This window comes from Canis lupus, chromosome 1 (assembly GCF_003254725.2).
Source record: "Canis lupus dingo isolate Sandy chromosome 1, ASM325472v2, whole genome shotgun sequence".
Lineage (NCBI taxonomy): Eukaryota > Metazoa > Chordata > Mammalia > Carnivora > Canidae > Canis > Canis lupus.
Window position 1 is genome coordinate 3,929,153 of NC_064243.1, and position 72,089 is coordinate 4,001,241.

At 46.4% G+C, this 72,089-nt stretch overlaps 2 long non-coding RNA genes across 2 annotated transcripts; both read left to right on the top strand.

The window, feature by feature from the left end:
• The first annotated feature begins 8,803 nt into the window (after window positions 1-8,803).
• LOC112643953 (uncharacterized) lies at window positions 8,804-10,493 on the top strand. The gene is made up of 2 exons (XR_003125998.2): window positions 8,804-9,000; window positions 9,086-10,493. It is a non-coding gene; the product is annotated as an uncharacterized LOC112643953 (long non-coding RNA).
• A 1,441-nt stretch (window positions 10,494-11,934) lies between these two features.
• LOC118351184 (uncharacterized) lies at window positions 11,935-23,171 on the top strand. The gene is made up of 3 exons (XR_004806198.2): window positions 11,935-12,108; window positions 22,366-22,536; window positions 23,108-23,171. It is a non-coding gene; the product is annotated as an uncharacterized LOC118351184 (long non-coding RNA).
• The last annotated feature ends 48,918 nt before the right edge of the window (window positions 23,172-72,089 follow it).

The following is a 72,089-nucleotide window of genomic DNA, read 5'->3' on the forward strand; positions in this document are numbered from 1 at the left end:
TATAGTTCTACCATCCCCAAAAGAATTCCAGCAAAATAAGTCAAATGAACTGCAGTTTGAAGGAACAAACAGTACTAATGGTCACCCATGAAGGGACACAGGAGCAAACTCATTTAAGAGCAGATAATATTTGATCTTGCTGCTTAAGGCTATTTTTTTTTACTTTATCTGTACACTATTTTTTAATTTAAATTTGATTAATTAACATATAGTGTATTATTAGTTTCAGAGGTAGAGGTCAGTGATTCATTAGTTGTACATAACACCCAGCACTCATCGCATCACATGCCCTACTTAATGCCTGTCACCCAGTTACCCCATCCCCTTCCAGTGACCATCAGTTTGTTCCCCAGACTCAAGAATTTCTTATGGTTTGTCTCCCTCTCTGATTGTATCTGGTTTTATTTTTCCCTCCCTTCCCTTATGATCCTCTGTTTTCTTAAATTCGACAGATGAGTGAGATCATATGATAATTGTTTTTCTCTCATTGACTTATTTCAGTCAGCATAATACCCTCTATTCCATCCATGTCATTGCAAATGGCAAGATTTCATTTCTTTAATGACTGAGTACTATTCTATTGTATATATAGACCACATCTTATTTATCCATTCATCTGTCAGTGGATGTCTGGGCTCTTTCCATAGTTTGGTTATTGTGGACATGGCTGCTATAAACATTGGGGTTCAGGTCACATTTGTATCTTTGGGGTAAATTCCTAGAAGTGCAGTGGTGGGTCATAGGGTAGTTCTATTTTCATCTTTTTGAGAAACCTACAAGTGGCTGTACCAGCTTGTATTCCTACCAAGTTTAAGAGGATTCCCCTTTCTCCACATCCTTGCCAACATCTGTCATTTTCTGACTTATTAATTTTAGCCATTCTATTGGTCATGACTTTTAACTTCCTGTTGTCTTCTCCACAAAAAAAGAATTACTGTGTTTTTGTATTAGTGACCTGATTTGCCTATGATCTTCAAGAAAATATGATTTAGTCTTTCCTTCCTCTAAACCTACTTGGCAGGGGGATCCCTGGGTGGCGCAGCGGTTTGGCGCCTGCCTTTGGCCCAGGGCGCGATCCTGGAGACCCGGGATCGAGTCCCACGTCGGGCTCCCGGTGCATGGAGCCTGCTTCTCCCTCTGCCTGTGTCTCTGCCTCTCTCTCTCTCTCTCTGTGACTATTGTAAATAAATAAATTTTTAAAAAAAGTATTTAAACCTACTTAGCAGAGAGCAACTTCATCCTTTTTCAACACTGATCCCAACTGTCACAGATGGGACCATGTGTTTCACTGAATTGGGTCTAGTCCATTCAACTACCATCATCTTTCAGCAGTTCAAGCTTTGAGCATCTATGGGAAATTAAGGATTAATTTTTAGATAGTTTTTTCTTTTCTCTGAGTCACCAACTCTGGAAAGGGAAGATTGAGAATCCTAGATATTATCCTGCATAGATGTGCTTCTATCAGCGGTCACAACTTAGGATCTACAGCACTCTTTCTCTTTCTCAGGACACCACCTGCCATCTGTCCTTGTTCTTTGCTTGTCTGTAGCATCGATGTGACTCTGCTTACCATGGTTCATTCTTTTCTGGTTGATGAGACTTGTCTTCTAAGTAGATGAGAAAACCTGATGAGGGCAAGACCATGTTGCTTGTTTTTGTGCCAAACCACACCCCTGAGCTATTGAGCTTTTGATTTTTATTTAATACACATATTCACTGTTCATTTAATAACAAATCCTTTCTTAGGCACCTGCTGCATGTCTAGCATAGTAAGCACTTCCCTGGGCACTTTTTCTCAGCAGCTGACGCTATTCTATGTTCATCATAAGCTTCTACAGGCCAAGACTGTGTGTGAATGTGTCTTTGGCAGGTGCCTTGAAGAAATGTATATTTATGTATATGTATTTATTATGAAGATGATGTAGCAAGCATTTTGGGTACACATTAGATCCCATTTTCTATGAAATCCACGTGAAAATTTACATGAGGTTTTACAAGAACTCCAAGAGGCCACCATGTGCATCTAATGGTTACCATTCCCTCCCTGAGTCTTGGCACTCAGGCTTTCTCCTAAGATGATGGGTCTAAAGCAATCTCGCTCATTCAGCCTAGCGCCTCACAGCTCCGTGTGTTTCTTCTTCCATTAGAACCTCTCTCAGTTTAAGTTAAATGAACAACCCAGGAACCCTACATTTGAAATTCAGTGAACAAAATGTTGGACTCCTATGGAGTGTTTCATTAGGCTAAGGAGAACACTCAAAAGTCTGATGCGGGAAAATGTTTATGCACTGCCTAGAGCCAAAGAAGAATACTAGATTATTCGTTTTCATTAAAGTATATATTGCAATATTTATTTTTATTCAGGAAGAAGTTCACAAAAGCATTGCCATCACACCCAAAGCTTGTGTTCTGGAGACATTTTCACATGGCATCAGTGGGTCAGAGAACAGGTTGATAAACCTCAGAACTCTATGTGTTTGGGAAGTGCTATGGTCTGAATGTGTGTGTCCCCTAAAATTCCTATGTTAAATCCTAACAATGGATATGATGGATCTGGAGGTGGGGCCTTCAGGAGACCATTCAGTCATAAGGGATCCCCTCAGGAATGGTATTCCTGGCTTATAAAAGAGGCTCCAAGAGACCTCTCAACCCTTCTACCATGTGACACCATGAGAAGTCAAAGTCGCCCTTTTCGAAGAAGGCTGTGACCAGAACCCCATAAGACTGGCACCCTGATCTCAGACTTACAGTTTCCTGAAGCATGAGAAATAAAGTTGGATTGTTTATAAGCCACCCAGGCTAAGTTGCTCTGTTACTGCAACCCAGACACACTAAGACAAGAAAATTCTATCACTTTCATAAAATGATACCCAGATCCTCTGAGGCTGGCAACAAAGAGGAAAACGCCACAGGAATGGGACACCAGATGCTGTGACATCAGCTCTTATATCCTCAGAGTCAGATCAGGAAGCTGTCCCACTGGTCGCTGCTGCGGCCACCGCACAGACTAGCAAGTGCACACAGCTCCCGACTGCCCAGAGCTGAGAGCAGCCGAGAGCAGCTGGGGTATTTGAACAGGACTCCGCAGGAAGGGCTGGGTAGCCGAGGGAAATAAACACGAAGGAAGCGTCCATGGAGGTGAACGGGTCACCACATTTAGTGTCTGGGCCTTAAGATTGGCTCATGACACAGATGTCTGCCAGCCAACCCCCACCCCAGAGCCCTCCTGGGCCCCTGCCTTCTGGACTGCCCCTCTTGCACGTCCAACTCTGCAGAGCCCAACCGAGATGCCATCCGGGGGCAGCTGTCACATCTACAGGATCAACCGACTTGGAGGAGCTCAAGCTGTATCCTGAAAGAAAGTTTCTTCTTCATTACAGGGCAGAGTCAAAGTTGCAACAGATTTCTACCTTTATTGTCCACATTCATCAACGAACAGCCTATGTGCTGGCTACAGACCACCCTATGGGCAACCTATTGGCGGAGGTGATGAGGGTGACAAATAGTTTCTGGCAGGGAAGCTTATGGCCAGCGAGCTATCAATTAAGATAGAAGTCCCAAGACAAAATTTCTGCAAAATCCCCTCTCTATCTGGTTCACTGCGAAAAGAGCAGGTGCCTGCTCCATGCTCCTACAGCACAAGGGCTTTGTGCAGAGTTTCTGAGCAGGGAAAGATCTGAAGGTCGCCGGCAGCCTCCTCTCCTTCCTCCGTCTTGCCCTCCATTCCTTTCCCTCGTCACATCATAAAGGTAAAGACCTAAAGTGCTCGGGTCCCAAACTAAGTGTAGCTGGTCCTCATATGAGGGTGAAGGGAACTGAAGTCCCTGTCACACCACAAACTTCATCAGCCAACATCTGAGCAAGTGGAAGCTGGCGGAGCATGTGTGACCCCTAAAGCTCACTAGTTTAGGGTCCAGGCCGCAGAAGGTGGGGAAGGGTCCATGATCAGGGACAGGCTCGAGGTGGCACCTCACGTCACATGCCAAGATGCACCAGCTCAGCCAGGCGCTACAGGAGGCGAAGACCCTGAGCTGAAGGAGGCAGCACCCCTCATTCGGGGGCTCACAGGCACGTGCCTGTGTGTGTCCTTCCTTCCCACACTCCTCACTTCTCCCGTCGTTCTTCAAGTCTGAGGTCACCCTGAGGACAAAGAGACTCGCTTAGATCAGGAACCTACTGAATCAGCTGAGTGATGAGCCTGGGCAAAGTTTCCGAGGCAAAGGAGCTCATCTTCAGAGCCTTTCTTCTGTTTTCATCAGCTGCTTCCTACCCTTGTGCTAAGCATTTTCAGGTAGCATCATCAGTCTTTTCATAAGAAAGCCAGTTGATAAACTAATTCACACTCAGGTGGGCCATTGAAGCACAAAATGCTGGCAAGTAAAACAACACTTAATAATAAATCAGAGACGGTGAAGCTTGGCAGCCAGTGGGAACATGTTTGGGGTATGCACAGACCCCATCCCTTCACGGATCATGTAGCATAGACACCAGTCATCACAGTGCCTCGAAAGCCAATCCTGGGTGTGAAACTAGTGTGAACTCTGTCCTCTAACATTCCAAGCAGGAGAAAAGGACTTCCTATTTTTTGTCTTCTGACCAGCGCTCACTGGTTCAAGAACCATTTTTATTTATTTATTTATTTATTTATTTATTTATTTATTTATTTATTTATTTATTTATTTATCTATTTCAGGAACAATTTTATTTTTTTTAATTTATTTTTTATTGGTGTTCAATTTACCAACATACAGAATAACCCCCAGTGCCCGCCACCCATTCACTCCCACCCCTGCCCTCCTCCCCTTCTACCACCCCTAGTTCGTTTCCCAGAGTTAGGAGTCTTTACGTTCTGTCTCCCTTTCTGATATTTCCCACACATTTCTTCTCCCTTCCCTTATATTCCCTTTCACTATTATTTATATTCCCCAAATGAATAAGAACATCAGAACTTCACATTCAGGGGTAGCCCGGGTGGCTTAGTGGTTTAGCGTCGCCTTCAGCTCAGGGCCTGATCCTGGAGACCCAGGACCGAATCCCACGTCCGGCTCCCTGCATGGAGCTAGCTTCTCCCTCTGCCTGTGTCTCTGTTTCTCTCTCTCTCTCTGTGTCTTTCATGAATAAATAAATAAAATATTTTAAAAAAAGAACTTCACATTTAATTCCTTGTTAAAAACTATGTTTCTGGAAGGTGTTCCTTACCAGATGTTTAGTATCTTGTGTCTCTAGATAGTAATTGGGTCCACAATGAGTCCAAATGTCTCTAGATGGACTCGATGACATATATTTCAACAATAATTAAGTCACCAATCCCGCCTTCTTATAACTATAATAAAAATGTCAGCTGTGTTAAGAAATCCCATCGTTTTCCTTTTGGTAAACACTTGACTGTTTCAAGGCTGGAGGCCAATTAGCAACAGGTGGACTATTAAAATGAAAATGGAAAAAAAAAACAAAAAATAAAATAAAATGAAAATGGGATGAGCACTGGGTGTTATGCTATATGTTGGCAAATCGAACTCCAATTTAAAAAATCAATAAATAAAAAAAAGAAGAAAATGAAAGGCAGCCCAGGTAGGTCCATCCCTGAGACGAGATGGCTGAGGACATACCATGCAGTTGCCCCCAGCTGCAGTCATTCTGGCCCTAAGGACGAGTGCTTCCCACTCAGGAGAAGCTAGACTGTAAATTAGTCATGATGCCCTAGTCCCACCTCCCCATGCAGGTGGACACAGGGGTGGGGGCCTCTCTCAAATGACTGATAAGATACATCAGCTTCATCTAGTTAATAGCAGGTAATAGTGAGTCCTCCTTTCCATATCTTGGTGCCCCTAATAACACTGAGGAAGTGATATCCCTCCCTGTGCACATAACCTGCTACCAGTGAGAGCCATCAGCCACATGAAGAATAAAACCCCATATTAACTATTTTCTCATTCATCAGTTCCTTTTAAGAAAATCATTTTCTGCTATAAACATCGGGGTGCCGGTGTCCCGGCGTTTCATTGCATTTGTATCTTTGGGGTAAATCCCCAACAGTGCAATTGCTGGGTCGTAGGGCAGATCTATTTTTAACTCTTTGAGGAACCTCCACACAGTTTTCCAGAGTGGCTGCACCAGTTCACATTCCCACCAACAGTGCAAGAGGGTTCCCCTTTCTCCGCATCCTCTCCAACATTTGTGGTTTCCTGCCTTGTTAATTTTCCCCATTCTCACTGGGGTGAGGTGGTATCTCATTGTGGTTTTGATTTGTATTTCCCTGATGGCAAGTGATGAGGAACATTTCCTCATGTGCTTGTTGGCCATGTCTATGTCTTCCTCTGTGAGATTTCTCTTCATGTCTTTTGCCCATTTCATGATTGGATTGTTTGTTTCTTTGGTGTTGAGTTTAATAAGTTCTTTATAGCAATGCCCACAATAGCCAAACTGTGGAAGGAGCCTCGGTGTCCATCGAAAGATGAATGGATAAAGAAGATGTGGTCTATGTATACAATGGAATAGTCCTCAGCCATTAGAAACGACAAATACCCACCATTTGCTTCCACGTGGATGGAACTGGAGGGTATTATGCTGAGTGAAGTAAGTCAATTGGAGAAGGACAAACATTATATGTTCTCATTCATTTGGGGAAAATAAATAATAGTGAAAGGGAATAGAAGGGAAGGGAGAAGAAATGGTTAGGAAATATCAGAAAGGGAGACAGAACATGAAGACTCCTAACTCTGGGAAACGAACTAGGGGTGGTGGAAGGGGAGGAGGGCGGGGGGTGGGGGTGAATGGGTGACGGGCACTGAGGGGGGCACTCGACAGGATGAGCACAGGGTGTTTTTCTGTATGTTGGCAAATTGAACACCAATAAAAAATAAAGTTATTATTTTAAAAAATCATTTTCTTTAATTTTCCCACTTCTCAAAAATGTAGAAAAAATTCCTCAGCCAGAGAAAGAGAATAGTTAGGGAAAGCTGCTTTTGAAGCCATATCCTAAACTTGCTTGTTGTTTCTTTTTCTCTTTCCACTAAATGAAACTTTGCTCTGGGCTCCTGCAGCTCCAACGTTGGCCATTTTCCCAACCAGGTCAACTGCCACCAGTAGAATGCTCTCGTTACCAATCTTCCAACCAATTGTTGGTCAATGTGGTTTCTTAGGACACCTAAGTTTGGGATAAAATTCACAAAGCTTCTTATATGTGAGTTGTTACTTCTGCCAAACTGATGACACGTGGTAGGATCAGGGACACTTTTCCCAGAACATTGGCAAAAATATTTTTGAAAACTAAAAAATTCAGTCAGTGATCTATATGCTGAAATCCTGTGGGAGCATGAGAGCCGGATGGATCACAGCTCTCTTTGATAACTCACTTAGGCCTTGACTGACTCTACTGTAAAGGGATAAGAAACCTGAGAAACAATGTGATGCTGTGCCCTCAACATCATATGGAGTTTGTCCCATAGAACTGTCGGTAAACCTGCCTCTTGACACCGACACGTAAAAAACCCTGAACGTTAGGTCCCTGCTATCTCAGGTGCATTACCTTTTCCTCACCTATTTTACGACTCAATAAAAAGTGATCCTATTTTTACTTTTTTTTTCTTCTGAAGCATGACTTTAAATATATCAACTTCTTATGTATTTGAACAAAGAGTTCTTATACGACAAAGCTGTAAAGCCACACTTAAACAGCAACCGTAATTATTTCCTTTTGCGAGTTTTGAAAATGAACACCACATTCGTGTTTCTTCACAGTCGCAGTCCTTTCCCGTAGGAGCGTGGCTGTGGGGGAGTCAGGAGAACACAGGCGGTCTCTGGAGATCAGAAACGGATAAATGTAGCATCTGCACACCTTTTGAAAGAGGGTAAAGGATAATCTTAGCAATTTCAAAAAAAAATTCTAGAACATTCATCAAGCAATTTGCAACCACCTAGTAGAGTAGGGATACTGAGCTACCGAATCATTTTGTAAAAGGGGAATTGGGCCAGAAGAAGTTAATATCCTTCCTAATGGAGCATGAGGCCATGTGGATGAGCAGAATGGACTATGGGGCCTGCAGTGGCCTCCTTCTACCGAGCTCTCCTCCAGGCAGCCAGCACATCCTCCACAAGGGCCCACAGAGCTCTAATTGCCTCTCAGAGCCAGTGACATGGGACCTTCTAATAGGTAAACCATTTCATAATGAGTCCCTCCTGGTCCTTTTGTAAATAAGTCTCTTGGGAAGAAGGCCAAGAAACCTCAGCCCTTCTCTGAGTTTATTTCTAGAGTGATTACTGTCGTGTGTAATTAAGGTCTCTGAGTATCAGCTAGGTGCACAGTTAGCTGGAAATGTTTTCAGAGGTTTAGTGTCAAACTTATGGAGTGGGGAGGCAACATCAATTTTATTTTTTCTTCCACAGATAAAAAGTCCTCCCTCTCCCTCCTCCCACAGCCAGGCTTTTGGGGTTTTTCAATGCACCTAGCTTCACTCAAAAACAAACCAACGACAAACAAACAAACACCACAGCAACACTCTATCTTAGGGGCAGCCACATTTCAGCTACCAGCAGTGAGAACCGAGCCAAGTCTCCCTTATTTCTTTGGCTCTGGAGATGTTTGAAACAAACAAACAAATGAAAAAATAAAAGTCTTATTACCAACACCCCAGAAATAAGATTTCAACTCCATTGGAAATTGAATTTCTTCCATATTCAATCAATATTTAATAAAGAGAGAAAAGGATCTCATTACCAAGACCCTCTTGTTTCTCCATAAGTCATCAATGTGAGATTCCAGAATTTCAGGGAGCTGAGTTCTTAATTGGAACATTACATACTCTCTCTGCAGACAGTGAGCATGCACCCTTCCCCAGGACACACCTCAGCCAGACCTCCTCCTGGTCTGCATAGGGATTTCGGTGGAGGGTGGGCCTGGGGAGCACCAGGGAAAGGGAGGGACAGCCAAGCTAAGCCCTGAGTGCCAGGTTCATGGAGAGCTGAATGAGTATGGGGCAGATCCTCGAGTTTTCTTTTCAGGTAGAGTATTGTTAACTAGTCTGTACCAGTCATGGGCTTACTGTGGGGAGTTTATTCTACATCATCTGCGTTCTCTCTTCCTTAGCAGTGCCTAATGAGTTGGAGGAATGGGAAAGTCGTTCCCAGCCAAGCCGATATCCTATGAGTTATAAATGACATTTCATCCTCATATGCAGATTTCCTGCACCGAAGTGAATTATTTACAAGGTAGAGCTTGTGGGTTCCAACAATCAGCAGCCTGAGATTTACACCCACACTCCAGTTTCAGCTCTCCTGCTGCGGGAATGTGAAGTTTCCCACTGCCCTGTAAGATCTGAAGATTTAACAGGAACAGGCACTCCCTTCTCTGGAAGCAGAAACCAGAACAGTAAATGAAGCCATTCCAAGACTGGCTTCTTCCCCTCTCCGAAGAGGATGCTATCTGCATGGAAACGCAAATGAGGTGCATGAAGGAGAACTTAAATTCTGGGAGACCTTTCTGCCCCATTAGGAGTGATTTGGTAACCTGGAGTTTCACTTAATTAGTATAATAATTTCCCCCAGAATATGTGAGAATCTGAAGTCTCTCTTAACAAAAGCACTGCAGTGAGCTCTACCTTCTGGGGAACAGGAGGGGGTTGGGTTGACAGGCCTCCCAACCACCAATAAGGATGCCAGAAATACACGGGTCCTGAACCAGACAAATCCACCCATGGGACTAAAAGATGGCTCCAAAATCAATTTGAGGATATTTACGTCTGCAATCTATGATCAAGGTGGCCCTTCCAATTAGTGCAGAAAGAGTTTTGTAAAAATAACTAGGCTGGAAACAATTGACTACCCATTTGGAAAAAAATTAACACCCCTATTTTATACCACAAACAAAAATATATTCTTGTTAAATCAAAGGCCTAAATGTAAAAAGTAGGACCAAAGGAGCATTGAAAGAAAAGATAGGAGAATATTTGTGTGATCTCACAATGCGAGTAAACAAAATGAAACAAATGGATAACATGACCTATAACCTTTTTCCCCAATGAAAACCAGACTGCACAAAATTAAAAGACAAGTGACAGACCGTGGAGGGGAAGCGTTGACATCTAAGTATTACTATCTCATATTCAAGTAAATCCAGCAGATCAAAGAGAAATGACCAGTCCCTCAAAGGGACAAGGAGTACATGCAGGCGGGAATTAGTACGAGCAGTAAATGTCTACGAGAAGATGCTCAAACACATTTCTGATTAAGGGATGTGGAAGTGACAATAAAATACCCTTTTCTGAAGTCAGATTGTACAGTTGTAAATATATTGCCAGCACCTACTGCTACCAAGGATAGGATGAAATATGCACTGTCCTAATTTCTGGCAGGAACAACCAGCCGGTAAAAACTTTTGAGGGTCAATTTAGCATTATCTGGTAAAACATGACATTTGCATGCCCTTTGACCAGAGAATCTCACTTTTATGATTCCATCAGAAAATAAAAAATAAAAATATAAAGAGACATGCACAAGGATGCTGATCGAGTACTGTTTGTCATAGGGAACATTGCCCACTCCCCAAATATCTATCAGTAAGAGAATAGCTTAATGAATTATGAAAGATTCATAAAATGGAATGCCGTATCCCCATTAAAATCTGCAAACAACCACGTTTCCATCAATAGGGACATGGTTACGGAAATGTGGAGTCATCATTACACTGGTGATTATGCATGGAAGTTGGCTTAGGATTTCAAACCATTAAGATGCCACATTTGTATACATCGAATGCCATGGGCTCCTCATCTTCCTGTTCTAACTGCCTTCAAAAACAGGAACTGGATGACAGCAAGGAGCACTTGGCTGTCTTAGTGCTGAGGGGTTGCACATGAGGCTGGTGAGCTAGAGGTTCTCCATCCCCACCACTTGTAAGGCAACCCAACAAATTCTCATTACCCATTTCTGTTCCCCAAAAGTTTGCCGCCCCCCCCAGCCTCAGTGGTGACTTGGGTTGTCTTCTCTTGACCTCTGTCTCCAGGGCCCCCTTCTTCTCCTTTTTTTCTCTGATTGAAGAGAAGCACCAGGGGACAGCAGACATATCAAAGCATGTTGTCAGAAAAGGCCCCCCACCTGAGGCCCCAGCATAGACCATGGCATACAGCAAGTGCCCAGCCAATATAGGCTTATTCAATAAAAAGAAAAAAATAACTCAATATTGAAGAAAATACATTTTGAGACCAAGGCACATTGTGTGTACCTTCTCATTGCTAAAAATTTGTCATTGTTTGGTAATAAATTTTATTTCTATAATCAGTACTAACCTTGAACCCATCCGGGAATAAATGCAGATAGCCATACTAGATAATCTCATTGAGTGTGTGTGTGTGTGTGTGTGTGAGAGAGAGAGAGAGAGATAGAGAGAGAGAGAAAGGAGGAGAGGAGAGACTCTAAGAAGCTATCCTTAGCAGATTTCAGGCAGGAATTTGATTCTTTGCAAAATAATTTTTTTTTTCCTAAAGGAAATAGTCTGCAGAGTACAGCACTTGTTTGAATATCTATGTGTTGAATTAATTTCATTAATTTGTTAAATGTATTTTAAGTGCCTACAATTTACCCATCCCCGTTCTACATAATGCGGATGCTGTAATGCAAGTGTTGGAGGATAGGACCAAGGAAACGGAGGAATCCTAAATCAAGAAATGACCTTATACAAAGATCCTGAAACCAGAGGGAGCCTGGCATATTCTAGAAACTGTGGAGTGTGCTCTGTTCAAGCTGGCTGGAATGTAGATCGCAAAGCAGGGGTTGGGCAGTGGAGGAGGAAGGAGGCAAGAGATGCTGAGGAATGAGTTTCAAGGGTAAACACATCACACCACACCATAAATGGCCTTATGTGTCTGGCCTCATTGTGAGAGCACTGGGGAGATATTGAAGGGTTTTAAATACCTGAGTCACAATGGATCCCTACTCTGAATCCCTGCTCTATGAGAAGTTTCGGGAGCAACTCACAGGGTCATTGGAAGGGCAAGATCAGAGGCAGGCTGATAGCCCTGTGTCTTCTCTAACTAACACACAACTCAGAAAGCATCGGTGAGAACAGGGTAGTTTCAGAGGAGACCATCAGCAGAGATAAAAGCAGAGTCAAAGGTATTCTGAGTTTGCAGTGGCAGGACCTGGGGATGGATTGGGTTTGGTGCAAAGAGAAAAGTTGGGACAAACAAGTGTCTTTCACTTGCTGGGATTTTGGAGGCAAAGGTGAGAGTCGAGGGAGAATTTCAGAGACAAGTCTGCTTGGTTCCATCTCATACTTCCTGGATGCAAGGTGCCCGAGGGACATGTCATTAGGCAGAGTGGCCAAATAGTGCCAACTGGAGCCCAGGCATCACCAGTTACCAGTCCTAGTATGTCCCGGTGTCCAGACAGGAGGAGGCCCAGGAGGGAGAGAATGGAGATGCTATCTCTGAACCAGAAAGTTTATGGATTTGGTGAGTGATATGGACTGAGTATGTGTCTTCCCAAATTCATATGTTGAAACCCTAGCCCCCGATGTGATGGTGTCTGAAGATGGGGCCTTTGGGAGATGACTGGATTTAGATGAAGTCTTAAAGTGGACACCACGATGAGGTTAATGCCCCTATTACAGGGGACATAGACCAGAGCTCGCTCCCTCTCTCCCCCCCATCTGTCTTCCCACCCCACTCCAGCTTCCTCTCCCCGCCCCCCACCTCCCTCTGCCACGTGAGGACACAGCTAGAAGGTAGTGGTCTACAAGCCAAGAATTGGATCTCACCGGGAACCGAATCTGCCAGCACTTCGATTTTGGGCTTCCAGCCGCCAGAACTGTGAGAAATGTCTGTTGTGTAAGCGTCCCAGGCTGTGGTGTTTGGTTAGAGCGGCCCTAGCCAACTAAGACAGTTAGACTGCCCTGGATTTGAAAAACAGTGGGGATTTGAAAAACAGTGGGGATTTGAATAAAAGTAGAAGCAAGAGGACATTCTGGGTAGAAAGCACAGCAAAAAAAAAAAAAAAAAAAAAAAGGGACCAAAAAAAAAAAAAAAAACTTATTTCTGATCTGGGAACAGGTATCAACAAGGAATCTGCCGAGTGTGTTGGGTGAGACATCTCCAGGGGTTCCTGAGACCCGGCCTTCAGAGTGTGGCCTTTGGGGACCATGGGCATCTCTGTGTCACGTCACTGGGGAACCAGCTTTGTGGCCCACAGAAGCCAGGACTGTCTGTTGGCATCGAATGTGAGAGCAGCGTGAGGGCCCGTATGTCCGGGTGCAAGGTTGCTTCCAAACCCTGGTGCCCTCTCACATGATGGTCACCACACTAACATTGCCACCTGATTCCCAGCAGAGTCCAATATCAGACCGGCAGTCTTCCCACAAACCAAGCAGATCCTGCCAGAAAAAGCAGCAGGCGGCAAAATATTCTTAGTATGTGCTGCGGGGATTCCCTTTCCTTCAAAACCCAGTTGAAGGCTGGCAAATAGAAATCTTGCTCGACTTAGGTTTTACATAGTAATTTGCTATTTTATTTAAGGGCTTACTTTTAATTTGCAAGTGCTTTCTCTCCCTTCCTTCCTTTTTATAGCGGAGTTGCCTGCACTCAGCTATTGCAGGGACTCAGAATAAGGACACCGAGAAGCCTTCTAAGCACTGTTTGTTTTCAGATGTACTTCCCTCTCTTGGGGGATTTGGGCTTCCCGCGTCGGAGGTGAGAGAGACAGAGCAGTGTTGAAACTGGAACCTCAGAAGGCCTTGGGGACCAGGGTCATTGGGAAACTCAGATGCTCTGGTGTCCGAGCTCTATGCCAAAAACCAGTCACTCAGCTGTGAGCAGCAGGACAAGTGTAATGATTCGATTTCTTATAGCCACTGTCACCTTCATCTATATATTTGCTGGTGATTTATTAATATCAGTTTCACCTGTCTCAGTCTGCAGGAGACCTTGTATTGTTGAATTTCTTCTACAGAGTGGAGAGAAATGAAGGGAGCAGATGGGATTATGACTTATTTTCCAGAGTTGAATTTATAAAAAGATCTTTGTCAGACATTGCACAGCAGTTTGTGGGATGAAATTAATCCTATGAATAAAATTGCTAACCTCACCTAAAATAGGTGCTTTATTTAAAGAAGGATCGATGAGCCTTGCTAAATATTATTTTTAGTGTTGATAAAAGCTTTTCATGATCTCAAGCTGCAAACACGGGATAAATGGACAGTTCCAGAAGTGGCTGCCACAGGCTGGAGCCAGTTCACAATGTCACCTTTGACATCGGTGAGGCAAAGCCGGGCATCAGGCCTCAGTTCCTCTATGTCAAGCATGGAGTGAGAAATGTGTGTCTTCACTGCTTGTGAATCTTAAATTGGGATGCATCACATGGTGTCAACTCCCCAGGATCATCATTGGTGACTTAATCAGCAAGATGTTTTGCTGTGTAACAAAAATCACCCTTGAGGCTGAACAGCCACACCCCTGGGTTGTTTGTTCCCTACCCAGTGGTCTCATGAGTTCTGATTTTAAAGGAGTGTTGCCTGGTCTATTGTTTTGGTGTTGGTTCTTTGTGATGGTTCATAAATATTGACTTTGAGATGTAGTTCCTCCTACAGGACAGGGAAAGGCTGCAAGAAACAGTCCATTAGACATCACTATTTCTGTGGCCTTTGGTCTCAGGGTCTGGCCTTGTCAGAGAATGATTCCAAGACTCCTTGCTATCCTGAACTTGGAATTCCTGATATCATCAAACAGTGCTAACTCTTGTGAGCAAAATCCAACACCTCAAAAATAAACAAATAAACAAAAATAAAAAACAAAACAGAAAAATCTAGAAAGCTTTTCTTAAAATATTTTATTTATTTATTCATGGGAGACACAGAGAGAGAGGCAGAAACATAGGCAGAGGGAGAAGCAGGCCCCATGCAGGGAGCCTGACGTGGGACTCGATCCCAGGACCCTGGGATCACACCCTGAGCTGAAGGCAGACGCTCAACCGCTGAGCCACCCAGGTGCCCTTGGAAAGTGCAAATTCAAAAACACGTGCATTGGATAAAAAAAATAAATATTCAATTTTCTTCAAACATTCTGATTAAATCACACACAAAAAGAAAATGTCTTTTCCTCCCTTTTGTCTGTGTAACTCCTGTTAGAAGTCACTAGGCCAGCGAGAGAATTACCGTAAATAACACCCATCTTTCTCTCCCAGTGAACGTCATACAGTGGATTTTCCCTTTCTACAACACAACGACATCCGACTGTATAGACATTAGCAAAAATGGTGGCTCACTTTTTACAAAGAGCCGCAAGGAGAGAAAGAGGAGCCTGTAACTTTCGCAGCGAGAGTGTCTGCTCTGCTCTTGAGCTTCGCTCCTCCGTGTTTCTGCTTGGGAACATTCTGGAGGAGAGTGGCAGAGGCCACCCGGCCCCGCGAAATCTGCCCTGTGAGTGAAACGTATCTGATGGTGCAAAGAACTTCATTAGGACATCAAGCCCGTAGTCATGTTTTCAATCGCTGCTGTAACTTCTTTCCTTGCAAGTGCTTTGCTGATTTCGGGACCACCTAAGGCTCCGCGCAGTACACAGCAACACAGTTTGAGACATTTCTGTGATGTTCTGTACTTCATATAGTTGCTAACAACCTGTCAAAGTCATCCTGACACCAAACTGAGAAGCTGATGGTTTGGGTAACATATTAGAGGAGATGAGAAAAAAAGATAGTCCTCATTACTGTAATAAAACCAGCAGAGACACACTGAGAATCAATTACTGATTTGTGACCTAATGAACTCACCCTCCGTCAAGTAGAGAACTGCACCGAGCCTCTTACATTATCAAATGATTTAGGATGGAGCGCTGTCTGAAGACGGGCGACAAGTCGAGGCGGGGCCGGCTCCTTAAGTCGCAGCTGACTTAATTACCTTGTTCCCGAGAGCAGGGATCAAATTGAGCCACTTAAGGTGCTAACGCTCTGCGCCAGCTGGAAACGAAAAGGAAATAATTAACACCCACACGAGCTGCGTCCAAGGTTGTGACACCTCCTGACAGAGGCAAGGACACTCAAAGTTAAGGCAGTTCAACAAAGTCTGCGGCCAGCCCCCCTCGGCCGCTGGGGTGGCTTGTCCGGCGTGGTCGTGCTGGCCGCGAACCCGAAGAGCCACCGGGGTGAGCAGGGTCCGACGCCAGGGGCAGGTGCCCCCGCGAGCCGCCTGCAGGGCTCTAGGTCAAGGCGGAGGGACGGGAGCGTGCCTGCCTATTCCGCAGCCCGCAAGCACGAACCTTGGATTTAAAAAAAGATTATAATGACGATTCTAATTAAACACACACAAAGTTCTCATTACTGATGAAGCAGTTTGTTTTGTCTTTCATCCCCTGGGGTCACGGTCACCTGCTGCTGTCTCACATCCGGCACAACCGTGAGACCATCGCCCATGATCACAGAGGTGAACTGCTAGCTCAGGGACAGGCACTCAGCACCATTCATTTTAAAGATTTACCTGTTTATTTGAGAGAAAGAGAGAGACAGAGACAGAGAGACAGAGACAGAGCCTGCACGTGCAAGTGGGAGGGGAGGGAGAGAGAATCTCAAGCAGACTCCTTGCTGAGTGCTGGGCCCCACCCTGAGATCATGACCTGAGCCAAAACCGAGTGTCCAGGGCTTAACTAGCAGAGCCATCCGGGCGCCCTCGGTATCATTTTTTTTTTTTAATTAAACTCTTGGGAGCCACTTCTTCAGTTCACTTGTCCCTGTAATGTCCTCCTCCTTACGCACAGAGAGGTGGCCAGGACACCACACCCAGATGTGGCAGGCTCCTTTGCTGGCAGAGAAGGGAGATTAGATCCGGTGGCCAGGTCTGGTCACTCCCGGGGCCCCTGTGGAGGCTGGATCTCCCCGTGCCTGCGCCCATCCTAGGGCACCGTGCAGCGGGAAGGCTCAGCGCTGTCGACACAGGGCTCTGTGGAAACCGCTCCTGTGCCACTCACATCGGGACGAGTGGGGTTAATCTCTGCATCGTCAATGAATCAGCCCTGCACGTGGCATCAGCAGGCTTCGACGACACCTCGTGAAGAATAAATGATGACTCATGGCTGGAAGGCTTGCATGCACATGAGTCACAGCTGGAAAAGTGTTTGGACAACTGGGCATTTGAGAAACGGTTTCTGTGGGCTGTGTGCCTCTGTGGAGAGCCTGTGTGTCTGGGGGAGCAGGAGAGCCCCCTGCTACGGTGGCACACCGTGAATCAGGGGCAGGGATGTTTGATTCCCCGGCCGATCCTGGACACGTCCCGGAAGGTAGCGCTTCTCAGACTTGAACGTGCAAAGGAGTCACCTAGTTAAGGGGGGTTCTGATCCCCAGGTCTAGGTGGGACTAACAAGTCCCAGGCAGTGCTCCTGGCTACCAGCCTGCGGAGCACCCTGGGAGCAGCTCCAGAACCTTAACACTTCGATTCCTTCTCCCTGGGTCCTTATCATGGGGCGGACGAACTAACTAAATCCTATGAGTACAATCATATTAAGTCTTATGAGCGAGGCACCATCCCAATGGAGGTGAATGGAATCAAAATCCTCCAGAAAAGATCTGGAGCAGCAGGCCCCTCAGCCAGCCCAGGACTCAGGCCCACTTTTGGGAGAGTGGCCTTCGGGGCCCTCACAGAAGCAGACCAGTGGGTGGTGAGGCACAGAGCGGAAGGTCCCTGGAGATGAAGGGTGGTGGGGTGTGGTCGAGCCTGGCAAGCACCACTCACCCACAGCAAACTTGTGCAGGCCCGTCCGTGAACCTCTCCCTCCCCAGCTGCTCAATTCTGATTGTGTTGGTCGAGCCTGACATGGAAGCAAGGTACAATCAGGAGGGTAATCGTCAAATCAAAAAGTCAGGTGTTGGGATGCTGGGGTGACTCCATGGGTGAGCGTCTGCCTTTGGCTCAGGGCATGATCCTGGGGTCTCGGGATCAAGTCCCACATCGGGCTCCCTGCATGGAGCCTGTTTCTCCCTCTACCTGTGTCTCTGCCTCTCTCCCTGTGTCCCTCATGAATAAATAATAAACTTTAAAAAATAGACCCCAGATCCTAAAAAAAAAAAGAAATAAAAAGTCAAGTGTCAACCATGACAATAGCTTGGCAATAGTTTGTCCGAACGCTTTGCATAATAAGCTGACAGTGGTGTCCAGCCGGCTTCTTCCCGAACTGCCAGAAAGAATTACACGACCCCCCAAAAATGAGATAGAGAGGCAAGGCGATTTGGCACAGGCGGCTCCCCTCACTAACGAGAGGCAGGCGTCGCAGCCCCCGGGGACACCCGGCTGAGCCATCACTCCAGGCGGCTGCGCGGCTGCAGCCCTGCCCTCCTGAAGGCTGGGTGATTCATTGGATTTAATATTGTCCCGAGTCTCACTCCAGGGAATGCTGCAGGAATGTTTTTCAAAAAAAAAAAAGTCTCAGCCATTAACAACAGCCTGTTAGCTCCATCCCATAAAAGAGGTTCTTTATTAAGCACAACGGCGACAGCCAAACAGCTCGATTGCGGCCGGGTGGTGGGTGCTCAAAGTGAGGGCCGTGTCTCCAGGGGTCTCACCTTTGCTCGCCCTTCCACAGAGGCTTTACCAGGAGTGGGAGTAAGGCCCTCAGGGTGAAGGGCCCAGGATGGGAGATGCAGCCCATTCAGCCCCCCTCGCCCATGGAGCCTAGACCCACTCCTCCCCTGGCTGCTCTCCTGGCCTCGCCTCAAGGCTGGTTTGCAGGAGGGTAGGGGACGGTCAGGGACCCTCTCCTTCCTCTCTTCTGGAGGCTGCAGGACAGCCCGTGCGGGTGCTTGAAATCCCTCTGATGTCCTTTCTCCTTCGGAGCATGTTTAACTCCAGAATGGCCACTACACAAGGCCTGTGCCATCCCCCCAACCTCAACAGGAAGAGAAGCTTCTTTCTGGCTCAAGTGGGGTCACTACCCCTGATTGTGGATACCCGGGAGAGGTCTGTCAAGTCCTATGGTTATCCGCAACAACATTATCTGTATCTAATTCCTTCCTGACCGCATCTAAATTTCGATGAGTGTTTAAAGGTTCTACTTTAAGTTTAAGCAGGCTAGTAAATCTTGGCAGAGAAACAAGAAACTTGGCCTGTCTTTGAAACAGGTCTGCTTCCAGAAAGTTCTGGCCCTCTGGTTACTGTGAAACAGGGAATTTCAGGAGGAAGCTATGGGCAACGCGTCTGGGACCTTCACTGTCACCAAAGTCTGATGGACAACCCCCCATCCCCAAGCCGAGATGTCCAGCTCTGCCCCATGGCCATGTGCAAGTGTCACATTCATGGAAAACATGATTTAGGGAGCCCCCCCACCCCATCAGCCTGCACACAGAGAGGATTCAGTAAGAGCGGACCACCAACTCCTGAGCTGATTCCCTCAGACGTCCCATCAAGCTCCTCTGGTCCCCTGGCACATGCCTTCCTCAACCTTCCCACCAGACTCAGCCCCTGGGCCCACCTGACCTGCCACCCTCGTGGAGGCTTTTCTCCCCCTCCCTCTGTAGTGGGCGTCCTCAGCTCTGACGGCTTTCTGATCCCAGTAACCCACTTTAAAGAAACTTCCCAGTAGTGAACCACTTCATTAAGTCCTGTCGACTTGTCCCCAACAAATCCCTTTCAAAAATCACATTGACTGTTTTTCTTCTACTTGCCCAGGCAGTATATGTAAATTATAGAATATTTGGTACAATAGTAAAGAGCACAAAATAGCTGAAATTCTTTGGTGTTCCCACACCCAAAGATAAACATAGATGCCATTTTAGGGGATTACTCTCCAATCTTCCCAAATCCTATCTCACAGACAGCATAAGACATGATATGAGAGTTCTGGAAAGTTATTGGATGTGAGCATTCAAAGATGCTTTTAGACATTCTATGCTTTCTTCTATCATTCTGAGTCTTCTGATTTCATCTCTTGGGCTGGATTGTCCTCCTTCACCAACTCTTCAAATATTGGCATTTTACCACAAAATGAAGGGGTGCCTTTCTCATCTTTTATTCTATCCTGTGTTCTTCTCCTGAGACAGTATGTTCACTTCTTTGGGCTTCAGTGAGCTATTTCAAGATGCGAATAGCTGTGAGTTCTGTATCTCTGGTTTTGACCTCTTTCCCAAATGCCAGAACCCTGTCCCATTGCCTCTCGGAAATCTGCACAGAGAGTAGAGTTGGCATGAACCTCGACTCTTCCTCCTTTGCCTCTGCTGACACCGTCATCCTATTTCCCAGGCAGTGACCACCCTTGACACCTCATCATCCCTTCTCCATGTCCTCAGGCTCATGATACACCTTAGCTCTGGTCCAGGGATCTCCTTCATGACCCCCACCATCACCTCCAATCAGTCTTCACCAAGTTCTTCTCTTTACTTCATTTTTCTAACTACAAATGTAATTCATTTCAATAGAAAAAAATCCAACACAAAGAAAATCCAAAGACAAGAACAAATATTCCTTGTGATCTTCACAGCCAGAATTAACTACTATTAATATGTGGGTGAATATTAGAAATTTCCGTCAAAGAGCCTGCTGTTCTGTTAACTATACAGTTGCCATGATGCTTTCCCTACATCAGGTTCACTTGCTACAGGATATTCCATTTTATAATCAGCACATTATTCAGTCAAGCAACCCCTCTGCACTGGGTATCTAACAACAAGGATCAAAACAGAAAACTAAGATCACTCTATTTAAAACAGATTAAATGCGAGGAATTAGTTACAAAGGTGAGGTAAGAGCTGGGAAGTGAAGTAATTCAGCAGTATGTCGGCAGGAAGCCACCACTATCCCATTCATATGATCTTGCTTAGGTTTACTGAGTTTTTATTGTTTGTTTTTTAATTTCCTATTATCCATCTCCTTTGGTCCCTCTGTTCTTCCTTTTCTGTCCTGTGTTGGGTTAATCCATTATTTTTAGCAGGGTATCTTGAGGTTCCTCTAGGCATTCCAGCTATACTCCTGGCAGAATTTTTAGGAGTAGTTCTAAGGAATTCATATGCACCATGAACATATCCAGTCTAGTCAGAGGTAATAGTGCACAGAAATGAACAAAAAAATCCTAAGCTCCCAACAGTAGAATTATATTTAGTGTCCAAGTGTCCAGTTGTTCATGCTCTTATTGCCACAAATAACCCTCTATCTATATGTGCTCTCACTCCCACAATATGATATTATAACTTGCTTTAAACATCCTGTATCTCAGGCATTGGGTGGCCCAGTGGTTGAGCATCTGCCTTTGGCTCAGATTGTGACCCTGGGGTCCTGGGACCAGTCCTCTGTCAGCCTCCCCACAGGGAGCCTGCTTCTCTGTCTGCCTGTGTCTCTGCCTCTCTCTGTGTCTCTCATGAATAAATAAATTAAATCTTTAAAAGATAAGAAATAAACATCCTATATCTTACAGAATTAAGAAAAGAAATAACACAAAGCATGTATGCATGCATGTATGTATACACACACAAATATGTATGCACTGCATGTATCTTACCCACATTTACCATTTCTGGCACTCTTCCTTCTTTCTGAGTATCCACTTTTTGTCTGATGTCATTTCCTTCAGCCTGAAGAGCAGCTTTCTCTGTTGTATGGATCTGCTGGTAGCAAATTCTCTCCATCTTCAGTTCTCTGAGATGTCTCTACTTCATCTTCATTTTGAGGGATAGTTGTGCTAGCTATAGAATGCTGGCTAGCAGTGTTCCCTTCTAACCCTTCAAATAAGTCACTCTGTCCCCTTCTAGCCTCGTTGCTTTTAACGAGCACTCAGCTGTCATCTGGATCATTGTTCTGCAGAGTGTGATACCTCTTTTCCTCAGGCTGCTTCAACATTTCATCTTTTCCTTGATGTTCGAGAAGTTTGGCCTTGATGTGGCTATGTGCCGTCTCCTTTGATTACCCTGCTTGAGGTCTGCCGAGTTTCTTAGGTTTGTAAATGGACACTTTCTCACAAAATGTGAGTCACGAGGACTGCAAAACTTTTTAGAAAGCCATGACAAATATTTTAGGCTTCATTCTGTATCTGTGGCTTTACTTCCAAGCACCCTATCTCCTGTCTCCTGCATTCCCTTCTCCAAGTATGGTGCATGAGTTCATGCCTCTCTGCTTCTGCTCCCACTGTGATTTCTATTAGAAATGACCTTTAACGCTCCCAACCTTTATCAATGTGCTCCCATATGACTGTCTCACTAAAGTCCACTTCAGAGGTCTCCTTATCTGTGACACTTTCCTACAAAAGCCCTGGCAATGTGTGTGATGGCTCTTCCTCCCCTCCCAGCACTCTATGCGCACTCACTCTCTCTCTTGTTACAACACACGAAACACATCGTTGTAATTATGTTCTTGCTCATCTTCTCCCATTTGGGTTTGTCAATGATAAGAATTCTCTCTTCTTCTCTTTGCAGCCCTTGTACCCAGTGCAATGCCAAGAGCATCATATGTGTTTGAGAATGTTTACAGGCTAATTGGATGAATACATGAATGAACTGAATTTACTTATGACAATGAGGTAGCATTTCTAAAGCTCTTTGTAAGGACAAACACAATGACGTTTATCTTCAAAGTTGAACACCGGGGTGAGTAACAGTGTTTAGATTTTGATTGAAGATGTAGAGGTTCCTAGAAATCTTCAGGGAAAAGCTCTCAGGTAACTCATGGCTTCTGAATGGAGGCCAAGAATGGGTTTTAAATCTGTGATAAGTGTATAAAAGTGGGAGCAATCCTTTTTTATTATATATTACCTCCCCAGTCATTATGAAATCATTTCGTATTCATTGTGATAACACCAATCATTAATGTACTCATTTGGCATTCATATGACTCTCTTATGCACTTCGATAGGAATTCTGTTGTAATTAACCATTAGCTAATGTTAATAGTAATGGATGTTTAAAATAATGTGCTACCAAATAGGGTCATTGACAGCAAAGGGATCAACGTACTCAGGCATGAGAAGCATGGGAGCAATCTCTTCCCCTGGGAAAAGTTCCTAAAATGGTAGAATGAAGTTTAAGACACGGTGTGCACTGAACAGACCCGTTAGCCCACACTGGGGCCTGAATCTGAAGAAGACTTGGTTTGAATTTAAGAAGGAAGCTGTGATGACCTGACGTTTGATTCAATATTTTTCTTTTGGTTTATTTGCAGATCGACCACATCCTAAATCATCACTCTCTTATTTACCTCATTTACAATCTATTTTTCTCTTGGTGAGTAAATCTGACTTTCCTAAAGGATTGTTCTAGAAAAAAAGGATTTGAGGAGGATGTGGAGATAAAATGCAGTTCATCTTCAGATCAGAGTCATGATGGTCCTATTAATATTGGTAGTTTGTTAAAGGTGAGTTGATGAGTGTCACCTCCAAACAGGGTCATTGTGAAATGCAAAATGGAGATCATAGTCTGAACTTCAGGATTTATCGGGCTTGGGTGCACTTCTGTGACGTGCTAATGATGGTGAGGCTTGTGTCCCCTTTGTCCCTTCCTTAATGATGGTGCCTCTTGTCATTACTGATGTCAACCATCACAGAACTTGGTATAACAGATACAGGGCTTCAATTACCCACTTCCTCTCTCTGGCTCTGGTGCCTGACATGACATCCCCTTTAAACGTAACATTCTCTTTCATGAACAGAGACCAAGCAAGAAGAGGAAAAGCCCAGTAGAAGGCATTCTAGAAACACATGGTTCTAGCTCCAGAAGCCTTGGCATTGTTCTGGATTATCCTGGATCTTACTCTCATGGGCTCCTCTGGCCTTGCTCTTCAGCCCGGGGCGGGAGGCACATGTTCCCTGTGCCCCTGTAGAAGCCAGGAGGACCACCGTCCTTAAAATAGCACTTCTGCCTGTGTGAGGATGCCTCACAAGTCTACAAGACAATAAGTTTAACTCTTTAAATAACAAATTCACCCTCTATTTGATAGTCAGATATAAAGGGCACAGCAGAGGTAATGCATTGACCCCACTGACACGACCGGGCAACATGCTGATTTCTGGACCTGAGAAAGAGTTGTTTGGTTTTGGGGCAGGTGGAGAAACATTTGAGCACTGATGGGAAGGGGGAGAATAACCCCCAGTGGGGCAAGAGCAAGGGAAGCCAGAAGTGATGGACCTGTCCCAACACTGCTCCACCAAGGTGGGATCCATTGCTGCCTTCCTGGGTGACTGCTGTCAGGACACTTGTGGGGGCAGAAGGCACCAGAGTGGCTCTGCATGGAAAATTACTGCCAAAGGAAGGGTCCAGTGGCCTCAGCGCTCAGGGTTTCTGGGCAGAAGCATAGACACAGCTCCATATTTCTAGGACAGTGAGCGTGGGCAGGGTCTAGCAAGGGGTGACAGGACTGAGCTACAGGTGCCCCCATGCAATCCCAGGACATAGTCCCCAAAGTCCTTCTCCACCCAGCAGCAAACTAGCATCTCTCCTCTTTATGGAAGGTCTCTGCCTGGATGGGATCCACTGAATTCTAATCCACACCAGCGCAGAAAATCCCAGACTGTCAGAGCTGGATGGGTGTCCAACCAGTTGGTGTTACTGGTGTGACTGAGGCACACAGGGAGAAAGACACATGGTTGGCAGCATATTTGCTGTGCTTGTCCCTGCGTGGCCCTGGTGGCATCATTCTGCATGGGTCCCCTCGCCCTGCTGAGAGGCTTCACAGACCCTTTCCCAAACCTTTAATGTGGAAAGAATACGGCCGCAGTGCTCATCCAGGGCACTGAGGGAAGAGACAGAGAAGGTGGTGGGCTTCAGCAAGGGTGCCCACTGGATGCCATTCTATCTCGCCGCCCGGCCCCCCAGCACCCTGCCACCCCTCACAGGATCCCGTCATGCTGTGCCCTGGCCAGGCCACCTTAACCCCCTCTTCTGTAACCCGGGGACAGCTAGAGCTCCCCTCAGGCCTCTCCTCCCATGAGCCATGCTCTATTTCCACCCTGACCACAGTCACCAAAACCACCACAGCCACCTGCCCACATTCTGCCCAGCATTTGTCCCTTTAAATCTCAAGCAGAAAGAAAGAAAGAAAAAAAAACCCTCCACACTCTATCCACCTTAATCATTAAAGAGGTTTCTTCTTGCCTCCACCCTACCATGTCTATAAAAACCATAAAATAGAAATCTTTAATTACTCGGAAAGGTCAGGCTTCAAATTGTATATTTAATCTGGATTTAAAGAAGCGCGTTCTATGGAGAGTTATGCTGTGGTGTCTACACACCTGCTGCTTCCATTTGTCAAGACACACATAGGCACTCCCAGGCACAGACACACAAATAGGCCAACCATGCTTGGCACTGGCTACCTCTCTGTTGAGAACCAAAGTCAGTCCCAAGACGGGTGATCCTTCCACGGGCAACGACCATGACAACAGGTAAAGGAGGCTGTGTTTACCTGCCCTGATTACTAAATTACTAACTTGGAAAGGGAGGTGTTCTGAGATGAACATTCCTGGGGATACCTACCTACCTTTTTTCCTTCTCCTTCCTTCCTTCCTTCCTTCCTTCCTTCCTTCCTTCCTTCCTTCCTTCCACCCTTCCTCCTTTTGGTTTCAGGTAAAAGTCCATTGCACAGCTTCAGAAGGGTCTGTGAAGACACAGACCAACAGCAGTGGATGCTACCTGGGATGATGTCAGGTGGGTAGGAAGCAGCAGGCAGGGCTGGGAGACTGGACCCATATGGGGAGTGAGTACCTATGTTAATGTATCCTCATTTACATCAACATAACAGGAGCCAGTGCTTGGACTGTTGGACAAGATGTGCAGATGTGAAAAAAAGAGGAAGCTATAATGAACCCTGTAGTGTTGGATTCAAATTAGAGTGATGGGCGTACATTCTGAGCCCTTGTTAGATAAATAGCTCGACAGGTGGATGATGGATAGATTGTACATACACACACACACACACACACACACACACAGAGATAATGGATGGGCAGGTGGATTCATAGACATAGAAAGACAGAAATGTGGGTGTATATATGCCTATATTTTACATATATGCTTTCATATTTTCAGAAATACATTTATTTTCTAGCTTTGAGGACCTAGGGGCAACATTCTGCCTAGAAATGATTATGCTAACCAGCTAGTTCTTCTTTTTTTAAAGAAATTCTCCCCTAAAAAGAATGAAATTTCTTTGGAGAAATGGCTGATATCAGATAGAGTAGGAAAAGAACAAGATGAGCTTGGAATCATTTATTGTGCCAGAGGAAAGAAGCTGCCCAAATAATGATCAGAATATGTTAAAGGGACATAGAAGTGAGCTTTAGAGTATTACCACTACCCCAACCTGGAATCACTAGGAAGCCAAAATTAATTGTAAATGGATGATATCCTATTGGATAAAATAGTGACCATGCGGATAAATCTAAGTGACCATCTGGATAAATAAATGAATAAATGGGAAGATGAAAAGAACTCTTCTTAATAATAAAAAGCCAGCTAATAAATGTGGGATCACAACGATGTAATTAGAATATCACCATTTGGCAACCATCACATTAATAAATTCCGGTGAGAACCATCATTGGGTGCTAAAGATAAGGCATGAACATGGGTCAAGAAAGGCTTTACAGATCCTCCAAGTATCTCTCCAGAAAGGGCTTGGTAATTACAATGAAGGACATAAGTGACTTTTTAGTGACACAGTTTGGCAGAGGGGAGTCAGCAGCAATGGGATGCGCTTATACCTGTGCCGCTGGGTAAGAGGCAGGGAGAACACAGTTCATCACTTCTGTGACATTCCTGTCCAGGGTGCATGGCTCGGGTCTCACGGTGAAGAAACATGAGACAAATCCAAACTGAGGGGTGACCTACAAAAATAAGTAGCCTATAATCTTCAGAAGTATCCAGGTCATGAAAGCTGAGGAGACTGTCGCCTGTCATAGGACCCTAGAGAGACAGACATCTGAATGCAACTTGTGAGCTTGCATCGAGCACTAGTGGGGCTGTTGTTGACGTCCGAAAGGGCCCCTGAGCAATGAGTACGTGGACACTTTATACCACTCCTCCTGGGACTTTGATGTAAGTCTGAGAGTACTTTAAATAAATAACCAGTTCCTGTATCATCGACTGAGCAGTCTATGAAGAGGCTGACCTGCAGCAGAATTCTCCCTGCATTTGCCCAGTAAGCTTGGTTCTGCTATAATGATTCCACAGAAATATTTTGTTGAAAAATAAGATACCGCAGAGGGTATGTAGAATTAATGAACTGATTTCTAGACCAACAGCTCTTCCCATTTACTGACAAAAAGGAGCTGAGATCGCTAGCAGCTTGAGCCCAGCAATAAGCACATGATTTTTGCTTTGCTGGTGACTTCTCACTCATTACTGGACAAGAAGGAAGGCACTTCCTTCTCAACGAACATCAATGGCTCCCATTTGCCTACAGAATAAAGTCCACACTGTCTACCCAGAATTTGGGGCAGTTACATGACTCCTGGACTTCTATTACAGGTTATACTCCTGCTAGAGGCACCCAATAGTACATTTTCCACCCTGCCATGTGATATTCATATAAACTTCTGCTTATCGAGTGCCTTCATGAGGGTTCTCCAGTCCTGTGCCTCCTCCCCAGAAACTACTCTGCGTGATACCATAATGGTGGATGTGTGCCATTACAAATTTGTCCAAACCCATAGAGTGTACAGCCCCAAGAGTGAGCCCTAATGCAAAGTGTGGACTTTGGGAGATAATGCAAAGTATTGCTGGCCACCATGATTCTCTTCTCTGCATTCCCAGCCCAGCACCTGCCCTTCCAGTACATCATTTAGTTGGGTCCATCTGCTCACACGGCTAGTTGTTTACTGGTCTGTTCACACACACCAGTTGTTTACTGGTCTTTCACACCACTGAAAGATTTCTCTAGTGAAAGATTCCATGGACCAAGTTCCCTGAAAAGGGAATCTACTAGATAAGCAAAGACATTCACTAGGAACTTACAGGGTATCTACTACATCCTGAGAAACACTCGCTACAGTTTCCAGAACATTGTAGATAACCAACTCCTACTGATTTTATCTTTCCATATCTAATAGCTTCTATATAAAAGAACTTTGATCAAACACTTGACCTCTGAAACAGGGAGATTTTTTTTTAAATACACACACACACCAGATGAGAGCCACACAAGCTACATCAGTGAATTATTATTATTATTATTATTATTATTATTATTATTATAAGAGTATTTCTTTAGGCAATTTTAGATTCACAGCAAAACCAAGAGGAAAGAACAGAGAGTTCCCATGCACTCCCTGTCCCCATGCATGTATGGCCTTCCCGCTACTGACATCCCCACCAGAGGGGTCCATTTATTAAAAGTGATGAACCTACATTGACACATTATCTCCCAAAGTCCACACTTTGCATTAGGGCTCACTCTTGGGGCCGTACACTCTATGGGTTTGGACAAATTTGTAATGGCACACATCCACCATTATGGTATCACACAGAGTAGTTTCACTACCCTATAAACCCTCTGTCCTCCGCCTGTTCATCTCCCCTGCCCCCAACCCCTGACAACCACTGATCCTTTTACCACTGTCTCCATAGTTTTGCCTTTTGTAGATTGTCATAGTGTTGAGTCATACATGTGTACCATAGGTGAACTTTTCACTTGAGTAGACCTATATGATATCAAAATGATTAATAATAGTCATCACTTGTTTCAGCGTTTATGGGGCACAAGATACTAAAGAAATTATTCGTTTCCATATGCTCTAATGCAGTTATTTCTGTGTTCTTCCTAGACTTAGTAAGAAGGAACGAGAGAAGCAGGGAAGGCGAACTTGGCTTCCTATCCAACTTGAGTCACTGAGCCCTCCCGGCCTCACTAAGACATGCTCTTTGGTTTCAGTGCAATTAAGTTGGTATTTAAACTACAGCATTATCACACTTATACGAGGAATCCAAAACTCTGAAGCCGAGGAGGCTCGTGTTTGCTAGAGGCTGGGGGAGACGAAATAGGATGGTCTTGGTCCCAGGTTACAGAGTTTTAGTTATACAAGATGAATCTGCTATACAGCATAATGCATCTATAGGTCACAGTACTCTGTGTCAAGGACTTAAAATTTGCTAAGAGGCAGATCTTATGTTAAATGTTCTTATCATAAAAATTAAAATAATAGGAGCAAAGGAAATTTTTTGGAGGTGATAGGTGTATGGCATTCATGGTGTGGTGGTGGCTTCACATGTGTGTTGTTATTTCCAAGCTCATACATTAAATATGTATGGCTTTTTAGATATTAACCATACCACCATAAATGTTTGGTTTTTTTTTTTAGTATATCAAGGGCAGAATGTTCAACATAACTTATTCTAAGTGTGTCTACAAGTATTTTGGTTGCTGATGGAGAGATAAAGCAATCCAAAGAAAGTATTTAGGTTTTCTCCCCTTTTTTATTTTAAAACAATACAGTACCATGAGATAATTCAGTTAAAACCACCATGGAAATACATAAGACAAAAACATTTTTCCCCCATGCAAGTAGACTGCATCCCTATTCCCCATCTTCCAAGCTGTGTGAGAAGAGGAGGAGTCTTACAAATTGTAAAAGACTCCACCTCAGGGTACCTGCCAGGTCTACGTGGATGTGCCCTTTCAGGACCTAAACATCTTTTGTTTTTAAATATGTTATTTATTTATTCATTCCTATAAATATTCATTATTTATATTTATTTATACAGAGAGAGAGAGAGAGAGAGAGAGAGAGAGAGAGATGCAGGAAGAGACACAGGCAGAGGGAGAAGCAGGCTCCATGCAGGGAGCTCCATGTGGGACTCGACCCCAGGTCTCCAGGATCACGCCCCAGGCCGAAGGCAGGCGCTAAACCACTGAACCACCTGGGCTGCCCAGGACCTAAACATCTTTGACTGCAACACCCCCTATAATGAATGGGATTAAAATTTTAAAAAATTAAGAATTTTTGAAGGATTTGTTTGAGGTTGAGATAGAATTTACATCAGCATTATCTATTGCACAGGTTTTCTGTGCAAATGAGTAGCATAAATAGTATTTATGTAAAGGGAGTTTCACGAAGATTAAAAAAAAAGTCAAGCATTCAGAAACACATGGTATTCATAGACCATATTCCAAAATTGAATTGTAAAGAATCCCTGGTAGCGTCTCAGCCCTGCGAGGGGAGAGCCGCATGGAGTCACACTTGGAGATGCGCAGCTGAAAGGACCAAACCTGCATCCCCTGGAGGACCTTGTCCCAGGGAGTGGTCCACCCCCCCCCCCGGCCTCATCTGCATCTCCTGGGAGCCCCAGACCCCACTCTAGACCCACAAACCATATAACTGATGAGCAAGTGGCTAGTTACTGAGGACACGTTAGTTTGAGAAACACTGCTCTGTCCTGCGTGAGGTTTCGTTCTACTCATTTTTAAATAAGAAAAGTGTGTGGTTCACCGATGATGCACAGTGTCCTTCTCAGGATCATCTAACCCAGAAGGGAGCAGGAGATCTCACTGGTCCATTCACAGACACTTCCGGATCGATCAACGGTTCATTAAATTCTCTCTGCAAACGCATTTCGAGATCCCGTCGGATGCGGGCAGGGGAGGCCAGCTGCCAGGCTCTCCCCCACTCCTCTCCTGGTGTTGCTCACCAGAGCCCAGCTGGCGTAACGTGGGAGACGGGTCAGGGTGGCTGCACTGACCCGGGCACCAGTGAGCAGCAGCTCACACTGCACCCCACATCAGCCTCCTTCAGTGGGTGACATCCTGGGGGAGTTTCTACAGCGAGCCACGAAGACAAAATCACATTGGTCACATAGCAACCCTTACCTAAAAGTGCAGTCTTCAAACTTGATGCAGCACCGGCTTTATTCACAACTCAGCATGAGAGTCTTTCAGCATGATTCCTTGAGCAGCATCTCCAGATTTTAATGCAGGGAAGGAGAGAGAATTTCTCTTCCCTTCCTACTAATATTACAAAAAATTTTAACACCAAGAGGCCCTCTCCCATCCCAGAGATCTAATTATAACTGGTTTTTTTTCATCCACAGAGCACTTCCTCTGAAATAATGAGCTTTTCAATACCAAAAAAAACCCAAAATGGTGGTTGATGAATTAATTCACTAGAGGAGAATACTCAAGAAGACAGAGGAGAAGTGACAGTAAGCAGGACTCCGGCCCCCGAGGCTCAGGGAAGTCTGTGTCATCCACTGCCAAGAACCACAGGGATGCATCACTTTGAAAACTATAAATGACATTTCTGGTTCTTTATCAAGGGTGAACCCGATGTCTCCACAATTGGACCCAAACGGCACATGAGGCCAGGGTGCCCAGCTCCCCCAGGTTACACGGTGATATGGGATCCAGGCTTGGTAGCACTGGCACCCAAACTATTTCCAGCCCAAATGCTGCCAAAGTAAAGAGCAAGGCCCTGGTGTCCCCTGAATGTATGAAAGTGGCTCACGGTGTCAGCTAACCACGACCTGGAGGCTCGTCTGTGTGGCCGGCCGCTTTGGGTGTTCCTGCCATTTCCAGAGACAAGAGTTTAGCAACACAGAGGGCACAGGCAAGGACTTCCTATTTTCACCAAGGTCTGTACTTAGAATCCTGGAGAAGACTCAGACGGTAGCTCATGGTCATAGAGCTCCAACCCCACCCAGGATTTTCCTCTTATTTAGCTGCTGGGCCTTTTGAGTTTATTTTATTAATTTACTTTTTTCTTTTAAAAAAAAAAAAAAACCCCTGTTTTAAAATTCAATTTAGGTAACACGAAATTACTAGTATTACTAGTAATTTACTATTACTAGTTTCAGGGGTAGAATTTAGTGATTCATCAGGTGCAGGTAACACCCAGTGCTCATTGCATCACGTGCCTTCCTTCATGCCCATTGCACAGTCACCCCATCCCCCTACCCAGCTCCCTTTCTATTTTATTAATTTATTTTTAAATCGCCTCCCTTCTGACTTGGGATGGGGTCGCTTCTGCAAAGCGTCTGTTGATTACTGAAGATACCAAATCCAGGGCCAGCACCCCCAAATGCTCTGCCTTGCAGGACTCCTCTTGGCCCGCCCTTGACACATCAGCCTCGGTTTGGGTACAGATGTGGTCAGGCGGACCACAGAGGGCCCTTTGCAGCAATCTCTTCTTCCCTCCAAGCCTGGCTGCACTTGCTATGCAAGACTCAGGTTCCAGAAATTGTGTTTTTTCCCCGCAGCTTCTGGTGTGTTTCCCCGAATTTAAAATACACACAAGTATCCAGGGGTGGCTTCCAGGAGTCGGCAGACGGGAGTGGCATTTTAGGCAGGTCAGGAGGTATCGAGGGCATGGATGCCCCCTCATTCTGAGATTCATTGCCGACTGCGGGCGGGAGCCGTGGGTTGGCACATGGCCATCTCCCGAGCTGCAGGTGCACGCAAGGCCCAGCTACAGTTGGCTGCGGTACTCAGGGCAGGCCACTGGGGGCCGGGGCCGGGGCTGAGCGGGGCGGGCAGGGGCCACGAGGGTGCGGGCGCCAGCCCGGGGAGGGGCTCACACCCCCACCTGACACCCAGGTTGAGATATCGGGTAACTGTGGCAGGTGTCCGGGGGCGGCGGGAGGACAAAGCATGGATGAGATCAGCTGCACGGGGCCGAGGCTCCTCCCAGTGATGCGGGGACTACATCGTTGGGGGCTTCTAGACGCCGGCGGCCAACCCCGGGGCCTCCCAGAGAAAGTGCTTGAGACTCGTGTGATCAGAATCATTTGCTGTTTCTGAGCTCATTTTATTCGATGGTGTTTCCTTCTAATCCCATCATTTCCTCTTGGTCGCTTGGAAGATTCTCCCCATTTGTTGGCTGGTTGGCCGACGGCTTTGCATTTGCTCAGCATTCTGTCTCCCTACCTGCCTCTCCCCCGTGAGGACATGGTTTGGGGGTCCCGACACCTCACCACTCCCTCTGCGTGCTGGAGGGCCGCACCTGTGCGCCCTCAGATGACACCAGGTGGCCCCAGGGTGCCGACCAGCCACCCAGCCTGGCACGTTTGTCAACCCTGAGCGCCAGAAGCCCTCCTCAGGACAGTCCCAGGATCCTGGGCCAGAGCTGCTCCTCTTCCAGAATTTCTGTGAGTTGGCCTGACTCAAAGAAAGACAAGGGAAAGCACGACACACAGAGTGATTCTCAGAAAAGCAGATGTGCCCTTAGCAGTGTTGCTCAGGCAATGGCAGAGCCCTGTGAGGAGCTGGGGGGCCCTCTGCACCCCTCAGGTCACACCCGCTCACAGCGCCCCACGGCCGGCAGGTGCACCTGTCACACAGACAGACCTGATGGGCAGGGGCCCCTGGGGGGCTCTGTGGTTGAGTGTCTGTCTGCCTTCGGCTCAGATTATGATCCCGGGGTCCTGGGATCGAGTCCTGCAGGGAGCCTGCTTCTCCCTCTGCCTGTGTCTCTGCCTATCTCTGTGTCTCTCGTGAATATATAAATAAAATCTTAAAAAAAAAAAAAAAAAGCTGACCTGGGCAAGCAGGGAGGCCCCTCAAGGAAAGCGTGTCACCTCCCTCCCCCCCGTCCTCTCTCCGGCAGTCTGTGGGTCCAGGGGTGCGGGCAGGGTGAACAGAGCCGGCCCCCAGGTCCCCAACGTTCAGGTGTCCCTGCCGAACTTTGACCTTAGGGCTCTGGTCCTCGGAAGAGGCAAAGACTCGTTGGCTGAGGCCAAAGCCCCGGCTGTGGTGGTGGGAGAGGTGGATTCCTCCCAGCGAGCACTAGACCTGGCTGACAAATTGTTTAAGTGATTGATTTTAACTTTCCCCCCTCTTTGCAGCAAGAGGGCAGGTCTGCGAAGTTTCCAGTCAAAATGGCTCATGAATGGGTAATCACAACAACGCTAACAGTCTTTTGATTTCCTGACAGATCTGTGGTACTCGTGAATTTTGCATGATTGATGGCTGTTGACTGACAATGGGTTTTATGGAATAATGAGTAGAGTCCCAGACGGCAAACGGCTGAACGCACAAATGAAACACCCTACCCAAGAGGTGTACACAAGTCATGATTAAAGAGCCTCGCTTTCAAAACTACTCCAAACAGACCCAACCACAAAGAAGCTGTGGCAGTTCCATTAGCCACCGAGCCGTGCAGGACACTGTTCTTTCTCCCTGTTCCTCCTGGAAGTGCCTTCTGTGCAAGGCCGCCGCTCACCCAACCCTCAGGTAGCAGTGCCGTGGCCTCATCTACACCCGTTTCTCTGCCAGAAGGTTGTCGTCGCGCTAAATGACCATAGCGATGTCCAGAAAGTGCAACGTGTGTTCCACCCACACTGAATCATGGGCTTGGGAAAATATTCAAGTCCATTAATAACCTCAGTGAAAACCAAAACCCTGGGACATTCAACAACTATCCAAGCAGCCTTCGCGCCATGACTATCACCATGCTTGTTGGAGACCTGAGGATGGGTCTTAGTGGTCCACAGCTACTTGCCAAAGACTTGAACCCAGGCCTGTCTGGATCCAAGACCAAAGCCATTAACACCCCCCAGGACAGTGCTCCAGAGAGCTGAGGAGAGGAACATAGGGCGTGCAGGGCCTCAGGGTGGGGGTGTTAAAGCAGGCTGGTCCTTGGCTCCTGCCAACAAGGTGAGGGAGCTACCTCCAAAGCTGGGACAAAAGCACCACTGGATATGGGGAGTAAGGCCTCAGCCTTGGTTAGCCAGACTCCAGGGCTGAGGCAGAGATCTTCCGGCCTGAGGCTATGCTGGAGCCTGGGCAGGGCAGGATCAGATCAGGGCAGGACCAGCCAGAGCAGGGCAGGGCCAAGCACCCCCTCCCCCACCTCCAAGGGAAGCACTTTGTTGTCTGGACAGGGTCGTACTCCAATTGGATGCTTTGCAACAATTCTGCAAGTCCTCATATCAAAAGTAAGAATTCTCTGCTTTAAATGTTATAAAAATGCGTGCAAAGTGAGTCTTTTCCACTGTGTCCTGTGAAACACCAGAGCCATGGGACATCAGAGAAGGTTGCGCACAAAGCAGGGTTGGGCCTGGCTACTTTCAGAACTTGCTGAGGACATCAAAGTTGAGGGACACCTGGGTGGCTCAGCAGTTGAGCGTCTGCCTTTGCCTCAGGTCGTGATCCCAGGGTCCGGGATTGAGTCTCGCATCAGGCTCCCTGCAAGGAACCTGCTTCTCCCTCTGGCTCTGTTTCTGCCATTCTCTCTGGGTCTCTCATGAATAAATAAATAAAATCTTTAAAAAAGAAATCAAAGTTGAACAGAGCTCTTTACTGTGGATCTTCTCATAGCCTTTACTCTGTCTCCCATCATGGCCACCAGCCTCGTCTGGCCATCTCATCCCCTCCCCTGCATCATCACAGCCCCCCTACCAGGCCTCCCCATGTCCTCATGTCCCTATAGTAAGATCACGACCCCGCTCAGAGGATCTGGAGGCCTAGTCTGTGCAATCATCTCTCACAGGGCACCGTAAACAACTTCGTAAGAAGTGTCACTGCAAAAACGTTCCCGTTATAAGGAGGAGGATCAGTCCAACCAGGGTCTGAGCCCCTTCCTCTCTGGGGCAGAGATTAAGACAGAGGGGTGATCGGACCCTAGAAGCTTCCACAGGGCCATGGTGAGTTCCTCAGGCAAAGTCTTAGAACACGAACCTTCAGGTCACAGAGGAGTCCTGAAGGACACCAGCGACCAGCCAGCACAAAAGGCAGCCAGGCACCAGGACCCAAGACAGAGTCAAAACAGAGGCCAGGAAGCATGTGGATGAGGCCACGTCAGGAGAGCATGGTGCAGGGGGACCACCTAGACATAACAGGACCACAGTGCGATGCAGCAACCAAAACAAAAGAGGGAAACAGGAGATGCCCAGACCTGGTGCAGTGTAGAAACTAGTCCCAAAGGGAGAACAGTTTAGGGAAGAGGAGCAAATCCAGTGTTTGAAGGGCAAGAGATTGTTTCCTCTTTAACAACCAACACCAGGTGGTAGAGAAGTCCCAAGCACACTCAGTGGCTTCCTAATGGAGATGTTCGAGAATTAATGAGATAGCCAGCCTGAAACATTTCCATCTTGAGGGTGGGAGTCGTGTCTTTGTTATGTGCAGAACTATATTTAATCAATATTTATTCCAGCATTATTAGCTGTAAGCACAATAATAGAAAAAAAAGTGTCATGTAAATATAAAGTCTTATTATAGCTGGCAAATTGGATGCATAAGCTGATTAATTTGAAATCTGTTTGGATATCCTCTGGATTATATTGCCAAGTTCCTGGATGTTCAGTTTGAACTGGTGACTTTCAAAATTGATGCTGAGGGCAAGAGACAGTGCTAATTAGTGCATGAGCTCTTCACATCTGAAAATCTGGGAATGAGTCCCTTCTTGGGTCAAAAGTGAAAATGAGCTTGGTTCTCTCACTCTGATCCCTGTTGACACTGTCGTCATCACAAAACTATCATCCTATTTGGCATCGCCACCAGGCCGTGTCAGGAGAGCCTCAAACGCGATGCTGCGGGGCATGGTGGCAGATCCAGGCCACACCGGGGCAGGTAGGAAAGATTTCAGACAGCAGTCCCCACACTACAGAAAGGACACAGGCTGGTGGCTTTAGTCCTTTGATTTTGTGTGCAGTAAATTCCTAGGGCAAATTTTAAAGGGGGGGGGGATTAATGATGCATATCCAATCTAAAAGATAGTGCTATCCACTTTATTTCACTACTCGTGTTTCATTTCATTGATTGTGCCCTATAATCTTAAGTCACATAAGCATATAAAATGATGCAATATAGCAGAACATGAGACTTTACACAATAAAGTGCCTCGTGGTACAGCCCGTCACCTCCGAGCTGGCCTGTGTGCTCCCGGGAGCACAGACATGATTGAAAGACCAGGTGCCACTTCCCATCTCTGCAGGCACACACTGGCTCCCTGAGAGCAGAATCCAGGGCCCAGAGGCTGGGGGCTCAGGATGGGCTTCGGACAGGTCACAAGGAACGGCAGCGGGCTCTCTCACTCACACATTCGCTCATCCATCAAGTGTGTCAAGGTTGCCCTGGGAAGCCAGCACAGCTCTAGGATGCCAGACTGTGGGTTGCAGTCAATGCAGATAGACCAAGGTCTGCAGTGAATCTAGGTGACTGGGAAGGTGAGCCCGAGCCCCACACAGGACTGGGGAGAGCGCACCTCAGCAGGTGCTGGGCAGCATACAGCCCCCATCCAAGGTGGGACAAGACAGGGAAACCAGGCTGTTCAGGTCTGACCTCCAAGAGCCACTGGGGCTCTCTGCCCAGCTACGAGGGACCCAGCAGCATGTCACAGCCATCACCGGTGGAGCCTTTGGCTCTGGGCATCAGGGAATGGGGCACAATTCAACGACAGGGGTTTGGGCCTGGATTGAGCTGAAAAGCAGAACCAGACATGTTAGAATTGGCTCCTTTGTATTTTCTGATATTGCAGAAAATTGGCAGCTATCAGAGAGACAAGACTAAAGTTCCAGACACACCCCCGTAGACTTACATACAGGGTGTGCAGACCAGAGGACACTTGGCCTACAACTGGTGCACAAGCAGGCCCAGCACACGAGGGCCTCGGAGGGAAGAGCCGGGCAGGCCGGGCCCAGCTCTACGTCTAACTCAGGGCATGGTGGGCCTTTTGTTCTGTTCTTTCAAGAGTTTTTCATGGGGTCCTTCACCCAAGTCCTAAGCCTTCCACCGTGCAGGGGAGACCCCATGGGCCCTGCTTCAAGGCGCCTGGGCCCCAACATTTCCAGCTCTCAATAGAGTGTGAGCTCCCTGACTGGGTCTCCAGGCCCCAGGCAGCCCCTCACACCCCACCCTGCAAGCATCGACATCCCTGAGAATTATCAATTGGCTTTCTGGGACACCTAATGACTTCATCAATAACGTTTACCAGTTCCGAAGGTCACCGGAGAGAGGAGAGCCAAGGGAAGCACCCCAGCACGGAAGGTGCTGTGCGGGCTCATGCAAAGGGTCACCACTCCGCTCTCGGCGTCTGTAATTGGCACTTGGGGATCAGTATTAATTGAGCCACAACAGGAAGATGAGTGGTTGACGGCAGGAGCACAGGACACTGTGCCGTCTGCTGGGTGCGTGTGTATGGCCACAGCTAGCATCCTCGGAGCCATAATTCCATTTTATGTCTTTCACATTTAATAGCAAATTCGCCATTTAATCTTTAAGACAGAAGTTACTTATTCTCAATCTACCTCTCCGAGCACTGCTATAATCTCATGCCACTCACACTGGCCGGTGGCATGAAGCCCATCACACTCCCAAATCAGGCCCATTTTTTCATTAGCTCATATCCTTTCTAGGTGGCCTCCTTTACAGATGGCTGATCAGCAATCAACACTAGTTTGTTTCAATCAGAACAGCACCCGTAACTTCTCATTTAAAAACTGCTCCTCCAGAAGCACATTAGCGGGGGGCAGAGCGGGGCCCTGGTGATTGCAACAATGGGTTGGGGTGGGGTTTTTTTTCTTCCTCTTTCTCTCTTAGGAAAAAAAAATGCAGCTAAAATCCAAAGAAAAAAAAGGAAAGACAAATTGCCTACATTTACATGCTACCCTATGGATCTCAGTGCAGGTTTAGGTCTCTCCTAGTTGCTCATGTGTGTAGTGTCCCCTTTGAGTTAGGAAGGGAATTGAGAGATCTGATTTTCAATCTGGGCACTGAAAGCAAGGAGGAGAGTCCCTTACCTTGACCCACGGACCCTGGAACCGTTTGCATAGTTCAAAACATGCACATGATTCTATGCAAACATCTAAACATTAGACATTAACTTCGTTCGCTTTCACCTCTTGGGAAAGTTTTTGGTAAAAGAAGAAGCGAGGCTCTACCACCATTCTCTCCCAGACAGACAGAGGGAGAGTGAGAAATTTGGGAAAGGCCACTAGCAAGGTGCTGAGAAATTCAGAGAAGCACGTGCAGGAAGGCCCTCTCTATGCGGGCTGTCACTCTGACCCCCCTGGTCCTCTGTGAGCCAGCCCGGGTCTCCCCGTGCCCCTGCTGCACCGAGGTTAAGCATGAACACTTCTCAAAGGCCAGTTCATTCACACTGGGAAATGCTGACTTCAATAACAGGAGGCTTTAAAATGATTTTCTTATCTTGCTCATCCTTCCTGGATTTCACTTGGGTAAATACAACACAGCCACACACACACACACACCCAGAAATCACATTTGTCACGAAGCAAAAGGGACAACTCAACGTTCGATCCCTGGTGAGTAAATGCCATTGTTTATTAGGGAGGGTTATGAAAATTTATCAGCGTGTTCACAAAGTGTGGGCCACTGAAATTTAACTTTGGGGTCTTTGTTTATTTATTATTTATGAGCTGGAATTGGTAATGCTCCCTAATTCCATTCCTAAAAAATAAAGTCACAAATTGTTTTGAATATATAGTAATTGCCAGATCCCAGGAGCTACACTGCTAAGTGACTATTGCTTCCTTCCAAGGAGGCATATTGGCAGGTTTCGGCACTGTTGTCTTTGCTCAAAATATAATTGGAATTCCTATTTTGGAACTGCCTGTGTGAGAAAATCATAGATGTGTAGAACCGTACGGTTGAAAATGGTCTTTTAGGTAGAGATGTCCAACTCTGGGGACAACAGAGCTGGGTCAAGGTGAGCACTGGCCAGTGGCAAGCATGACACTGGCCCTAACTGCCCAGGTCTAGGACAGGGGGAGTTGGCCGGAGCAGGGAGGAGCTGGAAGTGCAATCCTACCACAGGAGCACGGCTGCCTCCGGACTGAGGATGAGAGACCACAGGGCCACAGAAGCATGGCCCTCCCTCTGCAGCACCCATCCTTTGTCATTTGGTGGCCACACTCCCTGTCCAGAAAGGGAATACAGCCAGCCCACTTTCCCTGCTGGGGCGAGAAGGGAAGGGACCTCCTCAGGCACAGGCGAGGTTCTCACAAGACTCTCATTTGAGCCCCCTTCTTACCAGTTATGCTCACGTCCAACTAGTTTTTCTAACAGCCGCTGATTTTCAACCCTGCAATCAGTGGGATTTTTTTTTTAAGTTTCACAATTTGGAGATTTTGAAGGAAAAGAGAAAAAGAATACTACCAATAAATATACACATTTTTGTGCTATGTACTGAATTAGGCTCTTCCAAACCATTAGAGGAGTTGGATGTTTTTCTTGTGTCTCACTAATATTATTGATCTTTCAGAAGAAATGTTTTATAAATAACTCCTCAGTCCCCTAGGCCCCAGCTTCACACAATCTAGCACTTTGGGTATACAGCGTGCGTAAAATCAGAGAAAACCTGAGAATAGTAAGGAGTGGGGAACAAACCGCAGCAATCTCTGCTGCCGTGATTACATTCCTGTGCATTCGCTGAGATGCGAAGCTGCCTAGACCTGTCACCCAGCCGTGTCCATTATCAAGTCGGTCCCAAGAGGGCAGATGGTTGGCATCAAAGGTCCTGTGACTGGTAAGGCACAGAGGGAATCAGCCCTAGGGCTTCAACCAGAGCCTCAAGTCTCCCGCATCCCAGTTCAGCGGCATGTAGCTACTGCCCAAGGCTGGTCCTGCTTGCATTTGTGCGAACCTACCCTTTGTGGAAAAAAAAAAAAAAAAGATGAGGAACAGAAGGAGAAAACGTGATAATAGATTAGTCTTTCATCTCATTTAATAATTATCCATAGATCGCGCTTGGCTTTGTCAAAAATCAAAAGAATCCATCCTCCTTGGGACTTGTCACAGATTCTGAAGGCAGTTCCTCTAAGAGGATAAAGAATATTTCAGTTCAGATTCAGCATTATATTGCAAACCTGCCAAGCAGAGAAATTCTTCCACTAAGATGAGAAAACCAAAGCATGCTCGAGTTCATAGGTGGCGGCGCTGGCAATGGGCTGAAGGTCCTCAGCAGGGACTATCCTGGCAATGCAGTCATTGAAAGCTTCATACTTATCAAGGTGATTACTTGGCAAAGAACAACCTTTGCGTGGTGATGTGGGTTTTGTTGCTGGCCAACCAGTCTATCACTTACATCACACAGACTAAGCCATGACCTTCACTTTCCAGAAGCTGCCCTGGTTCTCAATGTGCGGATGGTGCTCCCATGTTGAGAAGATGAATGTCTGTGAACTTACCTGTGACTGGAGCACACAACTGGAAGGCAGTTCACTTTCCCACCCACACTAGGTGTCTCATTTATTTACTCACTAAAAAATTACCTGGTTAGTACACCAAGTCAACCGATAACAGGCACCACTTCCAAGACGCATGCACAAAGCCCAGGAGATACAGCAAAGGGAACATAAACCGGGTGAGGGGTCAGAACGGACATCTCAGAGGAGCCCATAAACCAGTCTGAAAGGACTGTCAGGAGCTGGCTAGATACTGGAAGGGCTGGGGCAGTCATGTGGGAGGAGGAGGAGGTGCACAGGCATTCAGGGCTCCAGGGACTATGGGAGGATAAGTGGTTTGCCATGGCTTGAGCAAAGCATGACCCAGGCAGGGAGAGCTTCAGGCAAGGTGGAGCTGGGAAGGCCAGTGGAAGCCCAGCTGCAGAGGTGGTGTGAGCCAAACCATGGGTTGGATTGTGCCTCCAAGAGGGTCCTGCTGCCTCTCCTTCATTTCTGCCTGCCCTCCTTCCTGAAATATGTGCTTCCTCTATGCCCCAGTCCCCCCACACCCACTCACCTCTGCCCACCAGCTTACAGGATTAATGCAACCTCATCTGTTGTGAGCCCTTTGAACTGGCCTGGTCTCATTTCTCCCCTAAATGTACCATTGTGTCCTTGCCCACATGTCACTCAGCGGCACTGGTCCCATCTGGTAGATGGTGACCAATGACAGGGTGCCTGTTCTCCCCTCCTCCTCTTCTGTCTCTCTTCCTTTTCCTCCTTCTTTTTGGTTTAGCATGGGGCACACCATGAGTGAATAGTAGCTAGTAAGTTTTCCATGAATGAATGAATGAATGAATGAATGAATGAATGAATGTAATGTATCCAAACGCTATAAAAAGCTTAAAGACTTTTAGGCAGGGCCTAACAAGATCAGATTTGCCTCTCTTCCCTCCAAATCTGGAGAAGAAGAGAGGTAGGCTCATGTATTTGTTCTTTCATTAAGAAATTAATCCATTGAACAACAATTTGTTGAGAATCTACTATGTGCAGAGCTCAATGCTCAGCATAATGATACAACGATAGGCAAAACAGAAATACTCCCTTCCTGATGGAGTTCATTAGATACTCAGGGAAAGAAACATTAGACAAGGAATCACTCAAACACCCAAAAAAGTATGTGTCTTCTGCCCATTTAGACACAACAGATGAACGTGGGCTAAGTATTTCTTAACAGTTCATTGAGTATCACCTATGTACTAGGGATTATATTGGACATGGCCGCTTAGCTTTAGCAAAGCCCATTTTGACAACACATCACTGCCGTAAGCCCCACAGGATGCGGGCCTGACAACTAGCTACATGCCATACGGTTTCCAAGACAGCAACATTTCATTACAGGAAAAAAATCTGGACAATTCCCTAGTTATTCTCTACATCGACATTACTCCTGGACTGGAAATCATTAGAGAAGAATTTTGGAACAAGGAGATGTTCAACATGCACGTGAAACTGGGCCTTCCTCCGTGTCTGGATTGTGTGCAGATCTGAGATGGAACATCGTCCCTCACCACCTCAGACTTGGTATCTTGTCTCGGTCTTTCCTGAACAACATACCCACAAACCAGTGTGAAAAGAATCACAGGGCCATCCAAATTCATTAGGGATCATTTGCTACCGAGAAATGTGAAACTTAACCATTTGTCTAACCTGTATTCCCAAGCATCTGTGGGCGAGCAAAAGCAAACACGGCCTCGGTAAGTGTACAGAAGAAACAGGGACCAGCATCCACATCGTCAGTGCTTTTGACATCTTCCCGTAACTTTTTGCAAATATAATTCTGAATGAAACAAACCCAAAGTCCCTTACAAGAAGTTCTGAAATTGAGCGTGATGACTCCCAGGAGCAGGTGGGGGAGAATCTGAGGCCCTGCTCCAAGTCTGGCCCTGACACCTCCTTGCAGTCTGACCTTGAGAAATTGCCCACTCACCGCATGCCTCCCTTTCACTCAATCTGTGAATCTGAGTTTGGCAATGACCCTTAGTTACCTCGCGGGTAAGACGTGAAAAGAAATGAGATAACACTCGTGAACTCATGGGAAACCTGGAGAGCACTTGGAAAAGCATGACAAAAATGATTAAGAAGAAGCCGGGTTCCTTGAACAAAGGCTAAAAGACACTCGAGATAATTTAGACTAAAAAAAGAGAACACCGAAGAGTGACTTAATTGTTGTCTTCAATTTATGATGGTATTTGTGTGTGGATCTTGGTCCCTGTCTCTTTCTCTTCCTCTTACTTGCTGGCATGCTAGTGCGCTGCCCGCCTCTCCCACCCCAGCAAACAAGACACTGTCCTTACCTATCACTCAACCCCTCCCAACTCAACCAAACTATTAGCCTCATGACTTTGCTGGACCCCAAATTGAGGTTACCTACTGGCAAGTTGCCTCTTCCACCACCTTAAACTCCCTTCAACCTCTTGCATGTCTGCTGACATTGATCTGAAAATCCCCAACCTTGTATCCAATTTCCTGGCTCCCAGGGCCACCTGGAATTGCGAGAGTAAAATACAGAATCGTGCAAAGTTGTCAGATGACAAAATTCGTGTTAACCTAAAAGCCATCCCTATATATTCCTTTTTACCCACTTCTGTAGTGGCTCCTCCAGCAATGGCCTGACTTGACCTTGACTGAGAATATTCAGACCCTTAAGGCCACTGATACAGAGAGAGAGGAATCCAGGGAGGGGACGTGGGGAAATAATGTGAAATGCTAGCACAGTGATCATGCGACCGGCTCATTCTAAAACAAGGTGAGGATGAAAGACGTTGAATCCAGAGCATCAGACAAAACCTTATAATTGAAATCCAACCCTCTGAGCTCTGCAAAAAATACAAGAGGCCTGCCACCACCAAAAGAGCTGGGAGAAAATGTAGAAACTCCACTAGAAATGCTCAAATTCAGCTTAGTATCCAAGGATTTAATAAATGAGATCCTGAAGAAACTGACCTACTCGCAAAAGGCAAACAGAAAATGTTCTCCTTCCCTATCACTTGGCACCTGGCACATCAACTGGAGATGTCAATAGAAAAACAAAGAGGAAGACCGGGGAGCCTCGCATTCCTCATGAGAACCACCAATCACACTGGAGGGGCTTCTGTCCCTTTATTATCTGAGAGTTGCCAGCCAAGCAGAGCAAACCATTATTCCTAGTCATTGTCATTCATCAGTCATCAATAATTATTAGAAGCCCAGTGAAAGACTGGCACCTGCATTGACATCAAAACTTGGCCCTCCACTGCTTATTCATCAGTGATGTCAAGGATGGAACATGGCAGTTTTAGCAGGAAGGAATTAGTAAGGGGGGGCCTTTGATTTGGGATCATAAATCCAGGTTCTTCAAACCACCACCTCTGCACACAGTAAATCAATGCTTCTCAAACTTTCGTGTGTGCAGGCGTGACCCTCCCTTGTTGAAATGCACATTCCCAGCCCCCACTTCCAGACCTACTGAAGATACCTCTGATTTATCAGTCAGCACCCAGGTGATTCCAAGCAGCTGAGAAACACTGCAGCGAGCCCTCATTCTGCCCACATTTTCTTCTCCTTCAGTGACATGCTCAACAACATCGGGGAGGTCACATGCAGATGGGGGACCCTAGAGATGGGTTCAGTGATCACAAGCCAAAAAACTCTATTCTTCTAAGAAATAAGCTACCACAGTGTGTTTCGTTGAGGCCGCTTGAAGGCCTCATGGATGTTTCCAGAATGAGAGTTGATACCACCATTTTAATGCATATGCACCTTGCAAGCTGTTTTTTAATAAGCCCCCATGGCCAGAGCACTCTGAGACCACCAGATAAAAGCTGATGGAGAAACGATGTCCCCCTTGCCTGGTCTGCAGGATTAGCACACATTCATTTTTGTGTTCCAGAAGGATGCATGACCATGACTTGAGAAGTGAAGGCAGAAAGAATGCCATCCCACAGCAAGATGCGATGTTCACACATGGAACTCACTTGGGGCGGGGGGGAGGTGTCATCTTTAAAAGACACGTGGAGACCACCCTTTCAAGATTACTGTTGACAGGAATGGGTTAATCGTGTCACCTTTTCTGTTCTCAATGCAGCCCCTGGGTTGTCAAGGAGGTAGATAAACATGGTGCTGTTTTCCGGTTTTGTTTCACTGTCTGTCAGGAGAGGAGGCCAATTTCTTACCATTTGCTGCTTTCATTACTGTCTCAAGATTGTCACAAGAATTGATAAATTTCAGACTGTTTTTCTTGTCCTCATTACAATCTTGAGGTTGTCACGAGAATAAATTGATTTTGTGCCATTTTTGTCCTCATTACAGTCTTTGTCATGAGAATGGCTTCATTTCGAGCCATTTTTGTTCCTGTGGCCATTTTCAGCACGAGAGAAGAGACTCCTCCATGGGAAGGAAGAGACACCACCTCAGCTGCGGATCTTCAAGCAGTGAGTCCTCATGCGTGTCTCACGGGGAGGCGGGCAGAGAGCAGTTCCCTTCTCATGAGGAATTTTCTGTTGCAATTTTTGTGACCTTGATGTGATTGAGGAGAACAAAAAGCGAAATCCCATCTTCCGTTACTGTTGCTTGCATTATGTCCTCCTGTGGGACAGAGAACATTCTAGATTGGCCCCAGAGGAATTCCAGAAGGGAGCAAACAGGTGATCCAGAAGGGGAAGCGTACAGCAGAAAGCAAGTTCCCTTAGACAGAGGGGCTGGAGGCTCAGAAGGAGGAACTTTGACAGGACTCTGTCTCCCGAAGCAGCAAGTGAAACCTGTTCATCCTAGGAGCAACTTTCTTGTTAGATGTGAGAAGACACCACACAAATGTTTCTCAAACATTCAACTCTCCAAAATACATAGCTACCCCAGAATATGTTGTTTCCTTTATTGGAAAAATATTCAGGTCCTAATAAACCCAAACTATAAGACAGGACACAGGGCCATCTTCTTTAAAAACTGAGTGGAAGGCTACGTGTCTGAAGGCGAAGTGGGGTAGGCCCAAAATAACACAGGTCCAAAGTTTCAAGAGAGTCACTGTCCTGAGCTTTGAGGAGCCTGCCACACTACAGATGTGCTGGTATTTAGAACTTAAGAAGGTCCACTTGGTCAGTGGGCAAAGATGTTCCAGCGAGAAAATAGGAGTTGAGCTTAGGGTTGCCTCAACTGTTTCTGTGCCTTTCTTGGACCAAATTCAAATCAAGGAAACAATTTTTATTTGCTTGCCTTTCTATATAAAATACATCAATTGGTTGACTGAATTAATGATAGGCCACAAACTGAAGACAGGAAGAGGATTATGTAAAGGATATTTGGATCAGGGAGGATAACATATTGAGTAAATATGTTAAGGACCTCTGGGCTGCTTGGAAATTGACAGAGAAAGAAGGATCCTTAACATGGACCTGTTTGGATAGTCGGGCCCAGGTAAAAAATTGTAGCTTAGATTGGGAAAACCCAAATGTCTGTCAACAGGGGAGTAGATAAACAAAGGCAGCTTATAGAATACGAGAGAGAGAGAGAGAATACTACTCAGTTACGAAAAATAATGAAGTGTGATACAGGCTATAACACAGATGAACCTCCCGAACCTTCTACTAAGTGAAGGAAGCCAGTAATGAAAGACCACAGATTGTATGATCCAATTTATACAGAATGTTCAGGATGGGCAAATCTGTAAAGGAAGGAAGTACAGTCCCAGTTGCCGGGGGCTACTGGAAGTGCGGGATGGAAATGGGGAGGACTGGGTGTGGAGTTTCTTGTGGAGGAGGCGGGTGACAGAGACGTTCTGAGGTTAGATTATGGTGATGGCTGCACAAGCCTATAAATTTACAAAAATTCACTGAGTTGTATACTTGAAACAGGTAAATTTCATAAAATATAAATTAGACTTTAATACATCTCTTCTTAAAAAAGAGTTTAGATTTGAAAGCGTTTTCCCCAGTAGAGCATGGATGTGGCCAAAGTGAGGAGGACTTTGGGGAGCCTGGGGGACAACACACAGAAATTGATGGATCCATTTGTTTCGTAAGGGAAGAGGAAGAAGGACAAGGTCACAAACATCCGCCTGGTGAGGACATCAGAGTAAGTAAGCTGAGGGCTCGGGGCGACTGAGGATGGCTTCGGTGATAAATTAATGGGCAGCAGATGAAGAGGAAGAGATCTGAGAACTGGTTAACGTGAGAACCAATCCCTAAGAGGAGATACTGAGTCTGCAGCAGCGACCGCGGCAAAATGTTCTAGTGATTGAGGGAGGGATATTTTATTCTACCCCCAGAAAGGTGAAGTCACCCCCTGTCGGGTGACATTGACGCTTGCCGGCGGGGCATCTGAGAACCCAGGGAAGCCCATCTCAGAAGCTTCCAGCACCGTGGCTGCGAGGCGCTGCCATCAGGTAAGCAGAGGGAAGGGCCCAGTTCCCCCAGGGGTGTCACCTGCCTGAGGAGGACAGACTGAACTTGCCAAACTGCTTTCAGATGCCCCAGTTGGGAACTGGAGGGCATCCCAGAGCTGAGGGGACGCAGGGAAGAGTGGAAGCAACTTGGGGTTGACGGGGCTCCTGGCCCAGGTCACCACGGCAGGGGCAGGGGGACCAGACACCACCTCTCACCTCTCCCGGTGGTGCTGGGCCCAGCTTGGTGAGGAGCAAAGAGTGGAACAGATTGAACATGAGAGAATTTCTAGATTGTTCTTCTGGGGCAGGGGTTTGTCAGGTGGGGATGCGTGGTCCTCAGGGGCAGGAGAGTACTGACCTACCTCCAGTGGACTGGGGCATCATGCCTCTAAGGTGAGGCCTGGGCCACCTCCTTTCCTCCTACCTGCCCCCCAAGGGGACACCCCGATCCTGGCCCTCCACCCTGACCTGAGTGACCTTCTGACACCTCCCTGCCTTCCGGGTGTTTCTCTGGGCAACTGCACACATTTGTGGGGTCTTGTTCCACAAACCGCTGTGCTCTGCTTGCTGTCCGAGGGGTCGGGTGACGTGGGAAGGACTCTAAAATACGTCCCCTCCTTTGCAGCCGTCCTGCGAATGCCAGGGCCTTCATGAAGAGCTGGAGAAGCCACCGACTTCCCTTGGAGACGCGGGCTCTCCCCGGCCATCCACCTCTGTCCCGCGGGAGGCGGCCACGTCTTCACCTCCCGGGCTGGGCCTGCGAGCGGCGACGGGAGTCAGTCTGCAGCCCAGGAGGAGATGCACTTATATCAATGAGAGATAAATCCCAGCTAGAAATACAGGTCCCTGACAACCTAATCACTGAAACCCTGTCAAGTAACCCCTAATTTTGAAGCGAGTGGTTAATTCCCAGCAAATTGATTTATGCACTGTTTGAGGTTTGGCGAGTTGTGTTGTTCATCTGTTATTACCAGGAACTCGGCCCTGCCTATTCATTTAGAGCATTGACACAACCCAGTGCATCTCCCAAGAAAATCTCCTTTGTCAGCACATCTAGAATTTGCTAATTAAATCAACGATGACATTATTCACTATCTCAAGAAAAAAAAAAAAAGGCAGCCCCTCTCCCCAGCGCCGGGTCTGTTCCTCCTCCTGCTTCTTGTTTCTCTCTCACACTCTCTTTAACTCTGAGTTTCGCCAGCACCAAAAATCTTGGAAGTTCATGCAGCCTTTCCTGGGCTTTATTTTGTCTGCCAGGAGCAGCAAACAGAGAGCAGCCCTCTAGTCTCGATCGGGAGTGGACACACACGCACACACGTGTCTGGGCCCAAGTTCGCACCACGCTCCAGTGCATGTGCACATGAGCACCGGCCACTTAGGCAGGCCACAGCGACAGAAGGGCCTTCGGGGAAAGTCACGACGATCCCAGGCACCTAAGAGCCCAGCTTCTTCATTGTCTACCACAGTGTGGATGTCTTTCAAATGATAGGGTTGGCCGGCACGACAGGCATTGTCTGGCCTACTCCAGCTGAAGCACACTCCGAATACAAGAAGGACAGGCTGTCCCCAGGGCTCTATAATTATGGGCCCGTGATGTCTCTGCTTCTCTTTGGGTTCCAACTCAGAAGGAAATACACAGAAGGGGTGGAATGAGCCATGTCACAACGCCAAGAAGTTTTAGGTCACATTTTTCCCTGCACTGGAATGTTCTTTTTCAATTCACAGATATTAAAAAGCAAAAATGGGGGAAAAGTTTTTGGACATTTTTAGGTTGTTGTAATGACAACCTAAAAAAGTTTCCCCTCCTATAGACGAGAAGTCAAATGATAGCGAAATCAGAAGCAGAATAAACAATTCCTCAGGTTCATATTCTTCATGGGTCGTTTGTTTTTTTAATGACAGCCGTACAATTTTTATTTCTTGGAGAGAAGGAGGGGATTTTTTACAATTTTAATTGACTAAGAAGACCATAGACAATTAATGTGAGGTGCCACGGGGCATGGCCCTGTGATATTTTCAAAGGTCGGTATGGTTTATGGGTGCCCAGGCTTGAAGAGCGTCTCTGCTGGCACACGTCCTCTCCACAGCCTTATCCAAAAACAAACCACACGTGGTTTTGTTAAACTGACTTCCCTGGATCAAGGTTTAGACCTAAAAGGCAAATTTTACCTAGAAGTGGTGTTATACTTACAAATACGTGGAGCCTTAAAATAACAGGCCCTACATCAGACAGAGTCCAACCAGGGTCAGTCAGTAAGTAAAAGCCGAAGAGGGGATATCGAGGCAGCCTAGAAATTTGCAAGAGCAGAAAGCTGTAACCTCAGAGGGCTGGGGGGGAAGGGGAAGATGGGTATTTCCCAAGCCCAGGTTGGAGTTACCACAGAGGCTTCTCCCCCAGAGAATTGCACCCCCAGAGGAGACCCAGCTCAAGGCAGAGAGTGGAACACATGCCCAGGCCTTTCCCTCCCCTACTTCTGCTCTTCCAACCACTGCACCCCCACCCCATCCTCCCCTGGGCCAAACCTGAAGCCTACAGACACACAGCAGCACTGAGGAGAGCAAGCCATGGTTCTAGGGGCTCCCCATCAGAAGGCGTCTGCAGCACAGGGAAAGATCCAGCTCCCACAGGCAGCTACAAGGCCCTCCATGCAAGTCAAGAGCTCCACTAGGTGCATGAAGAGTTCAAGGTGACCTTGCCATGGAAAGAGCCTGAAGAGAGCACCTGTGGACAGTCTATTCTACCTCTGGGATCCTCCATTTACTCTCATGTGAAATGGGTTAGCAACATGCATCTCGGAAGGAGCACATATCCCAACACAGAGCACACATGGGCTTTCCTTCCTTCCTCCTCCCCAAGGAGCTGACAGTCTAGCGTGACACAGTGGATGGTCTCAAAGAAGAAAATGCAGCAGGCTGTTGACTCCACCATTACGTGGCCCTTCTCCTCCCTGTGGGGGGCATGTGGATGTCAATTCACTACAACGGTCTTGCACCCATGTTTGCTTGATGATCATCACCCTCCCCTCCAAGGTGACTCCTCTACACTACCTGCAAACACACCTCCTTGAAGATTCTTTCTTCCCCCCGCCCCTCACCCTTGAGTCCAGGCTCTGTACATTAGTCTGCAAGCCAAGTCCCCTGTGTTGCCTGATTTTGTAAATAAAGTTTTATTGGGACACAGTGGGCATTCCTCATTGACATATTGCCTGTGGCTGCTACAGCAGCAGAGTTGAATAACCCACTGCTCAGAAACTCTGTGGCCCAAGAATCCTAAAGGATTCACTCTCTGGCCCTTTATAGGACGCGCTCGCTGACCTCTGCTCGAAATGATGGCTCTAAAGGCCTCTCCTCCCTCCAGAATGAATAAACATTATTAATCAGTCTCTGCCCTTCCTGAAGCCATTTGAAATTCCATCACCGCAATGACTCCCAGCTTGAAGGGAAAAAGCAGGGGAGGAGTAGAATCCAGAAAAATAGAACAGTCAGTGAATTGCACAGAATATCTGGCTGGAGGGGTGTGTGAAAAACAGGACATTTCCCCTCAGCAGCCAGGGGAGACTCAGGAGCCAGACAGGTCCAGCTACATGTTGTGGTCATTCTAGCAATTTTATGGCCTGAGTCGCACACTTATTTGTGAAGTATGACCCTTCTCCCCATGCTTCATCTATCTGAGGACAGAGAAGAAATTTTTGGACTGCGTGCGTACCAACTTGCCTTTCTCAGGAGCTGATTAGAGGGGCAGGTTGTGTCTATAGGAGCCAAAGAGGAGACGGCAAGAAGAAGCCTTCTCCCCTCTGCATAGGCCTTGCCAACAGACCACGCTGCTGAGGGGGCTATGGGGCAGGGGGCCCCGGGAGTGCAGGGCTTGCTCATGGTGACAGCCCCCCACTCAACCCCGCCTGTGCCCCAGCCCTCAGCCAAGGGTGCAGCTCCCTGCTTTCAATGAGCATCACTCCACTGAAAATATTCACACCATGTTACAAACCACATGCAAACCATAATCCCTGTTGATCAGAAAGGTGACTGCATTTGTTGACTTAAGTGTTCATTTCTGAACCTGGAGGAGAGTGTTCCTCAACACATTGCTTACTAATCAACTTTTTTTTCTCCAGCTTGTCATTTTGTTTAATGTTGCAAAACACGGCAATTTTTTAAAGTAGGATCTGATTTTGCAAAGAGATGTCTAAACTTAAGTGAAATAATGGCTGTAACAAAATACCACCAAATCTGACAGCTTTGTTCTGCCAATGTAATTTGCTGATTCTGGAAACCAAATGCAGAACCGTCTGTGCCACTCTTAGAAAAGAGCCGTGTGTGACAGACGTAGACCTGGGTAAACGCCGCACACACTACATTAAATAGCACACTTCATCGTGCATTTTTGCTTTTTATTCACTTGTCAGAGCCGGCTTTTTAATACTCCGCTGTTACTTCCAGCCTGGAGCCCAGAAAAGGCGGCCTTGCTTTAAAGCAGGGGGATGATACGATTTAATGATGCTACCAAATTCTTTTTTTTCTAATATTCTTTATGATGATGTTTCAGGGAATCGAATGTGGCTCAGGGCTAATTTTCAGGGAGAGGCTGAGTCAGCATTGGGAAGGCCGCCGACGTGGGGGCCTGGTGACCACGTGGAGGCCAGGCCGTGCTCCCAGGCCTCAGTGGGCACGCGAACTTTCAGGAGATGCACCGCTCCTCAGTGTCAGGACAGGAAGTCTAGGAAAGCCAGGAAAGTAGCTCTTTGGTAATAAGAAAAGTAATACCTGACACCCCATTGTTTTTGCCATAAGAAGCCTCAGCACACAAACCCTCCAGAAAGAAAACAGACAAATAGATGCAGATGTGGATACAGATCAAGAGCCAGCCTGCCAGGTGAGGGCCCAATGCAGAGCCCGCATTGGGGGAGCCTGGGGACGTGCTGTGGGTGGCGGCCTGCACCCTCGGCCGGCTGAGTGGCTGCCACAGAGGCTATCTACGTTGTTTATCATCTGGCTCTTTGAAGGGAAACCTCGTACATAAATGAACATGGATGAACATAACAACGTGGACCTTTAATGGTTATCATGCAACTGGGACTGGTCCCCTCTAACCAGACAGACATCCCTTGTCACACCAGAAACCATCCCCTTGAGGGTTCCCATGTGTAGCTTCTCACTCAAGAGGGAAGGTGACAAGGAGCGTGGTTGTCATTTGCAAACATAGCAGCCATCATCCTCCTTCTTGTCCCCATATCCCTTCACAGTAGGATTTCAAAGCTCCTGTTCTCAGAGGTAAAGTCTTTACCTGCCCCCAGAATCGAGGCTGGCCAGGTGACTTACTTTGACCCAGAGAGTGTGGCAAAAGGGGCAGTGTGCCAGCTCTGAGCTTGGACTGGAAACCTGGCACCCTTTCAACTCTCTTGGAACCCTGGGAACAAGCTGGGGCCAGCCCACCAGAGGAGACAGGGGCTGTCCTAGTCGAGGCCATCTTAGACAAGCCAGTGGCCTCCCCATCCTGATAGCTGCTGGTCACTGCTCAGGACTGAGAAACCAGTCAGCTGAGCCCAGCTCACACTGCTGACTGATAAACTTGTGACCTAAACAGTATGCTGTTGTTTGAGGGACAGTTTGTTACGCACCACAGCTGATGCATGGTGGACATCACTGAGGTGCTTGTCAGTATGCAGGGAGGAAATTAGTTGTTTCTAGCATAATGAGCTGGCATGTACATCATCAAAAAACCAGGGAAGGAGGCAAACAGCAAACCCTAACAAGCAGGATTAGTTTTCTACCTCAGAGAAAGCGTGGATCATCCACTGCTCTCGCGATCCAAGCACGCTGTGGAACGGTGCCTCTGACAGGGTGTGGTGAGAAGGTGGGGAAGTGGGGTACCTCCAGAACCCACAAAACAGGGTACCTTCCCTAGAACCTGCCCAGCTAAGGAGATGGAAAAGAACCGATGGATGTGATAAATACATTGAGGGGGTGATGCATTGGGAGTGATCAACCCTCCTCTGGAAATGCTGAGTGGAGTTTCCCATGATACCTAGAAGTCAAGCCATCTGGTTGAGAGTTGGACCTAGATTTGCATTATTATTCAGTAAGCCCTTTTTGGGTGCCTGTGCTTGCCAGGCACTGGGCCTGCTGTTTCACTGGTATGATTTCTACCACCCTCTCAATTACCTCAAGGAAAGTACCACACCTCTCTCAAAATGAGGAAAACAGGGCAGCCTATTCGAAGCCCCACAGTCAAGTCTTTTGCAGAACGTGGCATCATCCTGTCCTGTGGTAGCAGTTAGAAGGCATGGCTCAGGGTCCTCACCCACTCAGAGCCCCGTGTCCGTGGGAACCCTCCATGGGAACCCTGGCCCTGACAGGTGGTCATGTGTTACTCAGCCTCTTTGGAGGCTTCACAGGGCAAGAGTTCAGTGGCCCACAGGTAACCGACTCCAGGGTTCCATTTCTAGGTGAACCCAAGACATCCCAAAGCATTTATTCCATCCACGTGGATGACATGCCAGGCAGGGTGCTTGGCACTGGAGAAGGGAAGGTGAACGAGATGCCTCCATCCTCACAAACGTGGCTGCTCTACACCAAGAAAGCCTAGGTCATAGAGATGTGGAAGACAAGGGAAGTCCACACTCGGCATGGACAACGTGGGCATGACTCAGAGCTTGGGTGGGGAACGTCCTTAGCAGGAGATGGGGATATATGAAAAGTTCAGCCCACCGCAGGTGGAAACTCAGCTTAAAGGCATTTAGTTGATATTCAAATGTTAATACCTAAAATTGACCTTGAAAAAGTAAACGCTGGCAGCCTAACTGTTGTCCCCGGCACAGATGTCTTCTGATCCGCGTTGTCAAGCATCCGCACCCACACAACAAGAACAAGGAAGCTAACTTGACTGAGCTCCTGTCAGCTACTTAGACCGACAACCTGAGGGGTAGGTGTCACTAACGCTACCGTCCACAGTTAACAGATGGGGCACAGAGAGATTAGGTTGTTCCAGGTCAGCCAGGGAGGAAATGGCCGAGCCGGAACATGAACCCAGGTCTGCCAGACTCCGCAGAGCAGACTCCCCACCATTGCGCTACAGTACCTATTACCGAGGCTCTTTCCAATGGAGGAGGGAAACCACTGGGTCTCTCATGTCAGCGTTCATGAGGCAAACCATACTCAAGACCCAACTGAACACAAGGAAATGCAGCACCATGCGATTCTTGGAGTCCAAGGATGCCAGGTCTGCCATGGGATCGGTGAGCTGGGTGGCTGGTGGGACACTCCAAATCTGAACTGGAAGCAGGCTCCGGACTGGGAAGAGGAGGCCGAAGGAAGGTCCAGGTGAGGTCATTTCTCAGGCAGAGGCACAAGCATTGGAGCCTGAGAGACAGTGTGGGAGGCGGGAGAGGATGCGACACAGCTGGAAAGGACACAACTTTGGGGGGTGGGGAAGCAAGGTCAGAGAAGAATAGAAGTGGGCGGACAAAGATAATCCAGAGCTATTGTGGGCTCTTCAGCAGGGGAGTAGCTTGATGAAAATAGCGTCCTTGGGAGATTATCCTGCCAGCTATGTATAGGACACGCCGCCGCCGCCGCAGAAGAAGCGGAAAGAAGTGAGCCTCGCTCGGCAGCAGCGGAGGCGACCCAGGCACGGCGGGGGCTGCGGGAGGGACAGTCATCGTTGTAGAGACCGAGACCGACTGACACCGAAGCGGCAGGGAGAGGACTTGGCGCCGTGGCTTCCTGAAGCTTAGAGACTGCAGCGTTCGCGGAGTCTCCACGGGAAGTGAGCCGCCCGTTTTCCCATGGAGGCATCACCTGAACATGTTCGGCTCTGCCAACCTTAAAACTAAACTTGACCTCATCTGGAAGTTGAGTTTGGGGCACTGTTTCTGGCTTCGCCGCTGCCCAAACAGACATGTTCAAATGGAAATGTGTAGTAGGTGTAACGCCACCAGTTATTTTGCCTGTGACTTTTTTTTTTTAAGATTTTATTTATTTATTCATGAGAGACACAGAGAGAGAGGCAGAGACACAGGCAGAGGGAGAAGCAGGCCCCATGCAGGGAGACTGACGTGGGACTCGATCCCAGGTCTCCAGGATCAGGCCCTGGACTGAAGGCAGCGCTAAACTGCTGGGCCACCAGGGCTGCCCTGCCTGTGGCTTTACTCACCATTTGGACTGATAACTTCCCCCACGGATCTGTGTTCTAGCATCTGGTGGGCTGGACCATTAGGAAGGTGAGTCAAGTTTAGTGAAGGGTCACGTGGTGGGAAGTGCTGTCGCTGATTGACCAGAGGAAGTAGTAAATGGATAACTGGTGGCTGGCACCCCCTGGGCAACACTGGACAAACATGTGCATCAAAACCTGATGAAAGGCAGCCCGGGTGGCTCAGCAGTTTAGCGCCGACTTCGGCCCAGCGCGTGATCCGGGAGACCTGGGATCGAGTCCCACGTCAGGCTCCCTGCATGGGGCCTGCTTCTCCCTCTGCCTGTGGCCTGTGTCTCTGCCTCTCTCTCTCTCTCTCTCTCTCTCATTCTCAAGAATAAATAAATAAAATAAATAAAATCTTAAAAAAAAAAAACCTGATGAAAATCAGCCACACACACAAAAAGTGGATTGTCACAAAGTAGTTCCAACCACGCCTAGCCAGGGTGCCACTAGGCTTGTGGGTAGTGATGGGACCTGCTGGCCCCTCATGGGTGGGCTGGCTCAGAGCCTGCAGCTTCCAACCTGACCTTTAGGAAAGGGGGTTCAGGAGAATGGTGGGGAATGGGGACAGAAATTAAGAATTTTCCTGCAGCTCATTGCAGTGACATGGATGATGCCTCATAAACATACAGCCATCACACTTGCTTCCTAGAGTCTTTACACCCCGCAAATCAATGTCAGGCTCTAGATCCCAGGGTTCGTTTTTATGTATGATTCCTTGCTTGTGTGTGCAGCCCAGGGAGTTCTATCCCACATTTCCATATTGTGTGTGCTGCTTGCCCTCATGGGTATGGCTTCGTCAAGTCTTCAGATGAGAGCCATCATGCTATGACACCTCAACACTGTTGGGCTTTTTCTTCCATTTTCCACTTAAGCTCAACAAAGCCCACTTAATCAGGGTGTCGTTTTGAAGCTTGATGTCATGGGCCACACTGTGGCCCCCAAAGAGATAGGTCACCCCCTAAACTGCGATACTTTTACTTGGAAACGGGATCTCCACAGGAATGATCGAGTTAGGAGGACATCCTAGGTGGGCCCTACTCCAAATGCACTGTGACTCTTGTCCTTATAAGAAGGGAGAAGACACAGGGACACATGTGACAATGGAGACAGAGATTGGAACCGTGAATGTGCAAGCCAAGGAATGCCAGCCACACTGAAACTAAGATACCCCTAAAGATTTTAAAGAAAGCTTGGCCCTGCTGACACCTTGGTTTAGTATTTCTGGCCTCGCCTCCAGAACCATGAGACAATGTGTTTCTCCTGTTTCAAGCTACCCAGGCTGTGGTGCTTTTTTACAGCAGCCCGAGGCAACTCATACACTTGGAATGAGGATATAGTATAGTTTTGTTATTATAATACTAACAGCAGTAAGATTAATAATGATAAAATGCTGATCGAATGCTTATCTCGTCCTGGATTTCCACCACTCCTTACAACAACCCCATAAAGTAAGTGCATCCATCATTGACCCATTTTACAGAGCAGAAAACAAAGGAACAGGCAGGTGAAAATAACTTGATCAAGCTAGACAGACAGAACTGTGCATCAGATGAAGGCCTGTTGGAGCCAAGACTCCACACTGTTTTCCAGAATATTTGCCTTGAGACAAGGTATGCATTCATTTTACAAATAACAACAAAGATTTATCCCAAAGTTGTAAATGGAGAGAGCGAGGACCCTTTGCCAAAAATCTCAGTGTTCTCTTTTGGAATGATTCGCCAAATTGTCATTTGGAATTTGTCTTTGATTTCACCCAGAAATATTGACACACATGCTGTTATGACAAGGCAAAACAGCCATCATGCGTAGTTTTTCGTGAATCCAGAAATTAAATTTAACTGCATTTGCTGTAATTCATCCAAAATTTAAAATAAATATGAAAAGCATTGCTTTTTCCAAAGCTAGTCATCTCAATATAAATGCAATTTAGCTGTTTAAACATGTCATATCTATATCCATACCTTGTGCCTTTATAGAAACAGTGTTTCTAGAGTATATGCTTCAATAATAAAAAAATTCAGGTTTAAAAATACCATATTAATAAACATTTATCAATTCTTATCAAGCAGAAAATAGAAGACATATTGTCTTCTCTTATCTTGCACTAGCTGGAATATATAAATTCATATTACAAACAGCTTCATTCTTCTTTCTTTCTTCCTCCATTTTTTCCCCTTTCATGCAAATATGGACTTTGGGAGGGGTTTGCTGTTTGTTTATCGAGGCTTCTCAGCCTTGGCACTGTTGATATTTGGGGCTGGATCATGTTGTCAGTGGGACCGTTCTGTGCAGTGTAGGATAGTTACTAGCATCCGTGGCCTCAACCCACCAGATGCCAGTAGGCCACCCATCCTCTGCCCCCAGAGCATCTCCAGACATTGCCAAATGCCCCTGGAGGAAGGTGTAAAGTTGCTCCTGATTATAAACCACTACAGTAGATACCAGTACATTTTCAAGTCTGTCTGGTGTTAAGATGAAAGATTGTGAATACTGAGCTTGGAATCATGTCACATTCAAATTGCAACTCAGTAAAGACATTGCAAGGAATAAGAAATAGTATTTGTCCAGCAAATTCAATGTTTCCTCCTCCCAGGATTCGGTCACCATCTCCCAGGGGCTGTGCCCTTCTGCAAGGTGGCTTCAGGCCTGGCGGTCCTAAGACAACCCAATAACATCCCCATGGAAATATTTTGTAAGAACATTTTGTGGTCCTGCTAGAGGCCAGCTGCTCTATTGTCTACAAAGAATGGAAAAAGCAGGGCTGGCCACCAAGAAGTCCTGGCCACATGGAAACACCACCAAGCACATGATTATTGTGAAGCCAGGCCACTGTGTGCCTAGGGCCTCACAGCTCACCTGACACACAGTAGACGCTCCACAAATATTTGGTGAGTGAATGAATAAATTAATCGTGGAATGCTTGAATAGACGAGCAGGGTTCAGAAGGACAGTGGGTATAACGCTACCCTGTTGTGACCTGATCTGTCTGCATAGTTATAGGCTATGGTCACTGCAGGTGGCTTATGGGGATTTAGACAATGCTGGGGGTGCCCCAAGGAGTGGACAAGGGGGAAGGATGAAAGGACACGAGACCAAACCAAGTAAGCATGACCCAACAAATACTCAAGAAACAGGACTCAGGAGTTTAGGACAGTCATTTCCCCACACCTGAAGACTCCCTCAGTGTAAGGGGAGTTGAACTTGGCCTCGAGTGTCTCAAGGCACAGAGCAAGGGCACGAGCTGAGTATACTTAGCCATTCTCACCATCAACACCCGGCCTCACAGATTTTGCACGGCTGTTCTGAAGACCCACACTTCCAGAGGTAGCAGGGGCTTCTTGTTTGGTGAGTGAGTTGGCCTCCCCATGTGCAAATAAATAAATGTTGAAGTTATCACATGCTGCTTATTGAACACATAAGTTGCCAAATGAGGCTGGCTACTCACTGATTTTGTTAAGCTGTGAGTACTTGAATTCAATACAGAACATATTGCCTCTTGAAACACAGTAGAGAAAGCCATTTTCATCAAACTGTACCCTTCGGAATTAACTATTCAGAAGTTGCCTTTTGAAACTGCCTTTCAAATGACACCCTAGGTAAGGAGCGGTCCCGAATTTTCAGAACACGCTCATCTCACCTTAGCCTTGGCCATTGGTCATCCCTGCACAAGACTTGCCTGCTCTAGTGTTTAATTTCCTATTTCAAGGGTTGGGAGATGTCTTTGCAACTGCAAAGCTTTCTAAAAATAAGTTTGTTGTAGCAGCAATCGTTTGGCTTCTTGATTCCTGCTGCAAATCCCGGAGAACTAATTAAGCCAGAGCCCCTTCGGTGGCAAACCTTGCCCTGTCACTGGCTTCGCTGCCCGGGGAGCTAACTGATGGCAGTTTCGAGTCCTGAGATGAAAGACGGGCCCAAAGTAGGAGCAAAGGCCAATTAGTTTACAGCAGGTCCACGAAGAAGCCACGGATGGCAATGAGTACGCTCAGAAGCCACCAATAACATGTTTTAATCTTTCAAGAAAGCTCATGAATACCTGTGGGTTCTTGGACTCTGCTGGCTGCGCGCTTGTGTGGCATCCCACCCTGAGCTTAATTATACTTCCTTGCTTTGCCGTAAAGCTCTCCGAGTGATTTCCCACGGCCTTGGGTGTCTGCGAGCACCAGGATTCCACCGGGCACGAGTGTCTTGTTTGAATGATTTCTACAACGCTTACTGTTCAGCCAGGCAGATGCCCTTTTAATAAAGGGCAGAGAAAATTCTCTCTTAGATCAACGCGGGGTGGAGGGGTGCGTGAAACATTACAAGGAAAATTTCAGTGATCGGTTAAAAAAGGAGCTATTCCTGAAAAAGTTCCATGCTGCCATTTGAATTTCTGCCCCCGGGGGAAAAGTTGAAGAAACAGAAAACATGGCTCATTATTATTTGTGTAGATTATGCAAACTTTGCCTTTTCAAAAACAATGACTAAGTTGCAGAGGATCAGGGAAAGAATTTGGACTGTATTTAAGTGAGAAGGATTAGCTAGCAGGATGTTGATTTATAAACGGCAACAACCAATTCCTTATATTCTGCACTGCGATCCTGTCGCCCGCGCCGCAATTCCCAATGTTGCCTTTTGAAAGCCCTTGGTACTCAGCTAGCCCCGAGGTATAATGTTTGATAATATAACTACTGCTTCTGTCACTGCGTTTTGTACAAACGCATTATATGTGGCCCAGAATGGTAAAGATTTATGTATGGGTATGGAAAATAAAAATCAGCATTGATTAAAAGCCCCAGATAGACCATCCAATACTGCCCGAAGAACATCAGTTATTTTGCATTTTGACGTGGCGATTGATAACTCATAAATGCAAGCAGGAATGACAAATGCGGATGGAAACTGGCTTTGACAAAAACGATAACAGTATCAGTCTCCAGGGGCGATGGAGGTATAAGCAGGAGCTGTTTAAAATATTTAATCATTTTATGAAGGCTGCAAGATGCTGTTTGACCCTGAAGGAGTGTGAATGTCACATGGATCAGAAATTGCCAAGTCTTTGAAGTGAAATAAAAAAATGGTGTTATTATAGATCCTTCTTGACATCCTATCATTTTTGTATAGGATTAAAAATATGTATACAAAGCACTAGATAAAGGACTCCAGCAAAGGATGTCTTGGTTGAAGGGAAAGTAAAGACATACCGATTGTGAAATTTTACCTCGAAATCCCAAAGCATTTCTTTTATTTTCCTCCAAATGGCAAGAATAGAGCCAAGAGCTCTGGGTAAAAAGATGCCTTCGGATTTTAAATAAAGGGTAAATTACCCTTGACTTGTGTTACCTGGGGTCCAACCACCAGAATTTCATATCTGCTGTCCCCGGTGCTCCCCGGCTCATGGCAGGGGGCGGGGGGTGGGGGGTTGTGTGCAGGGTGCACTTATATGTGGGCGGCCGTGCAGGACACAGGTGCCTATAAATAAACATGGGGTGTACTTAGACATCTGCCCTGCGCCAGGGGTTTTATTTGGTCCTCAGCGAACTGGTCATCGGGGTTCCTATCTGCGTGCTGTGCCCCCTCCCCCATCCCCGGAGCTGGCCTCTGAGGACGACGCACAGGTAGCCACGCCGCCAGCAGTCACCGGGACGGGGACAGGCCCCCGGGAGGGCGCACCGCCTGGCATCTCGCTGTGCACTGGTGCCCAGTGAAATGTCACACTCACCACTTCCCGTACTTCTGGGTTTTCTCTTCCCGTTTCCCTCACCCTGAATGTCCCCCGTCCAAATTCTGTCTGCGGCACGTGGGTGCCAGGAGCGTGTCTTCCGGGAGCTCACCTCTCTTTCTCTTCCAGGCCTGCGTGCTGGGGTTTTGCTGTTCGGAGGCGTTGTCCTTCCCCTTGAGCCATTCTGCAGGCTTCGGGGGGGCAGAGTCCCTTAGCCTCGGCCCGGGAGCTACAGGTGCACAGACCTTCCGGGGCAGCTGCCTGGGGACTGCGTCGCTCTCTGGTTCAGGCCGAGCTGTCTCTTCCTCTCTGGTTTGCAGGGTGCAGGGCCCCCATCCCTGGGGCAGGCCAAGCACCCCTCGCGGTGTAGACTTGTGAGCGAGCCTTTCTAGCTCCTCCGGCGACGGCCGCCCCGGCCACTTCCCTGCCCCGGACACCCACACACACGGCGCACCAGTATGCTCTGCTCACACACACTCATGGCACACACGGCTGCTACTCATGCGCATTCACTCGTGCTTTGTATGCTCATACACACACACACCCTGCAGTGCACACACACTTGTACACACACACAGATGATGTAGCTCATGTGTACTCATACACACTCCTGCAAACTCCTCTTACACACGCTTCTACCATATAGGTTACACATAGCCTCATATACACTCATACCTACACCATACGTGTTCACACACGCATGGTCATATACACACACCCCCCTCATGCATGCACATGTTCACATACTCATACCACGCCTGCTCACACACACTCACGCTCATGCACACACCATGTAACTCACACAGTCATACATAGTCATGTGTGCCCTCACACACATTTACACACACACCATACATGTTCATACACACGCTCTCCTACATACTCCCACAAATGCATATACACAAGCCCTCACATTCACACCTATGTACACATACACTATCACTCACGGACAGTTTTCTCCAACACTCAGGAAGCAATGGGAGGTTGTCACCAATGCTGTGTCCCCAGTGCAACGGTGCTCATTTGTCCCATTTATTCTGCTCATACCTGCCAGGACACAGGGACATGGCCATGGAAGTATCCCTGTTCCTACAAAATGCCACTTGCGTTGCAGCCCACTGAACCATAAACCACACCTCCTTCTTTCCGGGCTACCTAGAGACCCATCACCACTGTACAAACAATACCATCCACGGTGGTCTCCCTCCGGGCCCAGTCACACTCCTTGCCTCTGGTGGGGCGGAGCTCCAGTTCTCCTGGAGGAGGGTATTGCCAGGCAGCCAAGAAGGTGCCCACTAGTTATTACCCCTCTGGTCTCAGAAAAATGCAAGAGATCACCAGATAATGCCACCCCAACCTTTGGGTACAGATAGAAATCCTGCAGAGAGATGCGATAGGGAGACCCTTGGGTTGAAGTGATCCTCCTCACTTTGGTGAGCCTCGGTTGTCCTCTGCATCCGTCCAAGTGCCTAGTGGCCTCTCCCAGCTTCAGTGCCTGTCCCTCACTCCCTATTTGGAGGAAACCAAGGCCAGGTGACAAAATGCACCTTTCACAAGGTCACCAGGAAGGGATGGAAAAGTGTTTGGACTCCGGCCGGTCAAACCACAAGCTTCAAGTTCTCAGCTCTACTCAGTATGTGAGGAAGCATCTCTACCCAACAACCTGAGTGTTCCTGATCCCCTTCTCCACGTCCCTTCTACCTTGCAGGAGGCTACCAGATGCTGCTTGCAGCCGCAGTGCCACCATGTCACTTAGCTCAAAGCCCCAGAAGCTCCTAAAATGGCACGTATGCCCGAGACTGGCTTCCAGAGCAGGTGGTAACCTAACCACCTTATCCATCCCACCTAACTCCTCACATTTTTGCGGGTTCCCCTTGTTCCAACCATGCTAACCTGCTCTCCCTCCCCATCTTGGTGTGGGCGTGCCCTCACCTAGAATATCTTCCCTCTTTCTGTCTTCTTGCTAAGAGAAAACTCAGATACTATGAAACGTTGCTAATGATTTGAGTCCATTGGAGTATCTCCTTCATCTGACTTCCCATCTTACTTGACCCACAGGTTACCATACAATTGCTCTTCATGTGTCTTAATTTTGTCTTCCCTAGCTGGACCTTAAATGTATGGAGAATTCTAAAGAATGGTAAGAAAAGGTCTCCATCCTCATGAAGCTTATTGTTCAGTTAAGGAAAACAGCATTTTTTTAGCAACAGAACAACTGACATCCAAGCGTTGGATCAAATGAGAAGGCAGCAAGTGCCATGTTGAGAACCCAAGACCAGAAGTCTATAAGGAGAACTTGGTTCTAACCCTGGTTCCAGGAAGCACCTTTCCCTCACCGGGTCTCTATCTCATTATCTATAAAAGTAGACATTTGAGCTCAATGACCTCTAATGTCTCTGCAATCTCTGACATCTTATGGTCCAGAGTTGGCATTGGGATGTGCCCCTAACCCGAGGACACCTTTCCCCTCACCTGAGATTTCTGCCAGAGACTGTGTGAGTCACATTTCCACATGAGCACAGTGCTGCAGGTTATTAATCATCCTGAAAGCCTGGGTCATGTATAATTCAGATCCAGGGAAGCCCTACTTGCCACCAAGTCTTTGCTGGCACTGAAAACTTGAAAGCTGTCCCTGACTTCTGCTACCTTGGCAGGATGCAGTCAAACAATGCCCTCTTATCCAAATAACTGGAAAACAGAATCAAAAAGCCAGTGCACATTTTGGCCACACTTCTAGTGTCTGGCATGAGCATAAGAGGAAGTTCTAGACTAAGAGAGGGGCCTGCAAAGCCATGGCAGTCTCCTATTAACCATCCCCCTGTGAACCCTGGACTCAAAATTAGCTTCCGGGCAAACTTCATATGCACTAGCTTATTGCTCTATTTAAAATGAAATGAAAGGTCACAATTAATGAGGGTTTAGGGCACAGTCCACCAATTTGGCATTTTCATGACTACAATGGGCATTCTGGTAGAGATGGGCTGATGCCCACAGAGAGATGGGGCAGCTCAAATGAAAAAGAAATGTTGTGTCACTTCCCAGGAAAAGATAGCCCATTGGTGATGATAGGCTCTACAAACTAAAATCAAATATTTCCCCCAAAAGGCCATTAAAAGCCCATTCTGGCTATGGCTAGGCACAGTAGCATCAACAGAATAGACACGGTCATGGTTCCCATTCCCACTTCAAGTCAAGCTCATGAGCAGTTCAATCACCACTGAGTCACAGGGCTGGCTTCCCCACCCAGCCGCCCTGTCCAGGAAGACAACCCTCCTGAGGTAGGACAGAAGTACCAAGGAGACTGGTCCCAAGACCCTCCCTCCTTCTCATGGTGAAGATGTCTTCTGTGTGCATTGCCAATGGCATCATTGAGTGGTTTTCTATTATTGGAGTTTTTATGTCTAGTTAACATTAGTATTGTTATTATTTTTTTTTTCATCTCAAACACATTTGCATCAAGGCTTTTAAAGATAGAGACATGAAACCAGCAGCACTGGTTGGAAAGTATCATGTTGCAGCACTGCTCATCAGAACTTTCAGTGAGGATGGAAATGTGCCATGATCTCTGCTGTCCAATGTAGCAGCCACCAGCCAAATGAGGCTGTTGAGCACTTAAAATGTGGCTGGGATGACTGAGGGACTGATTTTTAATTTGATTTAATTTACATGTATTTAAATTTTAAAAACCACATGTGGCTAGTGGCTGCCATGTTAGGAAGAGGGAGCCCTGTTTTTTCAACCAATTTCTGATTTGTCTGATTTTTGTCATTCGTGTAAAAAGCGGTTACTGGGTGCTTGCAGTGTGCTAGCATGGTGTCAAACATTAGGGACACGAGAAGGAACAAGAGACAGCTCCTGATGACAAGAGGATCGTGACAAAGGAATGTAAACATGCATTTGCAGCATAGTGTTAAAAGGATGTAGGGGATATGCAGATGGCGAGAGAGATACTATTATTAGTTATTACTCAAACACCAGTCTACTCAAGTCTCGTACTGTACCAGACACTTTCCATATGTTGATTAATTAATTAATTAATTAATGCTCATGGTAAGCAATGACATCGGCCTTTTATAGGTGACATTGAAATTCAGAGACCCAGAAAGGGTAAATAATGCAGCTACAGTCTAAAGACATTATTAAGTGGGAGAATGAGAGTTTGAAACCAAAATTAAATAAGATCTTCCAAAAGGAAATGAAACTTGACCTTAAGTTTAATCCAGATCAGGGATTGGGGAGTGGGTGCAAAACAAAAGGACAGGGTAGAGGGCAGGAGGATGGTGGGGAAGAGCATTCCTACAAGAGGGAACAGCATGTGCAAAGCAGTTCCACTTCTGGGGAGGGACGGGGTGGGGAGAGATGAGGTCAAGAGGGAGAACAGCAGCCCCACCATGGGTATGAGTGTTTTCCTAAGAAACTGGGTCTCTACCTTGAAGGTCACAGGAACACCAAAGGCTTTCCAAAAAAAACTTGAGTGTCCAGTGTTGGAAAGCCCATGCTGGTGGCATGAAAAAGGGCACAGAGCATGCAACTGTGGGAAGAAAAGAGGCCTAAATCAAGATGGTGGAGTATCCAGAGCTGTTAAGTGGAAGCATCCAGAGCTGTTAAGGAAGTGAGGTCTGGGAGGCTTTGCTAATGACCAGATGTGGAGGGGAGGGCTCCCAACCTTGGGGAAATGCTCTATTCCCAGCAGATGTTGCTTTCCAAATGGCTCAGTTAGTGCCTTTCTGTTCCCTATGGAATGTTTTATTCCACCTTCACTAACCCCAAACCCTCCCTTCACTGTAAGGCTATCTAAGAATCAGAGGTTTCTAAAGGTTCCTTCCAGGATTGGCATGCACAGGCTCTCTTCTTGGCCCAAAGCTATGAGCTCCAAATTATTTGCTTATGAACACCTACCAGGGGATAAAAGGTGGTGCACACAGACCCAGTATAGGTATAATTATGTATTTGTAAGATATAAAACTACCGCTATACTAGCATTGTGTCTATTATAGCCTATAAGAAATAGATATTAAAATAAGACTACATAAACATTATTTTAAATTATTTTATTTACTAATGGTTCAATTTTCAAATTAACTGATTTCTATTAATTTTCTTATTTTAAGCAATATTATTGAATATTCATTACCTCAGAAAATCTTACTTTAAATTAGCATTTACTACATTGTAAGTCATTTTCACCTGGGGGCCCCAAGACCTGTTCCATCTGTTCATGAGGCCAAAACTATTACATTCTACCTCTCGGTGCTATTTGCCTTTTTTCACTGGGTTTACCTTTGCTCTGTTGGTGCTCAGTGGTAAACAGAATTGCAGGCACCTACATGCTACAGAGTCATTGCACTTTTCACAGCCACAAACCCATCTTACAAAAAAAAAAAAAAAAAAAAAAAAAGCCAGTTTCACTACTTTGATGAAGTCAATAAAATTATTATTTTGCTAAATCCTGACCCTCAAACACACATCTTTTTAATATTCTGAGTGATGATATACAAACAACATAAAGCACTTGAGCAGCACAACAGAGGGATGTGGCAATCTCAGGACAAGCATCTATGGGACAGTTGGATCTAAGAGCTCAACTAGCCACTTTGCTCATAGGACACCATTTTTCCTCAGAGAACCACTGAACAACAAGCTATGGTTATTCACACTTGGGTATTTGGCAGATACTTTCTCAAAACAAATCAAGTGAGCCTGTAACTATAAGGAAAACAACTGATGGTATTTGTTGCCAAGGATAAAATTCAATCTTTCAAGTGAAAATTAGAATTTTGAAAAACATTGTCTATCACCAGGAGCTTGACAGCTTCCCAAAACTCAAAGACTTTGCTGATGAGATTGAGTGATATTAACGAATGTGATATTTTGATAGTGTATAATGAAATGTGTCAACATTTGGAAGATCTGCACAGCTCAGTGGACCAATATTTTCAAACCAATGCTAAGTGTTTTAAAATCACACATGGGCAAAACAATCCGTTCAAAGTGCAGGAAGGACCAATGGGTTTTAATAGAAGTATAAAAATTCATTGGTATGGTTTTAAATTCCATATTACTATTAACTTTTAAGAAGTACCCACAAGTTGAATTTTGGTGTAGTATCAGAGAAGAATATTTATAATTACCCAAAAAGACTGTTAAAATAGTTCTCCCTTTTCTGTCTACATAGCTGTATAAGGCCAACAAAAGTTACATATCAAAATGGATTAAATGCAGAAGCAGATATGAAAATCCAGATATGTTTTAAACTTTACACTGAAGAAATTTGCAAAAGTGTAAACAATGCCACTCTTCACACAATCTTTTTTTTGCTTTGGAAAATATAGCTATTTTATTAAAAATGTGTTATTTGTGTTAGCATGAAATAGTGATTTGTCTACTTGTTTAAACGAATTAATGAAGAAATATTTCTAATTTCTAAATTTCTCAGTTGTAATTTCTAAATATCAACAGATCCTATATCCTAAGTAAACAGAAGTCACTTAAGGTCACCAATAAATTTTAAAAGTATAAAGGGGGTCTTGGAACCAAAATTTTGAGGACTACTGATTTAAGTCATTGTGATACAATTTAAAGAACTGTTCAAAATTCAGGTTCTTTTTTATATATAACCTGTATTTCATTAGATTTGTTACCATTGGGATGCCTGGGTTGCTCAGTGGTTGGACGCCTGCCTTCGTCTCAGGTCATGATCCCAGGATCTGGGCGGGATTGAGTCCCACATCGGGCTCTCTATAGGAGCCTGATTCTCCCTCTGCCTATGTCTCTGCCTCTCTGTGTGTGTGTGTGTGTGTGTGTGTGTGTCTCGTGAATAAAAAAATAAATCTTTAAGAAAAAAAGATTTGTTATCATTGTTGGAAATGATAATTCACAAAGGTATAATACACATAATGAACACTTACACTGACCCTCACCCTTAAGGACAGTGGTTGTGAGTACATATTTCCAATTGTACTCGACTACTTTAGAATTTTGGGTCACTGTTTAACTGGATTAGATCTTTATTTTGGCAGAAGCAGCACTCCCACAAAGATAGGAAAAGTTGAAATTAGCAATTTCTTGTTGTTGGCTGTTTATGGCATTGTTAGCTTTACCTTTAACTGAAGTCCCTTTGAGAATCTTATTAAGTCATGTGTCCACTTTGCAAGGGTAGGTTTGGTCAAAACTAGAAAGTATGCTTTGTAAAGCCTCTTAACTGGGCACACATACCCTTCAATACTCTGAACGTCACTGTCAATTTGTCTTTTGCTTTGTAGAGCCCCCTCCTACCCTCAACTACCTTAAGGACTGTGAGACACATGTGATTGACCATCTAACATGCTGAAAATACAAGACACCACTGTCAACCTGGCTGGTGACACTCCTAAAGCTAACTTTCTTCCTTTAAAAAAAAAGGAAAAATATGAACGTAATATATGTATATCTTATACATATAATCTTCTTACACCCAGTAAATCACTGAGTATATTGAGCATACTATGTGGTGCCCTCACTTAGAAGCTCACTGGAAAAGACTACCAGTCAACTAAAAAGACCACTCATCTCTTCAGGATGTTGCTCACTACGGGCAATGGCAACGGGTGGCAACATAATGGAGCTTCTATTCATCTGTGAAATGCTCACTACATGGAGAATATTTCATCTTAAAACCATAGGGTTGGAAGACAGATGAGTAGCTTTCCCCAAGGAGGCTCCTCAAGGTCTTTCGTGACCTATTTTTGTGATGAACATCTTCGTTTGTGAGTTTGTCTTAATATTAGTAGTTATATAATCAGATATCTTGTGGTTCATTTTAATCCTGTACCCTCTAATTGGTTGCTGGGTAAGGGTGAGGAAGCTGGCCCCACCTTGCTGTGCAGCCAAAGGTTTAACAGCAGCAACAGATCATGAAGCATTTGCAGAGGCTCAAATAGGCTCGGTCCCCCTCTACACATCTTGTGGGGCCCAGGGAGGACGAGATGGTGCTAATCATGGCAAAGAGCTGTCTGCGAATAGAGTAGTGGAGTAACAGATCCCTCTGGACACTATGCTGCCCAGAGAAAGCCTTGGCTTCTAAAAGCCATTAGGACAGCCTCGTTCCCTCTTTCCAGGGCTTCCCACAGCAGCTCTGAACTCTGCTCTTTCCGGAAGGACAGCACATTACAGGAGCTTCATCTATTTTCCCGAGAGGCACTCAAGAGACCTGAGTGTGACGCCCAGTCATGTGGCTTGACGCTTTTCTGGCATTTTTGACTTGGGTTAATCGCAAAATAAAGGGCAGTTGGAAGTATGGCACCAGATACTCCGGAAGATTAAAGAGTTCGCACATGGCCAGAGTATGGAGTCTTAAATCATTCAAGTTCCAAGTGTCCCTTTTTCTTGCCTGAAGGAGGGTGTGCACGGGGGATGGGAGAGTGAGTTCCGCGGATGGATTATCTCATTTCATTTAGCTCGACTCTTTGTCTAGCAAACCATGCAATTAACAGCAACACAAATGGAATCTCCCTCAATCAAAACAAAGCATGAGTCCACTCTGGAGGATTTACTGGCAAGGCTTTCTCAATGTAGTTTTCTAGATCTTTCTGAAGACAAAGTGGTGAGTCAATTTGCAGTTCCATGGCAAGGTGTGGACTTCTGTCTCTCCCGGCTCCTCCTCCCTGCCCCCCACGGCTTCCCCTCCCAGCACGTTTTCAGTATCCTCATAACTAAATCTGAGACAATGTGTAATTATACAGAAGAAAAATCTGTCAAGGAGAGCTGAAGTTGCTTAAATTGTGCTGATTTACAAAGCTGAGAGATTTTTTTCCCTGACCGAAAAAAATACCTTTTTACGTGTGTAATGGCAAACAACCTCCTGCAAAGTCAACTCCTTTTCTGAAAGTCATTGCTAGTTTTATAATTTCTGAGTCATTAGATAACAGATAGAACTCCACACTTAGTGGTTTCAAATGTTTATGGTCTGCAATTCATTCTTAATGAGCTCTCTCCATGTCTTTATTCTTCCTCATACCCTCCTGCTGGGAAGTGTCTTACTCTGCCTTGCCTTTTGTTAATGATTCCACAATCATTTCAGAGGCATTTCTCCTGCCTTATGTAATTCTGACACCACCGAAGAGCCCAGCTCACTGCCTCACAGTTGGAAATGTAACCTTTAATGTATTAATTTCTCTTGCTCAAAACAATTTAACCTCTGTCTTGGTTTTGTGATTGCTAAGTGTTCCAATTAAATGCCTCTTTCATTTTTTGTCCTGGAGGGCTGGATCTTCCCCGAATTATGTTCAACACCCCCTCCTCACCAGCCATGAGCACACTGCTGGGCCCCCTTACGTGCTCACCATCAATCCATTATCTATCTCATGAGTGCCTGTCACATCTTCAAAAACACCTCCTTCCCTAAAAAGATTAAAGTAGTCTTAAATGCTAGGTGGCATTGTCGGCGGAGGAGAAGCAAATCACGGTAGCCCAGAAGGTAGTGTCCAGGAGGACAAAATATCCTCTTCCCACCCTTCGCTTCTGAACCCATTGGATCTGTTGGCACTGATGAACATACGGCAAGTCTAATGTGGAGGAATATGGATGTGCCCAGGTCAGCCAGTGTGAGCAGGAAAATCAAGCACGGTAACAATAGTCTCTGCACACTCAGCTTTTGCATTTCAGCACCTAGCTCCATGCAGAACAGGCCCAACAAGATGGGAGATGCAGTGAAGCATCTCTGCACGGGGTCATGGGGAGCCCATGCCCTTCACAGTCCACCTCCAGCTCTAAAACAACTGAAAATAAACTCCAATGGCAATTTTGGACAGTCTGTTCCAAGCCTGACCCTCCGGAAGCCTCACCCCATTCCTGGCTGGTTGAGCACCATCCTAGGACCAATGTTCATAAGCAGAAGCTCCAGGCCTTCATTTCAGCTCCTCTTGCTGTCTTGGCGCCAAACTGTTTATGCTTTAAATAATGTCCTTTTCTTCTTCCAGAGGCTTCGAGAGCATGGCAATGCAAGGCTGGGGGCTTGGGGGCCCCGTCAGCCTGCTCGTCCAGGTGGAAGATGTGCTCATAGGAATAATACTGATAGAAGTGATTGACAGTCAAATGTTCTATGACCTAATCGGAAGGATTTCTCCAAGGCAATCAACATGTAGAGGCAAATGCCTCTGGGGGGCCACTGTCTCAGTTTGCATTTAGAACAGCTATTTACATGCCCACTCAACGCATCTCATTACGAGGCCTGCGGTCAGTCAGGTGGTAAGCCCAGGGAACAGCCCGAGTCCACTGGGCTAGGGGTTGTGGTGAGGCAGTTTGGTAGATTGATCTGTCTACCTTCTTTTGGGTGAACAAATGGATGGTATGATAACAATTGAAATGCCGTACATAGGGCTTTTTAAACAAAAGCTCAACTGATATATCATTTGTAAAAATTAATACAAACTGTGTCCACATTGTCCAAACCTACCATGCCTATTTCCGTCGTGACCACATGCTTTCACTGGGGACCCTGGGATGAGTCTCTTCCTTTGCTAATGGAAAAAGTAATGGATTTCCTGCCCCTCCCAGAGCAAAGCAGGAATTTATGACTTCCTGTGAAATTCTGAAAAGGGCCTATCAGAAGTTTCTATAGTAGTTCTCTATTAGTTCTATACTTCAATTTATTTTATATATAGTTCTACATGTATTAATTCTATAATGCTCTATATTAGTTTATTGAGGACTCCTTTGACCTCTGTCAAACCCTGAATGCCAGGGTTTATCCAGGGATTCAGAGAGTAAAAGTAAAAATCTTCAAGTAGGATTCCACTGCCCAGTGGGATGGT